Source organism: Solenopsis invicta, chromosome 8 (assembly GCF_016802725.1).
Source record: "Solenopsis invicta isolate M01_SB chromosome 8, UNIL_Sinv_3.0, whole genome shotgun sequence".
Lineage (NCBI taxonomy): Eukaryota > Metazoa > Arthropoda > Insecta > Hymenoptera > Formicidae > Solenopsis > Solenopsis invicta.
Window position 1 is genome coordinate 25,529,452 of NC_052671.1, and position 72,089 is coordinate 25,601,540.

The 72,089-nt window shown below is 36.1% G+C and overlaps 1 protein-coding gene across 1 annotated transcript; it reads right to left on the reverse strand.

Annotated features, from left to right (window-relative positions):
• Nucleotides 1–11,983: 11,983 nt before the first annotated feature.
• Nucleotides 11,984–46,705, reverse strand: LOC113003876 (probable cytochrome P450 4aa1). The gene is made up of 7 exons (XM_039452681.1): nucleotides 46,513–46,705; nucleotides 17,001–17,185; nucleotides 15,374–15,751; nucleotides 15,188–15,248; nucleotides 14,423–14,955; nucleotides 14,134–14,313; nucleotides 11,984–14,057 (listed from the first exon to the last, which is right to left on the reverse strand). The coding sequence occupies exons 2-7, from the start codon at nucleotides 17,155–17,157 to the stop codon at nucleotides 13,855–13,857; spliced, it is 1,512 nt and encodes a 503-aa protein (XP_039308615.1). The 5' UTR covers nucleotides 17,158–17,185; nucleotides 46,513–46,705; the 3' UTR covers nucleotides 11,984–13,854.
• Nucleotides 46,706–72,089: the final 25,384 nt, after the last annotated feature.

Consider the following 72,089-nt stretch of genomic DNA (forward strand, 5'->3'; position numbering starts at 1 on the left):
CACGTCATCGAGATAATCCTAGCATCGTTGGAGGAATTCCAAGAATGCGATAGCGGATGGGCGTTGTCGCGTATACTAAATTTAACAATAAATATAAACAAATATAACCCTTTGCATGCAGGATGCAACATCCAGTTACCAAGTAAAATTATGATGAAGAAAGCGGTAGTTAATGTAAAATCAAATGACAATGCATGTTTTGCATGGTCAGTGGTGGCCAGTCTGCATCCTGCCGAAAGGAATACTGATCGAGAATCTTCATATCCACATTATTCTACGGTATTAAATCTGAAAGGCATTGAGTTTCCAATGACATTGCCACAAATTAAAAAGTTTGAAATTCTCAACAAAATCTCCATTAATCTATACTGCATCGAGGAGAAGAAACTATCTATTTTTTCTATACGACTCACCGAACGAAAAATGGACAAACATATAAATCTGCTATACGTGCAGGATGACAATGTGAGACATTTTGCGTTGATAAAGAATATGTCCCGTCTCATGAGTTCACAACTCAGTAAGAAAAAGAATAAGAAATTCTTTTGTGATCGGTATGTATATATTTCGGAAAATACAAAAATATGTATATATAAATATATTTTTTTTAATTTCTCGAAAATAAATTATATTTCAGATATCTACATTATTTTAGTTCGAACGACAAGTTGGAAATTCACACAATGGACTGTGGAAAGATAAACGATTGCGCTATCATATTACCAAGCGAAGATGACAAATGGCTGAGCTTTAAAAATTACTGTCGAAAGGAACGAATGCCGTTTATCGTATACGCCGATTTGGAATGCATCCTGGAGAAGACTGAGGATGAGAAAAATTACCAGCATCATCGAGTATTTAGCATAGCATATTATGTACACTGTGCGTATGACAATTCGCTATCAATGTATCGGTTTCATCGCGATAAGAATTGTATCGCGTGGTTCGTCGAGCAACTTAAAGATTTAGCACAAATTGTAAATAATATTCTGTCGGTTAATGTTCCCATGGATTTAACACAAGACGATTGGAAAAAATTTAACAACGCTACACACTGCCACATTTGTGAAAAACCATTTACGAATGAAATAGAACGGGTACGCGATCATTGTCATTTAACCGGTTGATTCAGAGGTGCAGCGCATTCAAATTGCAATTTAAATTACAAAAATTCGCATTATTTTCCTATAGTTTTCCATAACTTATCTGGCTACGACGTGCATTTTATCATCAAGGAAATAGCTACAGCATATGAAGGATGAATAGATTTACTTCCGATAACAAAAGAAAAATATATTTCGTTTACAAAAAATGATCAGAAAAATTGCATAAAATTAAGATTTATCGATTCTTTCAAATTTCTCGCATCTAGTCTCGATAAATTGGCATCTTTTCTTAGTAAAGATAAGCTATGCATAATGCAACGAGAATATAGTAATTTATCAACAGAAAATTTCGATCTGTTAACACGAAAATGTGTCTTCGCATACGAGTATGTTGACTGTGTGGAAAAATTGGAAGAGTCATGTTTGCCACCGCGCGAATTATTTTACAGTTCATTGACGGGTGACACAGTATCCGAGAGCGATTACGCGCATGCTGTCAACGTGTGGCAGCGGTTCTCCATCCGAACGCTCGGATTATAGCGATTTATACTTGAAAACTGACGTACTGTTGTTGGCTGATATCTTCGAGAATTTTCGCGATAGTTGCATCGCGAGTTATGGACTCGATCCCGCGTATTATTATACTTTACCCGGTTTTACGTGGGATGCAATGTTGAAATATACACATGTAAATTTCGAACTACTAACAGACATTGATATGATCATGTTCATCGAACGTGGCACACGTAATGGTCTGAGTCAATGTTCAAACAGGTACGCACAGGCCAACATCAAGTACATGAAGTCATACGATCCATCGAAATCATCATCGTACCTGATGTACTTTGATGTAAATAACTTGTATGGTTGGGCAATGTATCAGCTATTACCATACAAAGATTTTCGATGGGTAGATGACGTAACAAATTGTAATTTTATGGACATCGCGGTAGATTCTCCAACAGGTTACATTCTTGAAATAGACTTAGAATATCCACAACATTTACATGATGCGATGATGACATGATGATTTATAATTTCCATTAAGCGTAAACTGCTTCCACATATCGTTCTTTAATGAACGGTTGAACCGTTCAACGACTGATGTCTTCATTACGGAATATGTTGAATAATGATTGATATCATGTTTTTTCAATAGTTTCTGTACCGTGGCGTTGTAAAATTCTTTTCCTCTGTCAGTCTGCAAATTTTTCGGACATCTTTCATCGTCTCGCATTATCTTTGCAATCGCATTAGCCACTTCATTGTCACTGTTGACCTTGAGAGGCACGGCCCATGCATACTTGCTCAATACATCGATAACGGTGAGTATGTAATGGTAACCTCGGTTAAATCTCATGTAAGGTCGCATCTCAACCATATCCGCTTGCCACAGGTCATCGTATCCGCGAACAATGACATGCCTTTTCAAAAAATTTCTTCTTGCTGGAGCATGAAGTTCCTCCACTAACAGCTGCTTTTCGGAATTGTTCATGTTTGATTTACAAATGATGGAGAGATCTAATGTATCGTTTTTTCTACTCTGCGCTATGAGTCACTGTATCGAGTTGTCTTTGAATTTTGTTAAGCATAATTTCCATCTTATTTTGGAGAGTAACAATCTTCCTCTCGATTTCGTCCTGGTGATCTTTCAAAATTTGTATGCTCTGTTGTACATATCGTTTATTGGCAGCATCGCCATCATCTACAGGTAACGCTACGTGACGAATCTTGCATGACTTTGCATCAAAATTGGCGTTGATCTTGCAAAGAGCATTATCGCGGACGTAACTTCTTATTAATCCGTTCCATTTGTAATACGATTCCGTTCCGCTACTTCCGAGCAATATCCCAAACTTATTGATTGACATTTCAACGTTGACTAAAATAATATGAATAGCACGACTCAATTTATAATTAAACCAGCTTCGCGAAGTTCCTCGATAATCGACAGGATCTCGTTATCGTGAGAGTTGTGTCCGGCTTGGCGTGTGGCTTCAAGCAATCGAAGACGATCGACAAGTTTGTTCGGATCGTTCCAATGAACGTAATCAATCTTGTTGTCGTTTAACGTAACGGTGTTCAGTATACCTCGTCCAACTTTATCCAGTGCTAACATGGGGGAGATTATATTTTTATACTTGTGTCCTTTGTTACCTAGTATTGGATTACATTCACCATGGTCTCGCCTATGTGCGTTTGTAGTTAATATGATCCTTATACTTCTCTACATCGTCATTCGTGTAGATATCAGCGTTGGGTATTTTCATGAAAATTAACTCGTACAGACCTTGAGTACCCTTGTATCTTTTACCGTCTATGGATATATCATCGTTCTTGTGCAAGTCGATACGTTTGTTACCAAGCATCGTTCCGGTATTGTTGAAGTAAACTCCGTAAACGTTATCTACGATGACCGTTTTTTTACCACTCAAAACTGCTCCCATATATTTTTATCCCAATGGACCATAATGTATTTGTAATTTTTTTTGCCCCTCAGACGTTTCTAACTGTTGGCGAACGGACATCACAAGCGGCTCATCGGTGATTTCGAAAACCTCTTCAACGGAGGGTGCATGATTCTGCAATAAATTGCTATCTTGTAACATTTGTGATGCTTTATTAAAATTAATTGGTACAGTTTGCAATTTAGGAGTAAAAGTTATTATTGAATTATTAAATGAAATGTTCGACCGTTTTCGTTTTGGCTCCACGTATTCTTCATCTCTCGAAAAGAATGCTTCACTCTCAGCCTGTTTAGACCCATTTTCAACGGTATTGTCAACTCCAACGGTATTTTCAACAATCTGTTTTAGAGGTTCAATGATTGGTTTAAAATGTCTTTCCAATGCAATATCTTTTTCCATTTTACCCATTTTTAATGCGCGATATTTTTTGCGAATTGTGTTACTTGTTTTTACCATCTGTTTAGCTATCTTCTCGCGATCTATGTTACTATCCATGTTGAACATTCAACGTATCGACAACAACTAATCATTCTACGGTATTGCAAAGTCGTTAAATCTTTTTCTATATCTTCCATCGACAAGCGCGCTGTCCTTGTCTATCACTAGAAATCCATATTTTTGTTGCCAACAAATCTGGCATAAATCGCAAAAATCCTCGTAAGACATGTCAGTGTTTACATGATCATTGTATACATGCTTCAGATTGGTGCGATCCTGTTTGAACATAATTAACAAATTTGCGTTGTCACGTATAAGATGCTTCGGTATCTTGGCATACGTCTGACAGAGATAGAAGCAGTCAACGTTAGCATGCCGATCCATTGCAAAGTACTCTCTTATCGTATCTTGCTTGATGCATGCTACATCATCAAAGATAATGATGGAATGTGGAAGCGCGGAGGAATGACGCTCGGAGGAATGACGTTGCTGTTGTTGGAGAATGCAAAATACCCAACTTCTTCAATCGGTGTTAATAAGTTTTCCAGATATCGATATTTCGGCTGCTGAAGCGATTTCGAGTACACATACATATTCTCGAAACGTACACCGTGCGGGCTTTCCAGCATGCTTATCAACACGTTTGTCTTGCCACAATTTGACGGACCGCAAATGATGCCACGTATAGAAATCGGTATATTTCCATGTCTGCGTGTTTTTATTTCGGGTGTTATCTTATCATCAAAATTAATTACTCTAATTGCCTGCGGTTGCCGCACAAACCGCATATTTTCTTTCCCTCTACGGTAACAATAAACTGAAAAATTTCTATTGCGGGTAGCTTCTATTTATATAGGCGCGTAGAGTGAAATCGCTTAGTATGCAAAATGTTTCTTATCGTGTCAGATATCCGTGATGTACACAGTTTGACTAGCGAACAGTTATAATATATACCATAAGTTGTTTTGCTAAAAAAGTTTCACAATTACATCGATCATTTATGGGACAAATTGCTTAAACATATAAAAACAGATTCGGAGGTTCAACAGTACCGTCGGTGTTTCAAACGTTATAATTTACCGTCTCAGCATATAGACGGTCCGGCACCGTTGAGAAAGAATTGCTGCGAATGCCTGCGAAAGGCTGCGGTTTGTTAAATCGCGCGATTAATGCACTTCCTTTCGAATTACATATCCCCGGTTATCAGTATTGCGGTCCAGGAACACGTTTAGAAGAGCGATTGGCTCGAGGTGACCGAGGCATCAATCCATTGAATGCGGCGTGTCGTGAGCATGATATAGCCTATTCGCACAGCAACGATCTCGCGAAAAGACACGTGGTTGATAATATACTCGCCTCGAAAGCACGGAAACGCATTACAGCGAGAGATTCAAGTCTCGGAGAGAAAGCTGCTGCGACAGCAGTTTGGGCGGCTATGAAAACCAAGATGAAAATCGGTATGGGTCTGAAATCAAAGAAGAAGAAGAAGAAGACAACGCGCAAGCGGATACTTCCGGTAGCAAAACGTGGTGATATCCTACCCATCCTGTCATTGTTGGGAGTTCTCGGGTCATTGGTCGGAGGAGCGGCTGGAGTAGCAAAGGCCGTAAATGATAACAAAGTGGCACAGCGTCAACTGGAGGAATTAAAACGTCATAATCGTGTCATGGAAGGTCGTGGAGTTTATCTCGCTCCGTATAAGCGCGGCCGAGGAGTATCAAGAAGAAAAAAGAAAAAAAAATGTCGATGAAACATTAAAAATGCCAAAAGGTGTTACTACAAACCTTGAATTACTTCAACTAGCAAAACGTATGCACATTCCACATTTCCGAGGAATTTTTATGCGTACTTCATTACCACTGGGGGGAGCACGCCGAAACGAGAGCGTATCATGAATTTGGACAGCGTCGAAGGACCGGGTACTCATTGGGTGGCGTACGCAGAGGGGGAATCGTGCTATATATTTCGACAGTTTTGGTAATCTTCGACCACCACAAGAATTGGTGCGATACTTTAACAGTGATGTGACACGTATCGAGTACAATCACGCGCGTTATCAACGTTACAATCAAAGCAACTGTGGTCAACTATGCCTACGTTTTCTACAATCGGTTGACAATCAAAGATCAACATTTTGCTATTTAACTCAGTATACAACATGTCACTGACGTTTACGTTAACCGGCAAAAGTAACGTCCTCGCGGTAAGCTACTTTCCAGCTGTAGATTTAAGCGATGGTGATTACGAGCTCGGTCTGACAGACTTTGAAACCTACAATACGATACCTAATATAAATTCCTCAAGTAACAAATTTTACTATGACAAAGACGACAAGGAAATTATCATTCCCGAAGGATCGTACGAACTGCGTGACATTGACAAGTATCTGAGACATGCTATATCTCATGTCTCAAACGATGTTACTAGGAAGAAGTTGCTTCATAAAGAGATCGATGAAGACGAGAATAACGAGATTATGATTCGCGCCAACAATACTACTATGAAGAGCAAGATCAAGTGCTCTTATCGAATAAATTTTAGCAAATCCGACAACATTGGATCGCTTTTGGGATTTTCCTCAAAACGTATGCTTGAACCTCGACAACGAATCAGACTTACCTATAAATATAATCAATGTAAACATTATTCGCATAGAATGTAACCTGACCGCTGGTGCTTATAGCAACGACAAGTGCGTGCATACGATATATGAATTTTCACCGAGTGTTCCTCCCGGGTATAAAATCTCGGAAACGCCTGCACAGATCATTTACCTTCCGATCGTCGTACGGAGCATTACTGACTTGACTATTCGCATTGTGGATCAAAACGGTCGATTAATTGATTTCCTCGGAGAGGAGATTACTGTTAGATTGCACGTACGAAGACGATAATGTGAGATGCTCGTGCTCAATGAGCAAGAGCGAGACACAATTTGCAACAAGAAGATCACAACAATCAAAAAGACAGCAATCAAGAATATCCAATTGCTTGGTAAAAAGAAACTTACTCCATCAAACGTTGCATATTTGAGATCACTGGGATTCACTGTACAAAATTTCTGAGATGTCTGATATTTTAAACATTGGAGATGACCCGATCTTTGACGATAGCATTGTCAAGATTGAAACTCACTCGTATAATCCATACGCTAACACTACGTTTGGACATAGTGATGAAATAAGGATACCTATACAACAACAGGATTTATACACATTGCCGTGCGAAAGTTTTCTCTATGTCGAAGGAAGATTAGTGAAGAAAAAAAAATGATGATGATCACGATGATGCATCAGAAATAAAACTTGGAAATAATTGTGTAGCGTTCATGTTTGATGAAATTCGATATGAAATCAACGGTGTGGAAATTGATCGCAACAGAAACGTTGGAATCACTAGTACTCTAAAGAACTATGTATCTCTTACGTTTGACAAAGGAATGATAATGCAGAATGCCGGATGGGACATGTCGTCCACTCTGTGGGAAAATTATTTCAATTTTTGCGTGCCGCTAAATTTACTGCTGGGCTTTTGTGAGGATTACAAACGCATGGTTGTTAACGCGCGCCATGAATTAATTTTGATACGAGCGCGCAATGATAACAATTCTATTGTGGGAACGAATAGAACGACGGAACCCGAAATTGAATTGTTCAAAGTACAGTGGCGAATGCCACATGTTACGTTAAATGAAGTCAATAAATTGTCCATACTACGAGCTTTGGAAAGCGGACGATATCTAAGTATGAGTTTTCGTTCCTGGGATCTGTATGAGTACCCCTTGTTGCAGAGCACAACCAAACATTCGTGGGCTGTTAAAACTGCAACACAATTAGAAAAGCCTTGATTCGTTATCTTTGCACTACAGACCGGTCGCAAGAATATCATGTCTCAAGATGCTATTATTTTTGACGATTGTAATTTGATCAATGTGAAACTTTATCTCAACTCTGAATTTTATCCATACGATGACTTGAATCTAGACTTTCGTAAATCTAGATACTCCATTCTGTTTGACATGTACCAACGTTGTCGTAAATCTTATTATGGACGTGATTGCTACGATACGCTGCTTAACGTGGACACATTTCTGCAAAGAGGACCTTTTACAGTGATTGATTGCTCGCGGCAAAACGAGTTCATCAAAAGTGCTACTGTGGACGTGCACATTGAATTTGATTGCAAAGAAAATGTGCCAGCGATCACTACCGCTTATTGCCTTATCTTACATGATCGTGTAATTGAATACTGTCCATTGTCTAATGTTGTGCGCAAAATCATATAAAATGCAGCGTTAGCAAATATCTTTAATAAAATACCGAGATATTTTGTGATATGGTACAGTCTCAAAAAATTACTTGTCATGGTTGTGCCAACATTTGTGGATCTGCAAGGATTCACCATTGGAAAAAAATTTATTGTAAAGGAAGTAGCGGTATTGAAACAAGGAAATGCGTTCTCACGCATTACATTTTTACGAACTCCGTGCCATGGAATGCATTGACAAAATCCGAAAGATCTTGCGTTTCTTGGTTGGCTGCTTATCACCATGGATTACAATGGGAAGATGGAAATATTCAGTATCCGAAAGCGAAGCACCTGATTTCAACAGCTGTACGAGGTGTGTCAAAAAATACCGGAAATTATCGTTTTTTGAAAAAAATATTTATTTATTCGTCTACATTAATGTTGTCGCCTTCAAAATAGTCACCATTAGATATTATGCACTTATGCCAGCGCTTCTTCCAATCCCCGAAACACTTCTCAAACTCGATCTTTGGGATAGCCTTTAGCTCTTTCAGCGATGCGTTTTTAATGTCATCTATGCTTGTAAAACGACGGCCCTTTAAGGTTCTCTTTACTTTTGGAAATAAGAAAAAGTCACACGGAGCCATGTCTGGCGAATATGGAGGCTGGGGCATCATTACAGTATTGTTTTTGGCCAAAAATTCACGAACAAGCAATGAAGTGTGAGCAGGTGCATTATTGTGGTGCAAAAGCCATGAATTGTTTTTCCATAAATTCGGGCGTTTTTTTCGGATCGCTTCACGTAAACGGCGTTGAACTTGTAGGCAGTACTCCTTATTGATTGTTCATAACCATTTCTTTCACTTTTTCGACGTTTTCATCGATTCTTGATATGCTGGGGCGTTCTTGGCGTTCGTCATCTTCAACGTCTTCACGGCCATCTTGGAAACGATTATACCACTCGTAAACTCTTGTTTTACTCATAGCAGACTCACCATAGGCCTTTGTTAACATTTCACACACTTTGTTACACTTTATGTTATTTTTTACGCAAAATTTGATACAAATTCTTTGATCCATTTTTTTTCAGAAACGAAAATCGCCGAGCTCATAAAAACACGTGTAACCTTAGCGGCTGCCACAGACAAAGTAAACAATGAATACAGCTCAACATTTCAGCATACTTCAGGGGCATGTATACCAACATAAACAAAAAAAATTTGACTGTCGGACTCTCCAAACCCGCGAAATTTAAAAATTCCCGTTACTTTTTGAACACACCTCGTATATGATAAAAACGATGATGAAGCTATCGTATACATTAAAGGGCATGAAAAACGAGAATGGTTGAAGAATATACTTGATGTCAATGTAAGAAATAATGTTATCATCGAGACCGTGGATGCTGATTACGAAGACATTGAATCTTTAAATAATTTGGATACTACGAATACTATACGATGTGCAAAACATATTAAGAATTGTGCTATGCAGAATGTATTTAAATTATACAATTATTGGTTACAATGTCAAAAAGAGGCTTTAAAATAAAAAAATGTATAAACGTATTTATGGTTTATTTTTTTATCTTTCCCTGTAATATTATACATAAGTAATTCGTAGACGTTAGACGTTTGATAATAGTATGGTTGAACCGTCAACCATACTATTATGGAAAACTTTATTATTGAAAAACTTTATTTTTCTAGTATTTCATTGATAATAGCGGAGTTCAGGGGGAACAGATTTAAAAACGCGTTCTTGGGAACAAGGTGAAAATTTGGATAGGTAGAGGGGAGGGAGACTGGAATCGTAGCTTCAAGTGGGAGCTTTGGAAGAACAGAACGAAGCTCTTCGAAAACAAATTCGTGAGGACCGAGGGCATACATGCCTTCGGGAAGAGGGGATGGAGCTGATGTGACTAGTGACAGGATATGATGTGACTAGTGACTCCAACATCTGGTGAGGATCGAGAGTGAAGTAATGTCGAGGAGGGGGAGGTTCGTAAGGGATTTCTTCTAGTATTTCTATACTGGGAGTAGGGAAGGGAGGAGGAGAGCATAGACAAATCACTTCGTATAGGAATTCCACGCTAGCGGTGGAACTTGCTGGAGAAGCGGGACTACTCGAGATTGGGGAGTATGAGGGAGTGGGTAACGAGGAAAGAGGTGAATCAGGGGAAATTTTGTATGTGAGTGTCGAGGATATTGAGAGAGTGGGTGAAGGGGGTTGAAAATATTGCGGGGCTTGTTCGGGTTCCTGAGGGTTTCGCTTAGTAGTTCGAAAGAAGTCCTCGAAGTCCTCCCCCCCCGTAAGTGGTGTCAAAGAAGTATCGAACCCCAGCGAGTGGCTCTGGACGGGAACGCGAATTTCTCACTTGAGAATAATTAAGTTTTAAGTAATAAAAAAAGGAAAAGAAAATAATAAAAAAAAGGGGAAGTGAATGTTCAGAGACTCACTGTTCGGAAAATCCTTGAGCCAACTCTGTAGTGGAACTCGTGTAGTGGTCCGGAAATTTCTAGGTCGGACCCGTAAAAGATCTGCTGACAGTAACTGATTGTGAGTGGATCCGCGACAGTCGTCTACGGTGGTGGACGGCGAGCACGGTTCCAGGTGTAAGATGATGTTCTCACTCGCGAGAGAATTAGTTGTGAAATTTTACCAAGTTTTTGAGTTCGGCACTTTACACTGGGAGAACTTGTTGCCACAAATGACTAAGTTTTAATGAGGTTCGACCGCACAGACTCGAGCATTCAAGATGCCAGGGACTATGCGACGAGTAGGATTGGGATGGTAATGATCGCTCCGCTGGAAAATTCTCTGTTTTATACTATTGCTTCCTTTGTTCTAAGAGGGCCGTGTGCACCAATTTTGTTGTCTAAACGCCTACGCGCGGCCTAATCCTTTGCCTACGGGACACGTGTCCGGCATCGAGTTACGCCGTCCATTCAACTGGTCTCGTCACTTCTTTCCCGGTAATTATTGTTATGAGAACGTGCGTGACCCGTCATCTAATTACTAAGAATTGTGACAGATTTTGATTTAATGTTCTATGGGCGCTGAGTTTCCGGAAGCCGAAAGTGATGTATACTTGTGCCTTTCGGCTTCCTGATTTTAATGTTTACCGATGGAGTTTTATACGTTTCCAGGGTCGAGCAACGTGTTACCTCGAAGGGCTCTCATAAATTACTTTTTGTGTCAACGAGTTTATTCGTCCAGCTAATATGACGATTTCCGATGACGTTATTATTTGACACTTCTTTATAATTTATGGTGCTTTAATTTGCGACATATAATTTATGATATTTTGATTTTTGTGACATTTCTCACTCGCCTCAGTGGCGTATTTTACGTCTCACTGTATTCCCGGAAATCGAAGTGAGATTAAGTGGGTCATCGTTGCTCGGCCTCCGTCGTATAGTGTATTCGTCGTCAAAAGAAAAGAATCGTTACGTCGCTGGACGTAACAATAGTATAAGAGCTAGTTTTGCGTGATATTAAGATAAAAATAAAAGAAGAAGATTTATATTTGTAAAAAAATATATATGAAAAAATGAAATGTAGAAAAGAATGTATACAAAAAATATATTTCGTATATTGTCACGTCTAGCTATTTGTGGCGTTCGATAACGCGTGAGCGCGTTTCGTCCGCCTACCACACGTGCTACCGGAAAGATTGCGATCGGGAGCGATGTGGGGGAGGTAAATGCGTAATCACCTCAATTTGTACGTATGTATTTTAATCACTCTTCACCGGTACAAAGGTCGCACAGAAAAACTCGCTCGCTTTCCTTGTGAGCTCGGCCACGGCTTACACGAATCTGCCCGTCTTGTCTCGCCTTCTCTTTCTATTCCGCGCGCAGTAATACACGGCTCGCGCCCATTCGCGACGGGCCAATGAGCCGAACGCGTCGTTGCTTGGCGACATATAAACACGTGCATAGGAAACGGATTCGCCTATGCAAGACCAATGTTACGAATTTTAACGAGACAACATTGTGTCGAACTGTTTACGCTACACTATTATTGTTATGGTCGTTGGATAGACAGAAGGAAAGAAGCCTTGTAGCCTGGAGGATAGGTCGGCCTCCGCTGGTCGGCGTCGTCGGTGATTGGGCCAGATTTTTCTCGGTGGTTCACTGAGATTAATATTTTATTCTCGATATTGAAATTAACAATGAAATCGATGCTTGATCCGGCTGAATATCGCGAGGAGCTTATAACAAAAATAAAGAAAGAGATACGTGTTTCTAAATTTGAAACTTATTGTATAAGAATTGAATAACTCGATTGAAAAGAAAAGTTAACACGCGTATTAAAATGTTGTCGGATGATGACGACCGGATTTAATGAATTACGGACAAAAAATGAATGAATCCGAATAGAAGAAAGGTACGTATGCCGCTCTTGGGCATAAGGGCGCTGTATCACTCCGCCGTGCGCGCGATGTAAGACGTGCCGTGGCGCAGCTGACCGGCGTTCTGCGCACGGCTTATCGCACTCTAACGCTCGGAAAGTCTTCCTTCGTTCCTTAACGCAACTTATTAATTAATCGCAGGTTAAAATTTACGCAACTTAAAATTAACGCAATTTAGAATTAGCGCAAATAGCAATATGTCTTACAATAGTAATTAACGCACGCAGGGGGAGTTGAAAGAGAAATGAACAGATATATGATTTAGGAGTCGCGACTGACAGGGTCGGGCGTATAACGAGCTGGATACAAAATGGTAACGGATTTCTAGAGAACAAGATTTAAAAGAATTGAATAATTGTCAGTACGAACAAAGGGTTGTGAAGTTAATTATAAAATGTAGGTGTAGATTTTCCCCAACGCTCTTATATCTAATTAAGAAGTAACACATGCACAAAAGAAAATGCGATCTAAGAACTTTTAAATCAACAAAAAAAAGGCTAGAAGTTATTTCTTAATTCTAATACACATTGTCGAGTAATATAATGCGTGTGAAGCCAAACGGCGAGCCATAGTTTCTCACGGACGTCCGATCGCCAGAGGCGTGCTTCTTAGAACTTTTATCGTGACTGTCGCGACTTGCAGTCGGCAGAGATTAACAGGAGTGACATCTTTTCTTTGTTACGTTTAACGTTTGAACATTTGACGCTTAAAAGTATTCTACAAAGGTTTAGAAAGTTTTGATTTAGGTTAAACAAAGTCATCCGACAATGGTACTCGCTGCCTATGGTCTCAGGGGTTCGCCTGTGGTCTCAGGGGTTGATAAAGCAAACTGAACAGAACGGTCCTGTACCATTTTTCAATATTCGCAATAGTTTCCCGAGATAAAAATTAATAAAATTGGCGAATAAACGCGTATCGACGAGTGGTCCCTGCGTGCGGTGGGTAGGGAAAGTACGCGCTCTTTCGCCGACTTCAGTAATTTTTATCTCGGTAATTATTGCGAATATTGAAAAATACTCCAGAACTTTTTTGCTCAATTTAATTTGCTCTATCAACCCACGTGACTCATGGGAGAACTTCATCTGACACCCTATAACAAAAGCGATATTATTGAAACTAACTACATTCCCACCTCCCCCCCCCTTCGCTTTAATGAGGTACTCCACACTCAGAAAAATCAAAAGTCTGTCCCTGATGTGTAGGATTGCTTTGGTTTGTATTTATCATTCGCTTTTATTCTGATCCAAAGTCCGCCATGTGCTCTAATCGTTACGCGATATTTAGCTAAAAAGTTTTCCTTGCCAAGAACCGGTTCTAATTGACTCTTCCTTAGAATAGCGCTGATGGTCGATTGCATTTGGAGCATGGCAAATTTGTATCCTAAAAAAGATACAAAAAAGGAACAATACATTTCTCACATGTATTTTATATTCTATTGAATATTTGTTTTTCTCACCAATACAGTTGCGACGTCCAGCGCTGAATGGTATGTAGGCAAATGGATGCCTTTCTTTGGAGTTTTCAAGGCTAAATCGCTCTGGTTTGAAATCGTGAGGATCAGGAAAATGATGAGGTAATCGATGCGTACAATATGGCATTATAATTACATTGCAACCGGCCGGTATTACATGTTCTCCTGTATAATATAAAGATATTAAATAACAAAATGATAATAATTAAAAATTTAAAAAAATGCAAATAAAATAAAGTATTTATTGTGCAAAATTTTCTTCTTTAAATCTTACCTACTGTCATATCCTCCCCGAGTGTCCTCGCAAACAAAGGTACGGTAGGATATAATCTTAAAGACTCCTTAATGAACATTTTTAAATTTTTCATCTTGGTCAGATCTTCTATAGTTGGTAATCTTCTGTCTTCACCAAAGATCTCATTTAATTCCTCGATACATTTTTTTTGCCATTTCAGATTTCTTGCCAAATAAAAAAGAGTAATTGCAGTGGCTGTAGCTACTGATTCCTGGCCGGCCAACATAAAGGTGCAACATTCTTCGATAGCTTCTTGTTTAGTGATTGGCGGGTCGTTCATGTTGATCATGTAGTCAATCATGAACTCAAGCAAAGATGTTTTTCCAGTTCTTGGGTCATTGAAGAAATTGTTTTTTTGTGAAGATCTGTGCATTTCCTCCATTTTTTTAGAACAAAAGTCTATTAATTCATTATGGTGTTGTTTCTCTGATCTGCTAGCTGCTGTCAATCGGTAAATCCAATTGATTAACAACCATGGACGCGCATATCTATACGTTATCATAAACTGGTTCCTGTTTTTAAGACACTTGTAAGTATTTACTGTAGTAATACCCAGTAAACACCAAGTTACATGTTATATAAATGTCGGTTGTAATTTTCCACTCAACAATGTACTGTTATATAACTCGTTATATAACAATTACATTGTTGAATGAAAAATTACAACTAACATTTGTATTACATGTAACTTTGTGTTTGTTGAGCAGTTTTCTAAAAAAAAACACATTATCACAGAAAACTTACTTTCTAAATTTATCCTCTTCGTCATTGTATGTTTGGCTTGCCGGGATGCCCAAAATCGTTTCTGAAATATTATTGTGTTAGATGATTCTACGAGCAAACGTTATGGCGCGACGTACTATTAATATAGTACGTTTTACACTTTCATTACGTGATGTATTTATCTTCATTTTTACGTTTATCACGTACCTTTCACTATATCGTAGACCGAGTTGTTAACAAATGTAGTGATGTTTATATCTTCCCCATCTTTTTCGAGCAACTTGTCGACTAGGCGATCAGCGCACTCGCCAAACGTTTCAATAAATTTTTGTAACATACGGGGCTTGAAGGCCAATTGTAAGATTTTCCGATGTACCGTCCATTTATCGACATCTTGAGTAATGAGACCCTTGCCCAGAAAATCGTCGACTAGCTTGTAAAAAGATGCCTTTGCTATGTGTTTCTCGTTTTGCAATAGTATTTTGATATCCTCCGGCTCGATAAGCACAACGTGTGGCACAAACGTCAGCCAAATGCGAATGATGCGACCATAATTCTGATGCTCGTCTGCTATTCTTTCCAATACTAGGAAATCAAAGTTTTTTTATATATGTTACATTACGTTACAAATAATTTATTACTTTCAATAAGATGGAAACCATTTTATTTACAGACCGATAGAATGTTCATAATCTCTTTCAAAAATAATATGTTTATAAGATGTTCGTTTAAGTGTTTAATTAGAGTTTTGAAATTTTATTGATATATTTATGAGGTGGAAATTTAAACATGAAATTGTTTATGAGATTGTCAAGTGCGGAGTAGGAGATGTGTCTTTTGTTGTTTTCTGTTTCAACGAAATTTAACAGGAGGCCGAGGATGTCTCCTTGTTGAGTTTCCTGACGCGAGAGTTTAACAGCGAAAAAGGAGGGCGTAATTACTGTTGCCCAATTCAAAGAAAATTTTTAATTGCTAATATCAATCTGCCAATTAACGTGGCAGCTCGCAGACAAATATCTCCATTTTTTTTATACTTCTTTCTCTCTCTCCTTCTCTCTTGTCCCTACTCTACCAGTAGGTTTATGAATATATATTTTTTCTCATTTTTTTTCTTCTTATTACTACATACGTTGAAGGCCACTGTGACGGGTTTAAAGGAAGGAAAAATGAAGGGAAAGGAGAATCCTCAGACAACAATTATAGAATCGTAGGAAACATTCAATACGATTTTACGCGTGGGATTTATCGATCCATCATTATTGAATTTGTTGAGAGGGAAATGGGAGCATTAATTGAAATTGTAGAAGGCACTGGAGTAAATTATTGATTAATGTTATTAGTTAACAGAAGGAACAGAAATATCTGCCAAACAAGATTTACTGATGGGTAAACACACGCACGCACGCACGCACGCACGCACACGCACGCACGCACGCACGCACGCACGCACGCACGGCACGCACGCACGCACGCACGCACGCACGCACGCACGCACGCACGCACGCACGCACGCACGCACGCACGCACGCACGCACGCACGCACGCACGCACGCACGCACGCACGCACGCACGCACGCACGCACGCACGCACGCACGCACGCACGCACGCACGCACGCACGCACACATACATATAATATATTATTACGGATTAGAGACTCCACTTTTTGAATGTTTATAAAATAGTTGTCTATCGAACATCTTATAAACAATTCTATTTTTAAATTTCTATCTCGTAAACACTTCAATAAATATTTAATAAACATACTATTTTTGCCATGGACATGATAATTAATTATCAATATTTATAACAATTGCAATTATTGTATAACTCACGATTTCCTTTAATAACGATGTCTGCGTTGCCAAGAATGGGCACCGTTTTTGGCCCATCGAGAGTGAAAATAAATTTGATGATTCTGAAGTAATTTTTTTGATATAATGCGTGTAATATAGCCAAAATGACGGCTAAAAGGACAAGATAGGTCCACATTTCTCCTGATGTGTGTAATGCAATTCAACTAATAAGAAATAAATAAGAAATATAATTTCCATGTCAGTTTCATATAAGTAATAAATTATAGCGAAAGTAACAAAAAAAATTTTTGCCTAATAATAAATGCTATCAATCACTCGATTTATTTCTGCAATGTATAATTTTTGAAATGATGACATTGAAATAAAATTTAATCTTTTACTACTTTTGTTAGACTAAATACTCTAAAAGTATATACAAATGAAAAAATTGGAATAATTTGTAATATCTGCTCCAACTTTACGCGGATTCTGTACTTCTACTGTCTGCAATATTTTAATTCACTATTTTTAACACGTAAAAATATTTTTTTGATTTAATACTGTTTTCATATTGTACTAATTGCTGTTTATGATACCAGAAAAAAGTCAATTTTCAATTATTTTATCAGGGTACATAAATGTGTCATGAATAGAAGGCTACGAATATAAAATAACACAATATAGCAAAAAAGAAATTAAGACAAATAGATTCGGTTTTCTCGCACATATCGAACTTTTATACACTCTGTATGAAAAGACTATTTTCATTAAAGAATTTAAATGTAAGTGTGTGGTCAATTAAAGTGTATTCGTAGAAAACGATATGCCGGATATGTTTTATTTAATTGAATATAGAATAAGATTGCCAAAATTACACCCTTGAAAACAATGATTTACGCATGTAATGAAAAAGTAAACGTATTATACATCGTACTATCTGGATATGTTTCAATCTCGACAGGCATGTGAGTAATACAAAAATTATGTTTAAAAAATTTAAAACTATATATCCACATATATCGTTAACGCAGAATTAATGAATTTCGGAATTTTTATCGACGTGACGGCATTTATTGGGTCTAGTTCTGATTTCTGTCATTACATAGGAGAAACTAGATCCCATATTTATGTCAATAAAATTCCGAAATTAATTGATTCTGCGTTAACGATGTGTGTGGATATATTTTTAAACATAATATTCGTATTACTCACGTATCAAAATTAAAACTCATATCCAGATAAAGCACTGTTCACATGTTCACATTCTAGTTACATTTGTGAATTCTTGTTTCAAACATACAAAATACAGTTTAGTATTGCGAGTAATACGAGGTGTGATCAAAAGGTAAGGTGACTTTTTGAATTTCGCGCGCTCTGTACACTGTAATTTCAAAATTTTTTTTTTTGTGTTGGTACACTCGTCACGATCATATGTTCACAGATTTGACTATATAGCATGTGTTGTTTTTATGTGAGAGGCATAAAGGTTAGACTCGTGTTTGCGTGCTCGGCGATTTTTTGCTGTTGAAAATAATGGAGCAGATAGTTTGTATTAATTTTTGTGTAAAAAATGGTATTAAGTGTTCAAAAACTCTTGAAATGTTGACAGTGGCGTACGGTGAGTCAACTTCGAGCAAAAAAATGTTTATAAATGGTATAAGTTATTCCAAGAGGTCTGAGAAAATGTTAACGATGAACCTCGCTCTGGACGCCCCAGCACGTCAAAAACCGACGAAAATGTTCAGAAAGTGAAAGAAATTGTATTGAAAAATCGTCGAATCACGATTAGAGAAATAGCTGATGATCTTAACATATCGTTTGGCTCATGCCAATCAATTTTAACGGATGTTTTGGGTATGACACGTGTGTCAGCGGAATTCGTTCCAAAACTGCTTAATTTTGATCAGAAGCAGCGTCGCATGAACATCGCCCAAGACATGTTGAACGACGTCAATGATGATCCTGATCTGCTCAAAAGGGTTATAACTGGTGACGAAACATTTTCCTCTTCCCAAAATTGAAAAGGCCTATGAAAGGACGAAGATTTGCTACGATTGAGGAGATTAAGGCTGCATCACTGGAGGAGCTCAAGGCAATACCCAAAAGTGCATTTCAGAAATGTTTTGACGACTGGAAAAAGCGCTGGCACAAATGCATTGTATTAGAGGGGAATTATTTTGAAGGGGATAACATAATTTTGGATGAATAAATGAATATTTTTTTATAAAAATGAAAAGTCACCTTACTTTTTGATCACACCTCGTATGTAACGCTGGTGCTTTTCGGGCGGTGTCGGGAGAACTAGGACACGGTTACGGATGAGCTCGTCGGATTACCGGGTTTGGTGAAATAATCGCACTCGGAGTTAAATAGAACAAAGTACTAGATACTTATTTAAGAAAGAGTTTAATAGTTACATGAAAAGATGTTTTGGTAGTGACAAAAGCATCGTAACAAAGAAACGGAAATGAGATTGGCTCTCGGTACTAAACTATAAAACGCCTCCAAACAGCTGAAACACTAGTGTAACGACGCGAAATTCATATCGCGCACACACATGCGGATGCAATACGTGCATCATAATAAATAGGCAACGGTCGGACGGCGCGACATAATAAAGCATCAAAAAAGAGATACAAAAACAACGAAAAAGCAAAGCTTGGACGGTCTCGAGCATTTCCGGGTTGCACGCGGTTATTACCCAACGATAAACATCATTCGGACGCTGCGGCGCCGATATTACAATTGCAAAATGGTTGTAAACAACTGCCCTAAGACAATATCGGCGTCGCTAGTCCTGGGACCGTCGGCAATCGTTTGTCAGCCGATTGTCTTTATTCGCTGCGCTTGGAAACCGAAAATCCGAATCGCCCAATCGGGGCAAAGATTTCGGAAATCAGAACCAAGCAGGGTGAGAACGTGGCAATTCTTAAATTAATAAATAAGGGTCCGGAAGGCTCTCCGGCATCTTTTTCCGACTTCATCGCGGTAACGACGTTCAAGTATTCGCTCTTCCTGCCGCGCCTCCGCGAGCCGCAACACAAGCATACGCAAATTTGCCTATTCGATATCCGCGAAGTCGTATCTCTGATACAAACTCAGGGCAAAATATGCTCCTGAACCGATAACTAAAGGGCAATTGTTGCACGGCGTCGTCGCCTCTCATTCGGCGAGAATACTCGGCCCACACGACCGTTGTAACGCAATAGTGTAACGCGATAGCGTAATGCAAAAAATATATACTGTAAGTGACAATTATTAAAGTGAATAAACAAACGAAAACGCAGTGATGAAGATTAAGTTTTTCCCACTAAACATTTATTGGTGCCTCCTGTGAGGTCGGGACTTCGCACGAGGAAGAGCCGGTAGCGGCAGCCTGGCACGCTTCGACTAGAAAAGGATCGTCGGTGCTATACCCAAGGACCGGCCGGTGGCGATAGCCTGACACGCTTCGACAAGAAAGGGATCAGTGACACGACAGATGACGATCACACGCAGAGCCGAGTCAAAGTAAGTCGTTCGGTTTCAAATCTATTCCCATACCATAACGATGACAGACCGAGTTAAACTCCTCGTCCATAAAAGAACGTACTTGAAATCTTAGATCACTAATTTGAGTAATCTCGTCGACAGAGGCAAGATTGGCGGCACCGCGTTAAGATTGCGGAGCGCGCGTTTAACCGAATTGTACCATGCATACGAGGGATATAATGAAGAACTCGCGATGTTAGATTCAAGCGACGCGCATGTAGAAGAATTCGAAAATCTTCAAGAACGCTTCTATGCTCTCGCGAGTAAAATCGAGGACATTTTAAGTGCTGCGAGCACTTCAAGCGCGGGCTCCAGCGTGTCGCATGACGAGGCACGGTCGAATGACGATGTAAACATGATAAAAAAGAGACACATCAAATTGCCTGAAGCCTCTCTGCCGACGTTTGACAGTCGATTCGAAGGCTGCCTATCCTTTAAAAATGCGTTTCAAAACATGATCGGTTCGCAAGCGGATTTGTCGGACGTCGATAAATTACATTGCCTGAAATCGGCGTTGACCGGTGACGCCGCGAATAAAATAAATATCTTCGCGGTGGATAAGATTAATTATTCCAAGGTGTGGAATTTGCTTGAGCGTTCCTACGAGATAAAACGCATTTTGGTAGATCGTCATATTTCCTCAATCTTAAACTTGCCCGCATTAGACAAAGAAACTACGAGCGGATTATCAAAGCTCGCGGACGACGCGCAGCAACACGTCGCGGCATTAAGCGCGCTAGAAATCTCCATCACGCCCGAAGTAGTTGTCCACGTCTTAAGAAGTAAATTACCGAAAACGACATTAGAAAAGTGGGAAGCGACTCTCGAAATGGGCAAATGCCCAGGGCTCGAACAGATGTACGATTTCTTATACAAAACTGCGGTGTGCGTGTCGATGCGTGAAAGGGCAAAAGAAACGGAGAAGAGCAAGGGCGAGCTTCCCGCAAAAAGGAAACGGAAAACAAGGCTTTTGTGTCAAATATCGGACACAAAGAAAAAAGCTGCATTGTGTGCAAAGCAAAGCGACATCCGCTATTCTTATGCAAAAAGTTTAAGCAATTACCGACACCTAAGCGCATTGAGACCATAAAAAATGCAAAGCTTTGTTATAATTGCATGCGTTCTCATCGTGATCGTCCTTGCAAATTCTCAGGCTGCTCTATCTGCCAAAAACGTCACAACACGCTTCTTCATCTCGAGGGATACGCGAGCAAATCCGAATCTAAGACCGATACCGACCAGTCCGCGTGACTAGCCGATCCTATCGCAAAAAAGGTGATAAGCCTTGCGTCGATATTGCACGCGATGGCACCGCAATTAATGACGAGCGCGATGGTGTACATCCACGGCGGTGAACGTGAGCCTATTAAATGCCGTGCCTTACTGGATACGTGCGCGACGGTTAACTTCATAACAGAGCGCGTTGTGCGACGTTTGAACCTACCCGTGAAAGTACATTCGTCGCCGATTGACGCGATTAATGCAATGAATACCGTTTCGAAGGATGTAGTGCGCATCGCGATACAATCAACGCATGATAGTTTTTACAGAGAGCTCACGTGTCTAACTATTCCGGCCATCGCGGATTTAATACCATCCGATACTTTCTCTCGAAATTCAATTGACATACCCGCAAACATCAGACTGGCAGACTCTGATTTTCATATATCGCGCCTCGTCGAGTTATTAATTGAGTCCGGAGTCACATTATCGCTATTTTCCATAGGGCAAATTAATCTGTCGCGAGCAGGACGTGACTTGTATGTGCAGAAAACACGACTAGATTGGGTGCTGGAGGAACGACCGTGCATATACAATCAAGATTAGAAATATGCGGTATGACAAAATTGGAAAATCAGTTAGATAAATTTTGGGCGATCAAGGAAGTCGCGACAGATAGGTCGAGCATGAGAACGGAAGTCGGATGCGAGGCGCAAGTAGTAAGGCTAGGCCGGTTCAAAGCCATGGAGCAATGAGGGAGGATGAGGGGCGATGGGGGGAATGTAGACGCGGTGGGTACCTGCGGTACGTACCGCGGAGTGGGTGATGATCCGCGAGGTCTGACATGGGAGGTGGGTGGTGACCCGTGAGACCTAACTTGGGAGGTGGGGGTCAGCCCGCTGAACTGACCCGCGCGTGGGAGTCAGCCCGCGGTCCTACCCGGGAGTGGGGAGTGATACAGGGAGTGGGTGGTGATCCTCAAGATGCAGTGGGTGGTGTCACTCACTGATCTAAAGGTGGGATTGATTGACAGGTGGGGGTTACCCGAGCAGTATGTAACCGCCGAGCATGATGTTGGGGAGAGAGAGGAATCCCATGGCTTTGAACCGGCGTGTATTTTTAAAATACCGCGGCGCGTATTTTCCGCGGCGGTTTTTCCGCGGCGTATTTCGCGGCGTATTTCGCGGCGGTTCTCCGCGGCGCTGCCGCCCGCGTGCAATTTTCGCGGGGCCCGCCGCCGCCGCCCGCCGCTTCCGCCCGCCGCCGCCATCGCCCGCGCCCGCCGCCCGCGACTGCTGCCGCCCGCGCCAGCGCGCGAAATCAGCGGACAGAGAAAAATAAAAAACGTTCGAGAGATATAGAATATTCTTTATTAGAATTATATTTGCTGATGCAGCTCTCAGGCATGGCCTTGCCGTGTATTTTGACAGCGACTAATCGCAAAGGTATCGAATTACATCGAAGACGAATCGTACGATGTATCATTAGCCTTGAACACGTATGGACAGGTTCGCACGCGCCGCTGCAAATATGCGCGCAAGTCTCCCTCTGCTCGATCGAGATTTCTAATGTAGAATATCACACACTGATGCAAATGTATACGAATGATCTAGAATATTCTACGGGATCTTTGAGTGGTGGGGATACACCTTTCATGCCCCCGCTAGATGATGCAATTTTTTGTCAGACAAAAGACAACGTATAATAGATATGTATCTAGCGCTCGGACATCAGTAGATGTCTTTGAAGCGTATCGAATCTATCGTCAGCGGTCAAAGAAATTTCGCTGGATCCAGTTGATCAGTGGCCGGAAATAATAACTTGCTTTTTGGAAGTTTACATCAAGAACAATATGGCGTTCTGCACATACTGTAATTCATGTAAATAAAAAATTTGCGAGTGCTCCGAGACAACGTACTAATAACTGTGAACAAAATGGAGAACATTGAACGCGAACTGCTCGAGCGATGCTCGCAGATCGCTACTCAAGAGGAGTATCGTGCATGGGTGGAACGATGCGAAGAGTGCCTCGCACATCTCGAAGAATGTTGTAGCAGTGCCAAACGTCCTCGACTCACCGTTGGCTCCAGACAATCCATAGTGGCGAGAATCGCGCGACTCGCGGGTGCAAAAGCGCAATTAGAAAGACGTTTTGTGCACGTTGGAGGTGGTGCGCACGCTAGCACCAGTGGTAAAAAATCGCTCATCTGGCGTGAGATTGAGGCCGCCTTTGAATCACGTATTCTTACGGGTGCTGTCATAAACGCCGATTATATTGAACCGCGGCATTTCCTGGAAGACGCTAGTGATTTGGTGATCGAGCAAGTGCGAGACGCTATCGCGAAACATGGAAATGTGAAGGTGAATACCGTATTCAACGGTAAATTTGTAAACATTCGTGATGACCGCGATAATAAAAGTCTCGCGACGAAGAATTATGAACTATACAGAGCATCAAATTTGCGCGAATGGTACGAGCAGCGTGAAATCGAAGTGATATTAGCGATGCTCGACGAGTTTCAAGAACGCGATAGCGGCTGGGCTTTACACCAAATCCAAAACTTAATGGTGAATATAAACAAGCTTAATCCCATGCACGCGGGATGTTACTTCGAATTGCCGCTGTCGATAAGTGACAGGCGTGCAATAATTAATGTGCAATCACAAGACAATGCTTGTTTCGCGTGGTCGGTGGTGGCTGCCCTGTACCCCGCTGAAAGAAATGCAAACCGAGTGTCATCTTACCCGCATTATTCGACTGTTTTGAAGTTTAACGATATACAATTTCCAATGAAAGTGACAGACATTGGAAAATTTGAACGATTAAACGACGTGTCGGTGAATGTGTACACTACCGAATTGGACAGAAAAGAAAAGATAGAATACGTTGTACCGGTACGCCTAACCGAAGATAAGAAGGAGAAACACATCAATCTCTTCTACGTGGAAGATAAACACGATGTCAGCCACGGCCACTTTGCGTGGATTAAGAACCTGTCGCGCCTTGTCAGCTCACAGATAAACAAAAAGGAACACAAGAAATTCATTTGCGATCGGTAAGTGTAATAATATAAAAAATTTCACCACTTAAAATTATTGTTTTGTACAAATATATTTGTTTATTACAGTTGCCTGCATTACTTCCACTCTAAAAAAAAATTGCAATCGCACGAAACGGAGTGCAAGAAAGTAAATGACTGCGCCATCATACTACCGAGAGAGGACCAGAAATGGCTAGAATTCGACTCATACAACAACAAGGAGCGCGTACCATTTGTAATTTACGCTGATTTGGAGTGCGTATTGAAGAAGATGAAGAAGAACGAAACAGAGAACACGTCGAGTTTCGCGTATCAATACCACGAGGTATACAGCATAGCTTACTATGTTAAATGCTCGTACGATGACGCGTTATCGATGTATCGTTTTTGCCGCGATAAGGACTGCGTCGCGTGGTTCGCGAAAGAGTTAGAAAATCTTGCGCACGATATGAAAGCCCGAATATCCGCCAATGTTCCAATAGAACAATTAACTATACAGCAGAAAGAGGCATTTTTAAATGCGTTGAACTGTCATATATGTGAAAAACCGTTTATATCAGATACGGGCCTTACCCGTAACGAGTGGCTTGATAATCGGCGGGTGCGTGATCACTGTCATTTGACCGGCAAGTATCGCGGTCCTGCCCATAATAAATGTAATTTAAATTATAAGAATACGTATGTTATTCCAGTCGTTTTTCACAATTTGAGCGGTTACGATGCGCATTTTATAATAAAAGAAATTTCTACCGCGTTCGAAGGCAAGATCAACATACTACCGATTAATAAAGAAAAATATATTTCGTTCACTAAACATGTCGCAGCTACCGGTGTAGGAACAAAATCGGGCGAAGTACGGAATTGTATGCGATTTCGATTCATCGACTCATATAAATTCCTAAGTGCGAGTCTCGAAAAATTGGCGTCGTTTCTAGGTATTGAACAATTAAACATTACTCGTTTCGAATTTTCCACGTTGTCAAACGAGGATTTCAAACTCCTCACGCGCAAAGGCGTTTTTCCGTACGAGTACGTTGATGATGCCGAAAAGCTTTTAAAAGCGCGTTTACCTCCGCGCGAATCGTTCTACAGTTCACTGAGCGGACAGACGGTATCAGAGCATGATTACGCTCATGCCGAGAACGTATGGCAACGGTTCGCAATTGAAACGCTGGGCGAATACAGCGATTTATATTTGAAAACAGATGTCTTATTATTAGCCGACATATTCGAAAACTTTCGCGACAAAAGCATGCAGAGTTACGGTTTGGACCCTGCGCATTACTATACATTGCCAGGCTACACGTGGGATGCAATGTTGAAGAAAACAGGTATAAGATTCGAGTTGCTTACGGACATAGAAATGCTACTTTACGTGGAACGTGGGATTCGTGGCGGTTTAAGCCAGTGTTCGGGCAGATATGCGAAGGCTAATAATAAGTACATGAAATCGTACGATCCGTCAAAACCGTCGACCTATTTGATGTATAATGATGTGAATAATCTGTATGGGTGGGCAATGTGTCAACCGTTGCCATACGGTGAATTTAAATGGGTCGAAAACGTTGACAATTTCGATGTAAACGCGATCGCATTTGACTCGGACACCGGATATATACTGGAAGTCGACCTTGCATATGAAAATCAGCTGCACGATCGACACAGTGACTTACCGTTTTGTCCTTCGAGCGATAAGCCTCCAGGGTCAAGGCAGAAGAAATTACTAGCGACAGTGCATGATAAAAAGCGTTACGTCATCCACTACCGCAATCTTCAACAGTGCATGCGTCACGGGCTTCGAATCGTAAAGATACATCGCGTACTTCAATTCGCTCAATCCACCTGGCTCCGCGATTATATAGAATTAAATACAGAGTTTCGAACGAACGCGAAAAATGATTTCGAGAAAAATTTATACAAATTAATGAATAATGCAGTTTTCGGTAAAACCATGGAAAATGTACGTAATCACGTTAATATAAAATTAGTAACGCAATGGAAAGGTCGTTACGGGGTAGAGGCCATGATTGCTGCTTCGAATTTTCATAGTCGCAGCGTTTTCGCAGAAAATCTGGTTGCCATAGAAATGCGTAAACTATCGGTAAAATTTAACAAACCAATATATGTCGGTATGTGTATTCTCGACATTTCGAAAATCTGCCTTTACGAATTTCACTACGATTATATGCTGCCATTGTACAAAGATAAATGTAAGATACTCTATACAGACACAGACAGCCTCATCTATGTCATTGAGTGTGACAATGTATACATGGATATGAAACGTGATATCGCGAGATACGACACGAGTGATTATCCCGCGGACAACGTATATAATATGCTTCTCGCGAATAAAAAGGTTCCAGGGCTAATGAAAGACGAGAATTGCGGCAAGATTATGACCGAATTTGTAGGGCTAAGAGCAAAAATGTATGCGGTGAAAGTAGAAGGGAAAAAAGATACAAAAAAGGCGAAAGGTGTAAAGAATAGCGTTGTAGAACGAACTATAACGTTTGAAGATTATACGCGTTGCTTGCACGACGGGATAGAAATGACTCGTCAGCAAGCGTGTATACGTTCGAAGCTCCACGATGTACACACAATCAAAGAGAGAAAGATTGCTCTCAGCCCGTTCGATGACAAGCGTTACATCTTGCCTGATTCTACTGAAACATTGCCTTGGGGACATTGGCGTATACCATCGTAATACATATATTGTAATTAGGTTAATACTTTTTATACTTTTAATATTTTATTTATATTTTTATAACATTTTGTAATACTATTTGACAGTTAATGCGATACTTATCCTTATTACTAATTTAAGTCGATTTTGCATTACAATGTTTATTACAAATATATGCGTGTATTACAAAATATATATATGTATATAAATCAAATAACGGCTCTTTTATTTATCCACGAATTATGCGATCCATCGAATCCCAGCCATTTAACGTAGACTTTATTTCCTTCCTTTCTCAAAATTTTCTCGACAAGGAAAACGACCGGATACTTCGCTTGCCATTGTATGTAATTCAAGAGCGATGCCAAAAACTGTTCAAACGAGCGACTGATGCAATACTGATCGTTAAATGGTGATGTTTGCAGTTATTAATGTTGTATAGATGGAGAGTGGAGGCTTCCCCCTCTTTTCAATAATTGCATCCTCGTTATCGCTTGAACATGTCACGACACGTTTTTGCGTTCCGGCAACGTTGTACAAGAACGAAATATGAACAACCTATATGAAACATGAAAAAAACGAAGTGTTTCATGTACGTCATATACGAGGTGTGTTCAAAAAGTATCGCGAATTTTGAATTTTCGCGGGTTACGTATATTCGAATTTCGATCTTTTTGTGGCGTTATGTTGGTACTCATGTCTCTCACTTATGCCGACAAGCTCGGCCATTTTGAATGTTCACTTAATTGTTGACAGCTGCTTTGCTTGCACGTGTTTTGGATCGTCTTCGATTTTTACCTATTCAAAAAAATGGATCAAAGAACCTGTATCAAATTTTGTGTGAAAAACGAAATTAAGTGCGCGGATGCATTCCGAATGTTGACTGTGGCATACGGAGAAGCTACCTTGGACCGAAGCAACGTTTATCGGTGGTACAAAATGTTCTCAGAAGGCCGAGAAGATGTGAACGACGAAGAGCGTGCCGGACGCCCGAGCACTTCAACAACAGACGAAAAAATTAATGAAGTGGAGAAAATGGTATTGGCCAATCGTCGAATCACCGTTAGAGAAGTTGCTGAGGACCTAAACATATCGATTGGCTCGTGCCATTCGATTTTTATCAATGATTTGGGCATGAGACGGGTCGCCGCGAAATTCGTACCAAAATTGCTCAATTGCGACCAAAAACAGCATCGCATGAACATTGCTAATGAGATGTTGGACTCTGTCCGCGACGACCCAAATTTGCTCCAGAGGGTCATAACTGGTGACGAATCGTGGGTTTATGGTTATGACGTGGAAACCAAAGCTCAATCATCTCAATGGAAGCTGCCGCACGAACCAAGACCGAAAAAAGCGCGCCAAGTTCGGTCGAATGTGAAAGTTTTGCTGACAGTTTTCTTCGATTGCAGGGGCGTGGTGCATCATGAGTTCTTGCCACAGGATAGAACGGTCAATAAGGAATATTACCTGCAAGTTATGCGCAATTTGCGCGAAGCAATCCGCCAGAAACGCCCGGATTTGTGGAAGAACAAAAATTGGCTTTTGCACCACGATAACGCCCCTGCTCACACATCGTTGCTTGTGCGCGACTTTTTGGCCAAAAACAACACACTAATGATGCCGCAGCCACCGTATTCCCCAGATCTGGCCCCCTGTGACTTTTTCTTGTTCCCTAAACTGAAGAGGCCCATGAAAGGACGACGTTACGCTACGCTTGACGAGATAAAGACGGCATCGAAGGAGGAGCTGAACAAGATAAAAAAAAATGATTTTTTGAAGTGCTTCGAAGATTGGAAAAACCGTTGGCACAAGTGTATAATATCTCATGGGGATTACTTTGAAGGGGACAAAATAGATATTCATGAATAAATAAATAATTTTTGAAAAAACACAAAATTCGCGATACTTTTTGAACACACCTCGTACGTCAGACGTTTCTCCAACGTTTTTTTCATGTTTCATATAGGTGGTTTATATTTCGTTTTTAACGTTCTTATACATGTTTCATTCAGTGTTTCACGTACGTCATGTACATCAGACGTTTCTTCAACGTTTTTTTCATGTTTCATATAGGTGGTTCATATTTCGTTTTTAACGTTATTATACATGTTTCATTCAGTGTTTCACGTACGTCATGTACATCAGACGTTTCTCCAACGTTTTTTTCATGTTTCATATAGGGTGTTCATATTTCGTTCTTGTACAACGTTGCCGGAACGCAAAAACGTGTCGTGACATGTTCAAGCGATAACGAGGATGCAATTATTGAAAAGAGGGGGAAGCCTCCACTCTCCATCTATACAACATTAATAACTGCAAACATCACCATTTAACGATCAGTATTGCATCAGTCGCTCGTTTGAACAGTTTTCGGCATCGCTCTTGAACTACATACAATGGCAAGCGAAGTATCCGGTCGTTTTCCTTGTCGAGAAAATTTTGAGAAAGGAAGGAAATAAAGTCTACGTTAAATGGCTGGGATTCGATGGATCGCATAATTCGTGGATAAATAAAAGAGCCGTTATTTGATTTATATACATATATATATTTTGTAATACACGCATATATTTGTAATAAACATTGTAATGCAAAATCGACTTAAATTAGTAATAAGGATAAGTATCGCATTAACTGTCAAATAGTATTACAAAATGTTATAAAAATATAAATAAAATATTAAAAGTATAAAAAGTATTAACCTAATTACAATATATGTATTACGATGGTATACGCCAATGTCCTCAAGGCAATGTTTCAGTAGAATCAGGCAAGATGTAACGCTTGTCATCGAACGGGCTGAGAGCAATCTTTCTCTCTTTGATTGTGTGTACATCGTGGAGCTTCGAACGTTATAGTTCGTTCTACAACGCTATTCTTTACACTTTTCGCCTTTTTTGTATCTTTTTTCCCTTCTACTTTCACCGCATACATTTTTGCTCTTAGCCCTACAAATTCGGTCATAATCTTGCCGCAATTCTCGTTTTTCATTAGCCCTGGAACCTTTTTATTCGCGAGAGGCATATTATATACGTTGTCCGCGGGATAATCACTCGTGTCGTATCTCGCGATATCACGTTTCATATCCATGTATACATTGTCACACTCAATGACATAGATGAGGCTGTCTTTGTCTGTATAGAGTATCTTACATTTATCTTTATACAATGGCAGCATATAATCGTAGTGAAATTCGTAAAGGCAGATTTTCGAAATGTCGAGAATACACATACCGACATATATTGGTTTGTTAAATTTTACCGATAGTTTACGCATTTCTATGGCAACCAGATTTTCTGCGAAAACGCTGCGACTATGAAAATTCGAAGCAGCAATCATGGCCTCTACCCCGTAACGACCTTTCCATTGCGTTACTAATTTTATATTAACGTGATTACGTACATTTTCCATGGTTTTACCGAAAACTGCATTATTCATTAATTTGTATAAATTTTTCTCGAAATCATATTTCGCGTTCGTTCGAAACTCTGTATTTAATTCTATATAATCGCGGAGCCAGGTGGATTGAGCGAATTGAAGTACGCGATGTATCTTTACGATTCGAAGCCCGTGACGCATACACTGTTGAAGATTGCGGTAGTGGATGACGTAACGCTTTTTATCATGCACTGTCGCTAGTAATTTCTTCTGCCTTGACCCTGGAGGCTTATCGCTCGAAGGACAAAACGGTAAGTCACTGTGTCGATCGTGCAGCTGATTCTCATATGCAAGGTCGACTTCCAGTATATATCCGGTGTCCGAGTCAAATGCGATCGCGTTTACATCGAAATTGTCAACGTTTTCGACCCATTTAAATTCACCGTATGGCAACGGTTGACACATTGCCCACCCATACAGATTATTCACATCATTATACATCAAATAGGTCGACGGTTTTGACGGATCGTACGATTTCATGTACTTATTATTAGCCTTCGCATATCTGCCCGAACACTGGCTTAAACCGCCACGAATCCCACGTTCCACGTAAAGTAGCATTTCTATGTCCGTAAGCAACTCGAATCTTATACCTGTTTTCTTCAACATTGTATCCCACGTGTAGCCTGGCAATGTATAGTAATGCGCAGGGTCCAAACCGTAACTCTGCATGCTTTTGTCGTGAAAGTTTTCGAATATGTCGGCTAATAATAAGACATCTGTTTTCAAATATAAATCGCTATATTCGCCCAGCGTTTCAATTGCGAACCGTTGCCATACGTTCTCGGCATGAGCGTAATCATGCTCTAATACCGTCTGTCCGCTAAGTGAACTGTAGAACGATTCGCGCGGAGGTAAACGCGCTTCTAAAAGCTTTTCGGCATCATCAACGTACTGTACGGAAAAACGCCTTTGCGCGTGAGGAATTCGAAATCCTCGTTTGACAACGTGGAAAATTCGGAACGAGTAATGTTTAATTGTTCAATATCTAGAAACGACGCCAATTTTTCGAGACTCGCACTTAGGAATTTATATGAGTCGATGAATCGAAATCGCATACAATTTCGTACTTCGCCCGATTTTGTTCCTACACCGGTAGCTGCGACGTGTTTAGTAAACAAAATATATTTTTCTTTATTAATCGGTAGTAGGTCGATCTTGCCTTCGAACGCGGTAGAAATTTCTTTTATTATGAAATGCGCGTCGCAACCGCTCAAATTGTGAAAAACGACTGTAATAACGTACGTATTCTTATAATTTAAATTACATTTATTATGGGCAGGACCGCGATACTTGCCGGTCAAATGACAGTAATCACGCATCCGCCGATTATCAAGCCACTCGTTACGGGTAAGGCCCGTATCTGGTATAAACGGTTTTTCGCATATATGATAATTTATTGCGTTTAAAAATGCCTCTTTCTGCTGTATAGTTAATTGTTCCATTGGAACATTGGCGGATATTCGGGCTTTCATATCGTGCGCAAGATTTTCTAACTCTTTCGCGAACCACGCGACGCAGTCCTTATCGCGGCGAAAACGATACATCGATAACGCGTCGTCGTATGAGCATTTAACATATTAAGCTATGCTGTATACCTCGTGGTGTTGATACGCGAAACTCGTCGTGTTCTCTGTTTCGTTCTTCTCCATCTTCTTCAATATGCACTCCAAATCAGCGTAAATTACAAATGGGACGCGCTCCTTGTTGTTGTATGAGTCGAATTCTAGCCATTTCTGGTCCTTTCTCGGTAGTTTGATGGCGGAGTTTATTTTCTTGCACTCCATGTCGTGCAACTGCAACTTTTCCTCTGAGTGGAAGTAATGCAGGCAACTGTAATAAACGTATTATTTTTTACTAAACAATAATTAAAAATTTTTTTTTATATTATTACACTTACCGATCGCAGATGAATTTCTTGTGTTCCTTTTTGTTTATCTGTGAGCTGACCAGTCGCGACAGGTTCTTAATCCAGGCAAAGTGATCGTGGGTGACGTCGTGTTTATCTTCCACGTAGAAGAGATTGACGTGTTTTTCCTTCTTATCTTCGGTCAGTCGTAACGGTACAATGTATTCTAGGTTTTCTTTTTTGTCCAATTCGGTAGTGTACACATTCACAGACACGCCGTTTAAACGTTCAAATTTTCCAATGTCTTTTACTTTCATTGGAAATTGTATATCGTTAAACTTCCAAACAGTCGAATAATTCGGATACGATGACACTCGGTTTGCATGATTTTTGGCGGGGTACAGGGCAGTCGCCATGGACCACGCGAAGCAAGCATGGTCCTTCGAATGTACATTAATTATTGCACGCTTGTCACTTACCGACAGCGGCAATTCGAAGTAACATCCCGCGTGCATGGAATTAAGCTTGTTTATATTCACCATTAAGTTTTCGATTCGGTGTAACGCCCAGCCACTATCGCGTTCCTGAAACTCGTCGAGCATCGCTAATATCACTTCGATTACACGCTGCTCGTACCATTCGCACAAATTTGATGCTCTGTATAGTTCATAGTTCTTCGTCGCGAGACTTTTATTATCGCGGTCGTCACGAAAGTTTACAAATTTACCGTTGAATACGGTATTCACCTTCACATTTCCATGTTTCCCGATAGCGTCTCGCACTTGCTCGATCACCAAATCACTAGCGTCTTCCAAGAAATGCCACGGTTCAATATAATCAGCGTTTATGACAGCACCCGTAAGAATACGTGACTCAAACGCGGCCTCGATCTCGCGCCAGATGAGCGATCTTTTATCACCGGTGCCAGCGTGCGCACCACCTCCAACGTGCACAAAACGTCTTTCTAATTGCGCTTTTGCACCCGCGAGTCGCGCGATTCTCGCCACTATGGATTGTCTATGTCCGACGGTGAGTCGAGGACGTTTGGCACTGCTACAACATTCTTCGAGATGTGCGAGGCACTCTTCGCATCGTTCCACCCATGCACGACACTCCTCTTGAGTAGCGATCTGCGAGCATTGCTCGAGCAGTTCGCGTTCAATGTTCTCCATTTTCAATTATTAGTACGTTGTCTCGGAACACTCGCAAATTTTTTATTTACACGAGTTACAGTATGTGCAGAACGCGATATTATTCTTGATGTAAACTTCCAAAAAAGCGCGTTATTATTTCCGGCCACTGATCAACTGGATCCAGCAAAATTTCTTTATCCGCTGACGATAGATTCGATACGCTTCAAAGACATCTACTGATGTCTGAGCGCTAATTACATATCTATTATACGTTGTCTTTTTGTCTGACGAAAAATTGCATCTAGCGGGGGCATGAAAGATGTATCCCCACCACTCGAAGATCCCATAGAATATTCTAGATCATTCGTATACATTTGCATCAGTGTGTGATACTCTACATTAGAAATCTCGATCGAGCAGAGGGAGACTTGCGCGCATATTTGCAGCGGCGCGTGCGAACCTGTCCATACGTGTTCATGGCTAATGATACATCGTACGATTCGTCTTCGATGTAATTCGATACCTTTGCAATTAACCGCCGTCAAAATACACGGCAAGGCCATGCCTGAGAGCTGCATCGGCAAATATAGTTTGAATAAAGAAAATTCTATAACTCTCGAACGGTAGGCTAGAAAATTACGAGACTTGAAAAGTTATACGTACTGGAATACTGTCTTCCAATTGGATCCAGGAAGAATAAGAAATTAGATAGAAAAAATTTATAATATAATAGCGAGCGTAAAATAGCGGCGTTTGCTTCACCTACAATGTAATAATATATCTTTCGTCTTCGATGTAATCGTATACCTTTGTGATTAGCCGCCGTCAAAATACGCGGTGCGACGGAGGATGCTCTCGCTGAGCGAACCCTTCGTCAGTTGCAATTATACCGTCGCGCAATTAAAAACGCATACGATCGTGTCGCGAATAAAATCAAAATTGATCGTCGCGCGGAGGAGGAACAAATCGTAGAGGAGGAAGAGAATGGCGAAAATGGGGAAAATATTGTCGTGGAAAATATTCACGACATCCACAACCCTCTTTCTTCATCTTTCAATAGACAAAACATCATAGTAATTGCGACCAGAGAATCTCTCCTCTATGAAATAATGCATCTACATTCTCCTCCTCCTCCACCTATTTCTCCTGAACCAGAAAACGAGGAGGAAGAAAAGGAACAGAGGGAGAGGCAGGAGGAGAAACAGAAGGAAGAGGATAAGGAAGAAACAGAAAAGGTACAACAAGAACAGGAGGAGGAAGAAGAGGAACAGAAGGAGAGGCAGGAGGAGAAACAGAAGGAAAAGGATAAGGAAGGGGATAAGGAAGAGAGAGAAGAGGTACAACAAGAACAGGAGGAGGAGGAGGAGGAGGAGGAAGAAGAGGAACTGCTTGGAGAAATTCGAGAAAATTATGCTATGTTGCGATACCTTAGGGATATTCTTCCTGAAAACGAGCTAAGAGACAATATGTTTAATCTTGTAAGAAGCGAGATGCTCGACATCTTCGTGGAGGACGAGGAGGAGGAGGACGAAAGACAATAATAGTGATCAAGGATACGAGCAGTACCACCAAGGTGCGAATCGTATTTGACGCGTCCGCTAAATCAAGTACCGGCGTGTCTTTGAACGACGTAGTGATGGTAGGTTCGTTAATACAGGACAAATTATTTACACATTTAATTAGATTCCGCGCATATAAATATGTCATCACCGCGGATATTGAGAAAATGTATTTGCAAATAAGATTGCACGAGTGTATCGGCGTTACCAACGACTGCTATGGCGACGAAATGACGAGATAGAGACGTTGCAATTTAATACTCTCACGTTCGGCGTCTCGTCTTCGTCCTTTCTTGCGATCCGAATTTTGCATAAATTAGCGGACAATGAACGCGAAGTATATTCTAAGGCAGCCGAAATTCTCAAGTCCCATCTGTACGTAAATGACCTTTTGGCCGGAGCCGATAGCGTTGAAAAAGTTCGAACAGTTAGAGAGAAAATAATTGCGCTGCTCGCACAGGGCGGCTTCGCAATCAGACAATGAGCGTCCAATGATGAGCGTTGTGTAAATAATCTCGCGGTCGGTGCGCTTCACACGAAATTCACATTCGGCGGGGATCGCTCTTTAAGAACGCTTGGCGTAATGTGGTGCGCGCGGAACAATGAAATATGCTATTCCATACGGCCAATCAAAATCGCGAAAAATTTAACAAAACGGAGTATATTATCGGAAATAGCAAAGATATTTGACCCGTTGGGCTTGTTGGACCCCGTCGTATTATATGCTAAAAAATTGATGCAGGATGTATGGAAATGCAAATTAGATAGGGACGAGTTCGTGCCGCAAAGCGTGTACACTGAATGGCTGGATTTCGTTGGATAACTTGAGACAATAGATCAAATATCAATCGATCAAAGATTATTGGTCGACAATTATCAAAGCACTCAAGTCCACGGATTTTGTGACGTTAGCGGCGTCGCATACGGCGCGTGCCTGTACATACGCTCGGCGGGAAAGGACGGCAATACGGTCATTAAATTATTGTGCGCTAAATCACGCGTCGCGCCGTTAAAGATTATCACCATACCTCGTCTCAAACTTTGCGGCGCGTTACAATTGGCCCGATTGTATAATGAAGTAAGCATCGCATTACCCTTTACCCCTTCCAAAACATTTTTCTGATGCGATTTGACCGTCGTTTTGCACTGGCTGAACGGTGCCTCATTTGCTCAATTCATTCGTGGCGAATCGCTTCCCGGAGATACAAAGGCTTACGGATCCGAAGAAATGGCGATATGTTAGATCAGAGGACAACCCCGCCGATGCGATATCACGAGGTCAGCTACATCATGCATTTTCAAAAAATTGGACGTGGTTTTCCGGACCGACATGGTTACGGAAAAGCAAAAGCGATTAGCCTAACAAACTTGTACAAATAAACGAGACACTCAAATTAAAAAAAAATGTTTGTTTGTTGACCGGACAGTACGACTCTGAAATTTTCGAAAGATACTCTTCGCATTCGGAACTACTCAGGATTATTGCATATTGCTTGAGATTTCTACCCAGCAATAAACATACCAGTTCGTTGTGTTTGAGTGAAATAGACGAGGCAGAAACACGAATACTGCGAATCGTACAGGCCGATCGATTTTGCTCCGAGATTAAGGAACTCGAGAACGGATGTTCCGTGAGCAAGGGCAAAGTTGCGAATTTAAGTCCATTTTTGGACGACCACGGCTTGATTCGTGTGGGAGGGCGTCTCCAAAAATCGAATTTGGCATTCTCACGTAAGTATTCGATTTTGATTCCTAGCCGACACAAGTTAACCGAACGTATCATTTACGAGACTCACGAGGTGCATCATCACGCGGGCATTCAAACAACGCTGTACATTTTGCGGCAAAAATACTGGTTGGTCGACGGGCGCAATCAAGTACGAAAAATCGTGCGTGCGTTCGATGCTTCCAATTCGATGCTAAGGCAATCGAATCTGCCGGCGGCTCGTGTATGCGAGGCAATACCCTTTGCTAATACCTGAATAGATTTTTGCGGCCCATTCTATATCAAAGAAAAGAAATACCGCAATCGAACACGAGTCAAGGTGTACGTATGCGTTTTCATATGCATGTCCGTGAAAGCGATGCACCTCGAGATCGTGAGCAACTTCTCAACGGACAGATTTCTCGCAGCGTTGCGATGGTTCGCAGCAAGACGGGGACTGCCGCGGCACGTCTACTTCGATAACGGGACTAAGTTTATAGGAGCGAATAATCAACTGAAAAAATTGTACGTCTTAATTAAGGGGGAACACCACGGTGACGGTTTCAAAAAATCGATTTTTTTTTGCATTTTTGTGATGTTTGGAGTCTTAAAAATATGTCCCTATAATATTATGGTGAAATTCGTAACGGAACTATAGTAAATATGTCATAGAGTAGAACTTGGTCAGATGCCGCTAGTAGAACCGGCCGCGCACTACCTGAAAAGATTCGGCAGTCCCCTTGATCTGTCTGTAGGGAGTTTTACCGGTATTCTTTTGTTGTCTACGTGCTTGAGTTCTGTTGTATAGTATGTATACCCAGCGACTTTGAATCTGTCCATGGGGAAATTTTCTAAACTGAGAAGTCGCTATCTTTCTACATACTTACAGTTCATGATTAACGTAACGACCAACAAGCTCTAGTCGTTTCATTAACCATGAACTGCGAGTATGTAGAAAGTGGTGACTTCTCAGTTTGGAAAATTTCCCCATGGACAGAATCAAAGTCCTTGGGTGTACATATGTTTTTGTGACAACCGTTAAGCGTGTAAAAGTAGTCTTTCGGCAACCTTCGAGGCGCAAGGTTCGTAGCAAACGTTGATTTGAAAATCTAAGAGTTATTTGGTTATTTATTTAGTTTATTAGAGATATTCATTTTATGTTAAAGATGGATCGAAAAGGCAAGAAACAATCTAATCCGAAACCAACTAAAGACGGCAAAAAATTGAAACGTCCTCTGAATCGATTTGAAATAGAACAAAATGTAGGCGACAAAAGCACGTCATCCAAAAAATTGAAAACCGTTGATAAGGATATTGATATTGATCCAACAATATCATATAGAATTTTAAATTTTTTCTCGGTTTTTCCCGTTATGGCAGGATTTCTGTGTTGCAAAACGTGTGGAAGTGAGATAGAATTTCACGAAACAAGTAAACGTGGCCTCGGATTTAAATTAGTTATCAAATGTAAAGAATGTGATCCGAAATACATCGAATCGTGTCCTCTTATTTCTAATGCATATGAAATAAACAAAAGATTTATATTTACAATGAGGTTATTGGGAATCGGATTGAATGGAGCAGAAAAGTTTTGCGGACTAATGGATTTGCCTCGACCTATCTTCCGTTCCTTCTATGACTCTCTCATGAAACAAATCCACACTGCTGCAAAATCGATTTGTAATATTTCATTAAAATCTAGTGCACAAGAGGAAAAAATGAAAACTGCAGAAGCATTAAATGTTCAAGAGACTACAGAAATTACAGTATCTGGTGACGGAAGCTGGAAAAAAAGGGGCTTTAGTTCGTTGTTCGGCGTTTCATATCTGATCGGTTATTATACAAGTAAAGTGCTCGATATAAGTGTAAAATCTTCCTTTTGTAAAGCCTGCACTTTTTGGGAAAAACAAAGTAATACTGTAGAATACGAAGAGTGGTTACAATCTCATACAGATGAATGCACGGCAAATCATGAAGGCTCCTCTGGAAAAATGGAAGTCGATGGAATTCGCGAAATGTTTCTAAGATCCGAAGATCTTCACAATGTTCGATATATAAATTATATTGGAGACGGTGACAACAAAACTTACAAAGCAATCGTCGATTCGGTTCCGTATCCTGTTACAAAAAAAGAGTGCATTAACCACGTACAAAAAAGAATGGGCGCAAGGCTACGTAAATGTAAAAAAGAAAATAAAGGACTAGGAGGTAAAGGAAAACTTACAGCGAAATTAATTGATGATTTAAATACTTTTTACGGACTAACTATTCGCAGACATCAAAATTCTGTGGATGAAATGTATAAAGCAATTTTTGGTCTACTCTGTATCACAAGAGTTCATCTGACGACAATCCGAAACATGATTATTGCCCGGAGGGGCCAAATTCTTGGTGCACTTGGCAGCGAGCAAAAGCTGTACGACAAAGCGATTATACACACAAAACACCGCTTCCTGATGTAGTCATTGATGCAATCACTCCCATTTATAAAGATTTGAGTGATAAAAGGTTACTTGAAAAATGCTTGGGAGGTTTTACTCAAAATAATAATGAGAGTTTTAACAACATGATTTGGAGCATCGATCCAAAAACAACATCAAGTGGAGGTATAGTCGTAGAAATCGCTGCAAGCATCGCTGTTTGTATTTTTAATGATGGATATACCGATGTATTAAAAATAATGGAGCTGCTGGGAATTAGAATTGGACTGTCAGCATCACAATTTCGCGACTACAAGGACGATCAACGGCTTTCACTTGCAGATCTCCGAACGCAAGCGGCGACGCGTGAGGAAAGATTGCGAAGAAAGCAAAGCAGAAACGAAGCCGAAGAACTAGCTATTGCTTCAGAAGGCACTTCATATGCACCCAGATTGGACGCACTTTGGTTCGTTACAAAATTTTATCGTTTTATATGAACCAATTAGTTGTAAAACTTTAAACGCATTTTTCTCGAAACCACGTTTTCGTAACTGGGCGCTCTCATATCTCGGCCAATTTTTATCCGAATAACTTGAAATTTGGACAGAATGTTTACAACAAAATTGTCTTCAGTTGCACGTACGGATTTTTCAATCGGATTATTAGTTTTTGAAAAACAATTAAAGAAGTAACGAATTTTTGTCGAAAAATCGAAAACTTTTTTTTTAAACAGTGCCATTTTGTCAAAAATTATTTTATCAAAAAATCCGTACGTGCAACTAAAACTACATTCATATACTTTAAATCAAAATTTAAAAAATTTATTTCAGAGCTCCCGTTCAGATGCAGCACGAGCGCCCGTGCACCCATGTTTTTTCAGACGAGGTGCACATCAATCACCATAGTTATTATAAATATGAATATTATTTTATGAAATTTTTTTTGTAACATAATATAAGTATGTACTTTTAACATATATAGTTTATAAATTAAACAAACTATTAGATAATGAAAAAAAAATTCACGAAAATAGCCTTTTTTTTCGGCCGTGACCCTGGTGTTCCCCCTTAATTCTGATGAGCATAGAGAGCGCATGAGCAGATTCGCAAGCAATCATCGCATAACATGGCATGCCGCCGGCGGCGCCGCATTTCGGGGGTCTATGGGAATCTAGCGTAAAACTATTTAAGCATCACTTTAAGCGTGTGGTAGGAGATTCATTAATTACTTTTGAAGAATTAAATACTCTTGTCGTCGAAATAGAAGGCGTTCTAAATTCCCGACCGATTACTTTCTTTTCTTCCGATCCGAACGACTTGCAGGTACTATCGCCAGCTCATTATTTGATCGGTAAACCTCTGACGGCCCTCCCGAAGGGCGACCTGTCGTCTGTTGCCGCCAACCGATTGTCCACATGGCAGCACATTAGAAAGGTACGGCAAGACTTCTGGGCGCGCTGGAGTCTTGAATACTTGAACGAGCTCCAGACGCGTAACAAATGGATCAAAGAGGGACCGAAGCTCGACGTCGGAACCATTGTTCTCATCAAGAACAAGGGTACGCCATGTACTCGATGGGCAATGGGCAAGATCATAATGGTCCACTCCGGGCGAAAACGGAGTGGTGCGGACGGCAACTGTGAAAACTCCGGCCGGGCAAATAAAAAGAGCGGTTAACCATTTGTGCCCCCTGCCGATCGAACAGTAGCGAGTGTCCTCACATAATCAGTGCGTCAAGCCAATAATGGCTATACAATAATATAACAATAATATAATAATAATAATAATATAAGCGATATTAGCAATAGAGATACGACATTGCCCGATACTATACATATAAATACAAACCCCGTTACAAAAGGGGCATGCGTTTAGCTATATAATATAGCGTGGATTGATCCATTATGTGTAAGCGATTTTCCTCAAAGGGGTTGATCGATTCCTCTCAACGGGGGGAGGATGTAACGACGCAAAATTCATATCGCGCACACACATACGGATGCAATACGTGCATCATAACGAATAGGCGACGGTCGGGCAGCGCGGCATAATAAAGTATCAAAAAAGGGATACAAAAAAAACGAAAAAGCGAAGGTTGGACGGTTTCGAGCATTTCCGGGTTGCACGCGGTTATTACCCAACGATAAACATCATTCAGACAATGCGGCACCGATATTACAATTGCAAGGTGGTTGTAAACCACTGCCCTAAGACAATATCGGCGTCGCTAGTCCTGGAACTATCGGCAATCGTTTGTCGGCCGATTGTCTTTATTTGCCGCGTTTGGAAACCGAAAATCCAAATTGCCCAATCGCACAGTGGGCCAGGAGACCTCAAAAAGTGGCCAAAATTCATATTTTGAAATTGATTGAAAGAATTATACTATTGTTTTGTACATTATTGAAAGTATTTAGAATATAATTTTTATAAACATATATAAAGTATTTTCTTTTTGGTAGGTCCTTGAAATTGCAAAATCGTCTAAAACGATAAACGCGCAATGGATGAAAATATATCGCATATTTTGAAATATGCTGATAATATGAAAATGTCCATCCGTTAATTTCATCTTCTGGGATGTTGACGTTTACAAAATAATCAATAATCAATCTAAAGTAATACATAGTGTAGTAGGGAAAGACGCAAAATGTGAAATTTTCACAATTTACGGCTATACACTCTCTATCAATTGACTATTCTCCTACATTCCCTTCTTTAGCGAAACCCTTATGGCGCCATTTTGTTTCTTTTACTATACACTTTTATTTAATTCGGCAGCAATTAGGCAGTATTTGACATTTAGTAGTTTAAAATTTGTCTCAAACGTCACAATGTGCCAAGAGACCTCAAAAAGTGGCTAAAATTCAAAATGTTGATGGATTTGGGTAAAACTGATATAGAAGGGTTTACGGGGTCGCTGATTTCGAATTTGATGTCAAAAATTCAAAATTCAAAATGGCGGATACAAAATGGTGGACAAAATTAGCGAAATACAGCAATACACTCCTAAACAATTGATTATTTTCCTACATTCCTCTCTGTAGAGAAACGGTTATGGCGCCGTTTTGTTTCTTTTACTATACACTTTTATTTAATTATGCGACATTTGACATTTAGTAATTCAAAATTTGTTGCATCTGTGCGCGAGGATCACTTCCTGTTTTCTTTCAGTCCTACATAATAAAAGTGTAGCACATTGTTGACGCAGCACAACGATATATGTATATACAATATACACATATATATATATATATATATATATACGAGGTCGTATATATAAAAAGTATCGCGAATTTTGAATTTTCGCGGGTTACGTATATTCGAATTTCGATCTTTTTGTGGCGTTATGTTGGTACTCATGTCTCTCACTTATGCCGACAAGCTCGGCCATTTTGAATGTTCACTTAATTGTTGACAGCTGCTTTGCTTGCACGTGTTTTGGATCGTCTTCGATTTTTACCTATTCAAAAAAATGGATCAAAGAACCTGTATCAAATTTTGTGTGAAAAACGAAATTAAGTGCGCGGATGCATTCCGAATGTTGACTGTGGCATACGGAGAAGCTACCTTGGACCGAAGCAACGTTTATCGGTGGTACAAAATGTTCTCAGAAGGCCGAGAAGATGTGAACGACGAAGAGCGTGCCGGACGCCCGAGCACTTCAACAACAGACGAAAAAATTAATAAAGTGGAGAAAATGGTATTGGCCAATCGTCGAATCACCGTTAGAGAAGTTGCTGAGGACCTAAACATATCGATTGGCTCGTGCCATTCGATTTTTATCAATGATTTGGGCATGAGACGGGTCGCCGCGAAATTCGTACCAAACGCCCCTGCTCACACATCGTTGCTTGTGCGCGACTTTTTGGCCAAAAACAACACACTAATGATGCCGCAGCCACCGTATTCCCCAGATCTGGCCGCCTGTGACTTTTTCTTGTTCCCTAAACTGAAGAGGCCCATGAAAGGACGACGTTACGCTACGCTTGATGAGATAAAGACGGCATCGAAGGAGGAGCTGAACAAGATAAAAAAAAATGATTTTTTGAAGTGCTTCGAAGATTGGAAAAACCGTTGGCACAAGTGTATAATATCTCATGGGGATTACTTTGAAGGGGACAAAATAGATATTCATGAATAAATAAATAATTTTTGAAAAAACACAAAATTCGCGATACTTTTTGAACACACCTCGTATATATATATATATATATATATACAGGGTGTCCCAGAAAGCTCGCATCCCATTTTAAGAGCGGATTCTTTGGAAAATTCTAAGAAGAAAATTTTACTACAAAAATGTCGAGGGTATAATAATTTTCAAATTATTTGCGATTAAAATTTACGAATCACTGAGCTGACATTTCGTGCGCTCAGGCATGGTGACATGACAAAGGTACCACAAGGGTATCTCTTGACATTGAGGTTGTCATATAAATACGCAATGACATTTATATTAAGAAATTACTACTTAGAAAACTTATTTGTACATTACATATGCACAATTAATGTTTTCAACAAAATATCAATTTAATAACAAGATGTTACGATAGCCGTTGGGTCAGTTGTCAAAATAAGTTCATTACCATGTTCATGTGATAAGAACTTTTATGGTAACATATCGATAATATCGATAATTTATGTGATAATATGAAAAGGATTGAATATGTTGATAAAGTAGAATTCAGACATATCAAATTATGTCTATTTGACATTATCGCGTTTATATCAATTAAATTACCGATTTACATTTTTAATAGTTAAAAATGTAAATAAATTATCGATATGTTACCATTATCGATATGTTACCATAAAAGTTCTTATCATATGAACATGAACTTATTTTGACAGCTGACCCAACGGCTATCGTAACATCTTGTTATTAAATTGATATTTTGTTGAAAACATTAATTGTGCATATGCAATGTACAAATATGTTTCCTATAGTAGTAATTTCTTAATATAAATGTCATTGCGTATTTATATGACAACCTTAATGTCAAGAGGTACCCTTGTGGTACCTTTGTCATGTCACCATGCCTGAGCGCGCGAAATGTCAGCTCAGTGATTCGTAAATTTTAATCGCGAATAATTTGAAAACCATTATACCCTCGACATTTTTGTATTAGGATTTTCTTCTTAGAATTTTCCAAAGAATCCGCTCTTAAAATGGGATGCGAGCTTTCTGGGACACCCTGTATACAGGGTGCGAGAAAAGTTCCGGGACGGCGAAATATCTCGAAAACTAAGCATTTTAGGAAAAAGTGTTTCAAACAAAAGTTATAGGGTTTAAAAAGATCTATTTACTGATCTTATCAGTTTGACCTTGGATGGCGTCGCCAAGGTCAGATCGAAATTACATTAACTTTTTTAAATGGAACACCTAACTTTTTATTGCATATTCTTGTAGCTTATCTCGAGACCTTTCCAAAACATTACAAGAAAGTTTATTTTCGTTGAGTACTTTCCGAGTTGTGAGGCTTGAAAGCTACAGTGTACTGTAGTGTGGGTCCAGCCAGTTAAGGCAAGTGTGGCGTGTGTCCGGCCAGTTAAGGCAAGTGTGGCGTGTGTCCGGCCAGTTAAGGCAAGAGTGGCTGGACCCACACTACAGTACACTGTAGCTTTCAAGCCTCACAACTCGGAAAGTACTCAACGAAAATAAACTTTCTTGTAATGTTTTGGAAAGGTCTCGAGATAAGCTACAAGAATATGCAATAAAAAGTTAGGTGTTCTATTTAAAAAAGTTAATGTAATTTCGATCTGACCTTGGCGACGCCATCCAAGGTCAAACTGATAAGATCAGTAAATAGATCTTTTAAACCCTACAACTTTTGTCTGAAACACTTTTTCCTAAAATGCTTAGTTTTCGAGATATTTCGCCGTCCCGGAACTTTTCTCGCACCCTGTATATATATATTGTCACGTATTTTCCTAACGCCGGAGAGCAACGGCGAGATACGCGATCAAACAACGGAATAGCTCGCGAAACACGCGCGGGAGCGACGAGCGAACCGAGAAACACCAAACGCTTGCACCAAATCGCGAGATTGGGCGCCAGACGCGATGATACCGGTCGCGTCTCCGGGTTCACTTTTCAACTCTACACGGACTCACACACGCGAGAACGTGTCATGCCGAAACGCGAAATCGTCGCCCGCACGCGGCCAGCTAGCTCCTCTAACCGGTAGAGGGGCGGGGTAGTGGAAACAGGGACGAAGCGGCTCTCTTACGGGAGGCAACGGATAGGCGAGAAACTAAATAAAGTCGGGCCGATGTAACAGATAGAGATCACATATATTGCAGATAATAGAGGGAGCATACAGTAAAATAAGAAAAAAAAGCGGTTAACGTAAGAAAGAAAAAGAGATAAGGAGTTGACCAAAAAGAATTTAACAAGTCGGACGCGGGAATTATTTCACTCAGACCATGATTACGCTACACGCGCCGATCACGACGACTGGTCCCGCGCGAAGCGCGGCAGCCAATCACGCGCGCTCGGACCGACGCGGCAAGAACGTGAACGCAGAGCCTCCGCTAAGGCGAGCCACGTAATTCAGAGACAAGAGTGCGTACAATAAAAGCTTCGCACCGGCGACAACGCAGTCGCCTGAACCGCAATACAAAATTAGTAGAACACGCGCGATACACCAAGTCACCGTCTCGGACGGCCGTATGATCACGGCCATAACACGACTCACGCACGTGCGCGAGGGCTTTGCGGCTTCCCGGGAAGCCGGTCGTTCGCGAGCTTCCACGGCGGGACGGCTCGAACACACGCGGCAGCCGACAGCTGGGTGCCTCGACGAGGTCTCGAGCTTGAGGTGGAGAGCCAGCCAAACACTAAGAAGCAAGGTGCGTTCAATCGCCACGCGGCGGACGCACTCGCACACGAACCTAATAACTCCATCTCAGAGCGCGAGCCGGTCGACACCGACAGCCCGTGGCTTTACACGATTGTTAGAGGGTCACCTCGACGCCGACTCCGGTCTTTCTCCTGGTCCCTCGGGTCCTCTGGGATCCTCTAGTGCACGCGCTCGCCAGGCCGGACACTCTCGCCGATATCGGTCCTTCCGATAACCACCGACGATAACCCAGACCGATAGCTCGCACTCGCTCGCTCTTTAACGCGACTTGTACGCCGAACGCCGGGTCGCACGCAAAAGCCGAGAGGATCGCGCTCGATGCGCGATCGATGGGCGCTACCCCTCCCACAGGGTGCGCGATATCCTTGCGGCGCGGCCTATCAGCGGCCGCCCTTATCTAGCCGTGACGTCACGGCAACGCAGTGTCGGGCATAGTATAGATATAATAGTAGCGACACTTGCCATGCAATTCAATTTTCAATGCGCATGACCGTAGCCGCCATCTTCCTAGCCGAAACACACAGTAACCTAACCCTCAAATTACAGCTGATTACAACTAGTAAAAGTTATCTGACAGAATTTACGGGCAGGTGTAGAATTTGATAATTGTGCGAGTAAAATGAGTGCGAGGGCATATTGTGCTGTTACAAATTGCTCGAACAATTCTTGGAATTGTTCCTACAGTTTTTTTCGATTTCCAAAAGAACCAGAACGAGTAATTAACTTAATTTTTCGCAGATACCGCATTGTAAATCGCTGAGGAAACATTATGTTTTTCAAAGACTTTGAGCTCAAAATCATCAGAAATAATTATGATAGACTTTTTCAATATTATTTAGAAATACGATTTTATTATTATGTGAACCAAAATGTTATTCACTGCATGTGTCCGAATAATTCAAGATCGAAAAATTGCTTTGAAAGATCTACGATATCTGCGGAGGGTTAAATATATTTTTATATTATAAAAACAACAAAAACTAAATATACTTTATATATTATTCTTTACATCAGAATTAGTTTTCAGTATTATTCGCAGAATGACAATAGTTTGATTTCATTGTCATAACTACATCAATTAGCCAGTGATATATGTACTGTTTTTCGGTGATAGTAATTTTGGACAATAAGAGCCTCATCATAATTGGAATCACTGAAAGACAGTGAATAAATACAGATAGATACTTGATTACAGTTATAAATATATCACTGTAAATTAGTGTAAATTTTACTGATTCAGATTTAAAGAATATATATTGCTTATGTTATTTATTTAAAATTATTTATAGATGCAGACAATGGATAAATGCAATAAATAGGCAAGATCTAATTAATAAAGACAGTACTGTTTTATATAAAAGCTATAAACTATGCGCAGCACACTTTCAAACAAACATGTTTCTGAATAATTTACAAACTAGATTACATGTACATGCTGTACCATCAGTTTTCGGCAATGCAAAGTAAGCAGATTTTTAAAATATAGCAATAAGATAATTTTATATAAAAAACAGTAAATTTTAAATCATTAAAGTTAAAAATATTTTTAAAATAATTCTGTCTTAAAAATATATTTACATCTAAAAAAATATTTTTTTAACTGCTTATAGGACAAGTGATTTCCGTATAGAGACCCATACAGAGACAATACAGACAAACACACTAATCACAAATAATTCAAAAAATCAATCCAAAAATCAATCTATGGACATTAACTATAGTTGCTTAGAAAAACCAGAAGAAGATACAATTGAAGAATCAAGGAATTTCAAGAGAAAAAAGTCAACACCATTAGTAATTCGTATTCCAGATAATCAGTTTAGCCCACCAATAGAAAAATCTCCAAAATTAACTCAAACATCAAATATATTATCTGCAAATAGTTCGCGTAAAGAAAAATTACGAACTAAATTAAAAAAATTACAAAGAGTAAATGCAATACTAAAAACAAAATTAATGAGAAGGAATAAGTTAAGTAATATCACAGAAATAGATTTTTTAAAACTTTGTAATAAATTTGTACCCAAACATTTAAGATTTTTTATAACTGAACAAATTACGCTAAATAAGAAATCTAAAAAAGGAAATAGATATACAGAAGAATTTAAAAGATATGCATTATCACTTTTCTTTATTTCGCCAAATGCATACAGATTTCTGAGAAAAACTTTCAATTTACCATCCATTAGATGTTTGCAAAGATTTGTTGAAAAATGGCCAGAAGAGCCTGGGCTTAGTGATACAATCTTTAATGCAGTTAAGATTAGGACAAAGAACATGGAAAAAATGGATAAAATGTGTATTTTATGCCTTGACGAAATGTCAATAAAATCCAGTTTGTTTTATAGTATAAAAAAGGATAAAATTATAGGCTTTCATGACACAGGCAGCAATAAATCGTTAGATGTAGCACAAAATGCTCTAGTTATTATGGCAAGAGGTCTTAAAGCAAATTGGAAACAATCTTTAGGTTTTTTTTTAACTCATTCTACTTGCCCTGCTATAGACGTAAAAAATTTAATCGACTGTACCATACAAAAGTTAAATGAAATAGATATACAAACTGTAGCTATTGTTACTGATCAAGGATCAAATTTTCGTCAGTTAATTACATTGTATGGTATAACCATAGAAAAACCTTATTTTACAGTAAATAATATGCAAATTTTTTATTTTTTCGATATGCCTCATTTAATAAAAGTTGTGAGAAATAATTTAATAACTCACAATTTTATATACAATAACCAGTATGTTTCATGGCAACATATACAAGATTTTTTTGAACAAGACAAGATAAGGAGTTTAAGATTAGCTCCTAAACTAAGTAACGAATATATATATCCTAATAATTGGCAGAAAATGCGAGTTAAATTTGCTACTCAGGTATTCAGTGCTACAGTTGCTGCTTCTTTGAAGACTTATATTTCGTTTACAGCGCTTGAAAAAGATGCCATAGGAACTGTCAATTTTATTTCTGATTTTGACAAACTTTTTGATATCTTTAATTCATCGAAATTTTCTAACGAAAAACAATTTAACAAACCATTTAAAGGAGAACAATATCAAATAGATTTTTTACATAAAATGTTAGATCATATAAAGGATTTAAAAATTATTACATTTGATAAAAAAGATAAAACTAAACAGGTAAAGTTTGTGTCAAATTTACAACTAACTATAAATGCATTGCTTCAATTATGGGAATTCCTAAAAATTATTGGATTTCAATATATATTGACCAGGCGAATTAATCAAGATTGCTTGGAAAATTATTTTGAGACTATAAGAAAACGAGGTGGCAATTCATACAACCCTACACCACAACAATTTATAAATGCTTTTAAAAAAACATTTTCATTAAAATTTTTAATAGTGTCCGAAAAGGCAAATTATGCTGATGATTTCTCAAAATTTTTAGCTTTGATGAATTCTGATACTACGAATATATACGAAAGCAATCAAACAACTTTGCAGACAGAATCAGCATTTCATTCAATAAAAATATTGGATACAGATTATCGTAATTATGACTTTATAACAGAAAATTCATTACAATATTTGTGCGGTTATATTATAAAAAAGTTAAAAGTTCATAATTGTTCTGTTGGCGATGCAATTACTGTACAAAATCCACTAGCATCCAATAAAACAATATTTATCTCAGAAAAAGCTTATGATAAAAGTACAATTTGTGGCTAATAGTACCAAGCGAAAAATTTTATGATTATATATTAACATTGCACAAACATTTTATATCACATTTTGAAAAGTATGCCCTAATAAATATAGGACAAAAATTATACGAAGATATGATACATATAACAGTACCATTCAAAATATGTGCAGAATTTCCGTTGAAATATTTAATAAAATTATTTATACGAATTTGTATTTTTTTTACAATGAGAAGTACAAACCGTAATTTAAAACAAACCAAAGGAAAAAAAATCGAAAAATATCTATTTTGTCACACATGTAATACATAATTTAATAAATAAAAATAAAATTTTAAAAATTAATGTAATATATTGATTTGTATGGTTTCCCTTAACGAGTTACCAAAGTCCTACACTCTTTTACTAAAAATCTTTAATATACTTTCCAAATCTCTATTACAAAATCTTTAATATACTTTCCAAATCTCTATTACAAAACCGAGATTGACATGTAATAAAGGCCTAGATTGAATCTTTGGTAGTTTATTCGATTTAAATATCGCGGGATGAACGTCGCCATTTTAGGCTGAGAATGTGGCGGCCAGTCTCAAGGTCATGAAATCTGACTACATGGAGATCAAAGGTACCGCCACGGAGTGTCGCTACTATTATATCTATACTGGTGTCGGGTCTCCGCAGGTGTCGTGCGGTCCCCGTCGGCATCCGACATCCTCGTCGTTTTCGCCGTCCTCGCGAACGACAGCAGCAGAATTTTTCCAGCGACGACTCTTCGCCGCTACCCTCCTCGATGGACAGCCGGCATTCGACGGCCCTCGTCCTGGCCGTTCGTCCGCCCCAGCCTGTCCATCAGCTGTGCCACTCGCGAGCCTTCTTTGCGTGGCGCTTATCTGTCGCCACGTCTTGTCTCGTCCTTCTCTCCGTCGATGTTTTCCTGTGCGCCGGCCCTGGACGATCGCCCTCTCCTTTTCCTGCCGCGGTCCGTCTCCCTCGCCGCCGCTGGTCCTTAGGCGACGTTTGTCGAGGTGCCCGCGGTTACATGAAATAAACGAATGAGTAAATAAAATAATACGCGACGCAGTCCCGCCGAAGATTTCGTTCTCTCGCTGAGTGCCCGACCCGGTCATACGCGCCTCCTTGCGCGACGCTTAGGCGGAAGACGGAGTGGCGAGGCAGCTAAAACTGCACGTCACAATATATATATATATATATATGTTTACATAAAGGCAGTTTTGAGGACCTTGTCTAACACCCTAATTTTATTTTATAGATAGAAAATATATTTTGTATATATAGTAATGCCGTTCGCAAAATTTGAAAAGAGTACTTATTTTTCAAGATACATAAGATAATGTATCGTAAGGCAGTTTTCAGGTCCTAAACGTTTTTTTAATGAATAGAAATATCAAATTAATTTTAATGACAATTTCTTATAGATCTAACACATGCAATAATAACATTCTCACGTATTTTTGTAAACTATATTTAAAGGAATTAGGACAATTTCTCAATGTTCTGAAAACTGCCTTTTAGTAAATTAATAAATCAGCAGAATGTCATTTTTCAGGTCTTTAAAAAAAGTGCGTTTAAAATAAAAATTTCTTCATATTTTGTATCGCTTCTTAAATAAATAATAAAAAAAACACTAACAGCATAAATTTACATTTTTGTATATAAATAAATATGTTAAAAAAAAGTTATCTATAAAAATTTTTGGACCTGAAAACTACCTTTCAGATGATTATGTCAACGAATTGGCAGTTATGAGTCCATCATTTTTTAAATAAAAAACATAGTTTTGCTTTAAATGCTACTAATGCAAAATTCATAACTAATAATAATAAAACTAACAATTAATATAATTGAACATATGTCTATTACAAAATAAACTCAAATTACTTTTATTTCAATATTACTTTTTCGTAATTGATATTTATTATTGAATATCAAATTATTGATAACTTTTTGATAAATTATTAACAAAATAAGTATTACTTATTTTTTAAACACACCGATCTGGTAAAATACGGAAACACATTCTCGGATGTAGAAAATTTTTTCAACTTTGAGAAGCTATAACTTTGATTACAATCAAAATTTTTCAACAATTTTTTTAAATGAAAGTTTAGAATCTCAGAAATATGACTGTACAATCGCCATTGCTGAAAAATAATTTATTTTGAAGTTACAAAGCTAATACCATTAAGCAAAAATAAGAAATTTGTAAAAAATCCAGTTTTCTTTCAAAATATCATATCTTCGCTACAAAAAACTTTTCAAGACTTTCAAATACGGCGTTTAAAAGCTAAAGAGTCGTATATTAAAAAAAAATTATTTTGTTATTTCTATTAAAAAATATACTTATGTAACAAGAAGAATAATGTATTTTTGATTTATTCAAAGTGTCTAAAATTGAAAATTAATTTGTTTTATGATATATTTTGGAAAAGCTTTCTTTTCTACAGAACTATATAATATTCTAAATTTAGACAGAGTATATGCGACATCCGCAAACGGATCTGTTTAAACGTGTTTTATCCAATTTTTTTATTTAAAATACTTACATAAAATATTTCGCTTACATACAATGTTAGTTCCACAGACTTCAACAAAACTTTGCAGCCGTGCCGTTCAAATTCTAATTACCAATATAGTTGGTCAACTATATCAATCAAAAGAGGAAATTTTAAACTTTTTTTACGTCTTGGTCCGAACCTCCTATCTCATTCCGTCTTTACACAGCAAACGTTCGAAACGTTCATATAAGGTTTTTACGACCCACTTACGAATTTAAGGGTTAATGATTCCTTACATTTTTAATTATTTTAATTATTTTAATAAATTCCGAAACAATACGATTTTATCCTTTCGTGCCATGTAGTACGTATGTGCTAAACATTCAATAATTTATATTTCAATAAAAATAGAAACAGCAACTTCTTCCTGGACTTATTTTAAGATACAAGATAAGACTCAATAATTAATTTAATTATGCTTTGATACTGTGTTGCGTTTTATTTATTATTACATTTATTATTACATTTATTATTTTATTTATTAATAACATGCATTTTATTTGTTATTGCGTGACTTGGATTTTTTAAAAATTTGGTTATGAATCCAACTTCTAATCTGTGGAACGGAGCGACGGCTTAAACATTTGTTTCTCATTTTAGCTTCTACCATTTGTTTTCCTGAGGGCAAACGTCGTTCACTTATTTCTTGTTTAAATGAAGTATTTATTACATTATACTCTTCTTCAGTCCATCTTATACGCTTTGTGGAACCGTACGGTGATGCTATAAAATATTAAAATTAATTACAAATATTGCACGTGATGAAAGTTATAATTGCGAAAACTATAAATTATAATTTAAGTTAAGACTCGGCAAAAATGCACATTTCGGCCAATTGTCAACTTAAAGCTTTCATCTCACCTCATTACTTCCCACGCAGTCTAAATACCAATTGACATTTGGACTGCGTAAAGGTTGGCAAGGTAAGGGGAATAACGCTGGCTGAAAACTGGCTGAAATGTACATTTTTGTCGAGCACTGAGTTAAATCATAATTTATATCTTTTGCGATTTTATTATAATTTTATCTAATTTTTAATGTGACATTAGTATTAAATTATAATATACTTTTAAAGTGTATCCCATCTTGCCTATGGGAATACCTCATCTTACCCTACCTACAGAGCAAGATGAGAAAAATGGCTTTTATTTTATTTTTAATAGAGTTTATAATTTTCTGAAGATTTTATTTAATGACAGTTACGTATTGAGCGATTAATATTTAAAGAAAATTTAAGAAGTAAAAATGATTCCTTGATTATGAAAACTTAACTTTCATTTAACATCAAACATTAACTGCATTGTTTTGCCTTACCTAACCACATTTGTATATTTTTTAAAGCTGAGTAAGTTAATATTTTTAATTTATAAAATTAAAAGGATATTAATTTATATTTAACCATGACAAACATATATAAACATATTATGTATAATATATTCAATTAAAGTTAATGTCTTGTAAAATTGAGTTAAATGTTGTTTTAAATAAAGTTAAATTAAGGATTAATTTTAAGAAAAATTATTTACATTAAATTTTTAAGTAAATATATAATCATATTTAATATATACTTACTACTACGTTTTTTTCTTTTTTTCACTGCACCGCTATTTTCAGTTTCTTCGATTGAATCATCGCTATCTTCGCCAATGCAATTTTCCTCATTTATTTCAAAACTGCTTTGTTCATTAAACTGCAGATCTTCATCCACATTTTCTTCAACACTGCCTTGTGCAATGTTGAGTAATCGCGACATTTTAATTGCTTCAATCTGCGGAATGGATTGCCGATAATGTCTCATGTGGATATTTTTGTCATGGCCAAGATGATTGGCCAATTCTGTTACGTCAGGTTCTGATAAATTTAATGTAATGCATCTTGTTGCTATATGCTTTCGAAGCTTTGTGCCTCGTAATCTATCAGGCATGCTTGCACCACAATCTACAGAATATGTACGTAATAAATCACATGCTCTCAAATGTTTAAATCGGCTTTTGTCATAACCTGGTAGAGCAAAGATGTAGGGGTTTTTTTCAGGAATATTTGCTGCTTTACGATGTTGTAAAAGTAAATCAATACAATTTTTCATTTCACGATCCAAAAGTACGGGAACAGATCGTCCTAATTTACCTCTAAGTAGAATTCTTATATACTTTTCAGCTATCTAAAAAATAAATAATCATTCATTTTATTACTTTTAAAACTATTTAGGCTAATTAATTTTTGTATTAACATGATGCAAGAATTTACACCGCAAAAATAAAAAGTATAAAAATAGTGAAGGTAATATAATATCTTTATATTATATTATGTCGTAATTTCAATTTTATATTAATCATTGTAAGATGAATAAATTTGTTTATGTATTCGTAATGAGTAGTATAGAAATGTATATAACCTCCATAAAATAATATATTCTTTGTCGAGAGTGTAATTTAAAATAAAAAATCAAAAGCAGACCGTATTTGCAAATTTATATACAAATAAATAAGCAAAACAAAAATAGCAAAAATTAAAATACATAATTAAAAATAATATTCAACAATTGTAAAGAAGAGCTAATGAGCCGCGACAGGTGTTATTGTCAAAAATAATATGTCAGATATTGAATTTTTTTGACAAAAGAATTTAATTCTTAATAAATGAAAAATATATTTAACTTATACTTTTTTAACTGTTGTGTAGCTATAAGTTTTGCAAAATATAAAGTTACGAAAAGTTTATGATACAGAAATTGAAACATCCCCGGTTTAAGTTAATTTGCAGTACACAAATTTTAATCATTATACTATCTGCAACATATTTTTCTTATTCTTTTTACTAGATTATAGTTTTCAAAATTTTATAATTTTTTATGAAATAAATGTTACGTGTAAAAACTTAGCTTAAAACGTACCTTTCGAGCTTCAGCCGATAAAGATCCATATAAATCTGGATTTGTTTGTTCGTTTATATTTTCTTGATGCTTATAATCATCGATGGATATACGTTCAATTTCTCCAGCTTTACGCCTATTAAATACTTGAATTGATATCAAAGTAAATTCTCCTAGCGCTCGCCAAGCATTATACGAGAACACATCTTTAAGGTGTTGAAATGCTAAACGCCTATTAGTTTGTAGAAAGTCGTGCAACAATTTAATATCTTCTAATGGAGGTAATTCTTGCAATTTATATCGTTTAGCTCGTAACATAGACTCTTCCACCGTTTTATTAACAGATACACTAAAATCTTCTTGTAATAATTTTAAAAAATTCTCTATGTTTGTTTTTTTTCCCATTCGTTTTGTTTTATGCATTCGGAGACAGCTAAATTTCCTATTTGCTTTAGAAGAGTGCCAATCCTTGCTGCGTTAGAAGGAGCCTTATAAATCTTTAAATGGTCATCAATACCTGCCACTTCATTTACAGCGACAATGCAATCATCGTATATCGATGGATGATAAAGACTAAAGAAATCTGTCACATCCTTCTTAATTTTTCGAAGGGCTTGTAAAAAACGGGCTAATAATCTCATACGTGATCTTATCATATTTTGTTGATGCTGATGTTTGTATTTTACACACATTTTATTGCCATAAACAATTAGTAGTTCATCATATCTAATTAATCGGACGAGATCATCTTCTCTTAATACTGGAAATACAACATTCCTTAAAATAGAATTTGCACGTTCGTGAATTCGACCTTGAACTTTTCTTCCAAGTACTTGGATAGATCTGCCAACAGTCTTTTGCGAACATTCTTTAAAATGATGACGTATGTTATTTTTAGTGAAGAAACCTTTACAACTCGCACAACATATAAAATCGCGTGCAGTTTTCTTTTTAGATTCTGTCGGTCTTCTACAAACTATCAGCTCTCCTTTATTATACGCAGGATCTGTATTGAATAAATAATTACCTCTTCGTCTAATAAGCCCAATAATCTTTTGTCTCTCTTTATCACCTAAGATAAAAAATAAAATATACATAAATGAAAATACAATAGTTTTCAAAATAAAAATAAGATGCATTTTAGTCCAAATTAAACAGTAATGTAAAATTAGCTAAATTATTTTATACATTTTGGAAAATTTAATAAACTTATAATGCAAAATAATTTAGTTAATTTTATATAACAAATTAGTTTGGATAGATTTTACTAAAATTTTACTAAATTTATAAAAAAATATAGTAAAATACTTTTATGTCCATGTTGTCTTACTACTACTATAACTACGTTTACACGTTACCATTAATCAGGTTTAATAATATCTTGGTCTGTCTTATAATTAAAGGTAGTATTAAACCTCACTAATAGAGAAAAGTAAATGTAGTTTATGATTTTGAAATTAATATGTAAATTTTATATTGTTAACACTTTTATTGATAAAAGTAATTTATAATAGAAAGTTAGCTAAATTATTTGATATTTTTAACATATTTAGTTAATTAGTTTACATTATCGATTCGATAATTTAATCAATTATTTATTTTACTAATAAAAGTAAGTTTAGGATATGGTCCTAGGAAATTCTTTCAATGTACTTTCTATGTAAAGTGAAATATATTGATTAATAACAAATTTATATTTGAGAAAACAAAATATTATAAATACGTTTTTAATAATATGAGAAAAATTTTCTATACCTTTAGGTAATGTAGTAAACTTCTTCACTTCGTCTTCATTTTTATGAACTTTTTCGAGGTGTCTACTTATCTTTGATTGCATTTTTTTGCAATAATAACAAAAGTTTTGTTTTCCGCTACCTTTAGGTTTTGAAGTGTTAACATGTAAATTAGTATCATCACAGATTTTACTTCCAGTAACATTTAAAGAAGTTTCTAAGCTGTTCTGTGTAGTATTATTAGATTGAGGTGCAGATGGTTGTATAAGAGTATTGTTTTCTTCATCAGAACTATCTGAATCTGCATTATAGTTAGGATCCTTATCTACATCATCACTACTATCGTCACCATAAATAGAATTATATACACAGGAATGTGATTTGTGCAATTCCTCTGATTTTTTATGGATATTTGATTCTATGTTGTTATTATCATCCGATTCTACGTCGTCACAGTTATTTTTATCTACATTACTACCTTTGTTACCACTAACAGTAACGTCTTCAGTACCATTATCACTATTAATGCAATTTTTATCCGATATCTCTAACAAATTATTACTAAACACGACATTTTCTTCAACATTTTGACAACATAAATCAGTATTTAAGAATACGTCTATATCATTCAATTCTGGAAATGGTAATATTGTAACTTGTAAATCGTTTTCTATATCAACATTTAAGTCAGAAAGTTCACTTATATTCATAGGTAAAATATTTTCATGCAGTAACACGTCAGATGTAGATTCATTAGGTAAATTGACATTTTGATCTAGTATTATTTCAGTCGTTGCTTCATCAGAAATTACAATATATTTAGGTTCTTTATCGACTGTAAAAAATTACAAGTATTAATGACACGTTGGTTTCTGATTATTATACATATAAATAGAAACTTTTATTTTTACCTATGTGTTTATTTATTTGCAAGATTGGTATCTTTGCATTTAAATTTGTCGCAATAATTTTAAGCATTTCATGATTATCTGTGAATCAAAACATTTTTGATAATTATATTTAAAACGAGTTTTAACATACTTAAAAAAATAATTACATTGAATAGATATTTTAAAGGTAGATAAGAGTTTATTTTAATTTTAAAAGAAAGTCTATTTAATATTGTAAATAAATAATTAAATCCATTAATCTCAATCTATAATAAAAATCCTTTCTCGCAATAGGCCAGTCTTAATATTAACCGCAATCAAATTTTGTTAAAATGTACATAATTAAATTTACTTTGCCAATTATAAAACGTAAAACTAATTGTTTTTATCCTAATTTTTTAATTTTTTTGAACATATCACTTAATATTATGTATTATTAATTAAAATTATTATATTTTATATAAATAAATTGTAATTTGTAGAAAATCTATAATGAAAACAAAATATCAGTTTTAAGAATTTTAGTTCATAAATTTAATCGGCTACTTTTTTTAATTTAATCAGTTATTGACAAGTCCATTATTAATAATAATAAAATCGTGATATGAAATTTGTAACTTACCATTTTGTGCAATCAATTTTTTACAACAATGAGTACTTCGAATTTTTACGAAGTACTTCTTACGATGCTGATATAAACCATACATTTTAATTAAATTCCCAAAACTTGTAAATTTCCTTCTTCTGAAATTGTACTAAAATTATGGATAGTTATCAATACTCAAACGAAATTATAATTATTGACGTTATATTATTGCTGCTAGCATTATCACACGACAGAATTTGCGTAATAACTTTTAACTTCATTTACACGTGTACAGCAGAAACAATTCTGAAATGATTAATAATGCAAGATACAAATTCATGTAGCAACGTCGCTACATATATATGTATCTTCCATTTTGATAACTTTAGAAGTGAAACTGTTGTAAATGTAATCGCTTCGTTTGCATGGCTCCGCTTTTGCACGTGGCAGAAGAAGTGACCGTGCCTCTTGATAATTAATTACTCTGCATATTCTATCGTATGCTTTGCAACAATAATACAACCTCAATAACTATAATTTCTTCTGAATATTGATATTTTTCCGGATATAAATAATTATATATGTATTTCGGCACCTTACTGAGCAGGAACTATGAGATAGAATCATAGATGTACACATATATGGACGTTTCGTGAACACAGATGCACCGTTTTTTGTTTATCACCACGCATGTTTTATAGTTATTTTATGAGAACGGAACCATCAGTTTTCATTAAAGAAAAGCAGTCTTTTCAAATATAGTAGGAAAATTTACATAAATTTGTATCATATTTCGATATATTTAATTATCAATTTACATTCTTATAATTTCTCTTATTTTTGACAGATTGACTCTTATATAGAGAAATACACTGAAAGCGTTATTTTTTATTTAAAAAATAAGAATTTTTGCTCGACTTTAAATTTAAACGTATATTTGAATGCCTTTTTAAAAAGTTATATCTATTATACAACATATTATAATTAAGTAACATTTATGCAAATAGCACTTTTCGATTTACATTTATCCATGCAATGGCAGTTTACAGGTCGGTCCTGAATTTTCAGAAATTACCGCTATATGATTACATGCTACGAAGTATTGTATTTAATTTGAATCGGAAGATGTAGTAAACTTATATGTTATTGTGTATTAGAACATAACTATATTATAACGTGTCACAATATAATAATATGTATACAAATTTCGACTATTTTTAACTTCGACGGCAGTTTTTGGGTTGGCCATTGAAAATAATCTACGTATCAATACGAAGAATGGCGCCAAAAGTATCTTTTTCATTAATGAAACGGGTACTGTGAAATAAAGTTCGCTCAATTGGCGTCGTTCTTCGTATGGATACATAAAAAATTTTTCATGACTGACCCGAAAACTGCCTTTGCATGGATAAAAGTAAACCAAACATTGTTATTTGCATAAATTATTATTTAATTATAATATGTTATAGTACAATAATAGTATAATATATACATATATTATACTATAGTAATAGTATAACATATACATATAACATTTTATAGAACGTGATCCGATAGCGCACGGTGCGATAGCCCACCAACCAATCATCTTGACTTATCTAACACAAACAACGGAAAAAGGCATTAGCCGCTGTGAGTGGTGATGGACTATCGGTTCCATGCGCTATCGGGATCCCATTTTATAACAAGGCTCGATAGTTAATAATTATTAACTTCAATTTTATCTAACAAAGTTTATGGCTGATATTCATAGCAGAATCTTATACTTCAAATTACTTTAAGTACTATCTTAAGATATAAATTAATTATAGTGGTGTATTTTAGGATCTTAAAATGTTACTTAAGATGAAAACAATAATTGATTTGAATATCGATTTACATAGAGCTGTTGGTTTTCCAAGATTAAGGCCCGTATTCAAAATGCATTTCTAGCAATATTTGTGCTCTTCTGTGATATTCTTATTTTATGGCTTATGTATATGTAAACGTCTTATGTATATGTAATTAAGATATAATGACGCATTCATGTGCTAATTTTACTATAATCATTGAATACGGACTCTAACCTGAAAGATATAAACATAAAAGGTACACTTCTATCCTTTGACATTGAGCGATGACTTTTGTTATTAATAATGGTGTATATGTTATTTTATTATGTACATACATATATTCTCTATTTCTAGCATTAATATCTTTTCTAAAAACACTACTATTTTTATTCGGGTTGGAACTTTAATCATTTTTTATAAATAAAAATGATTCACTATTGAGCCTTGTTATAAAAAGATAAAAAGTCTTATACTATAACATATTATAATTAAATAATAATTTATGCAAATAACTTATTGTATTATAATTAACATATTATAATTAACTAATAATTTATGCACATAACAATTTTCGTATTATTTTTATCCATGCAAAGGCAGTTTTCGGGTCAGTCCTGAAAAACTTTTATTCATGCAAAGAACAGTGCCGATTGAGCGAACTTTATTTCACAATACTTGTTTCATTAAGGCCGTATTAAACTAGATTGAATTAAAATTAAAATTAGATTGTAATTTTATTTGACAAAAAAAATACTTAATTTCGACGTAGTTCTCAGTATAAATACGTAGACTTATTTTCAGGGCCGACTTGAAAACTGCCTTTGCATGGATAAATGTAAATAAAAAAATGCTTTTTTCATAAATGTTACTTAATTATAATATATTGTATAATAATAGAAATCGCTGTTTTTAAAAAAGGCATCGATTTCAATTTCTGTTTATTTAAAATAATTAAGTTCATAATCGAATAAAGGTAATAATATGTTTTATAAAAAATATATTAATGTTAGAAGTAGATGACATCACATACATAATATTATTAAAATATGCGTCATTACTAACGATAAGGTCATCACTTAAATTAATGTCGATGAATAGAATCTATGTTTATATCTTTAAATTTAAGTCTATATATTCAGAACGCGATTAGAACAAAATTAACGCACAAATGCGTTGTTATATATTTATACATAATCCAGTTTTAGTCAAAATTTGATGAAAGTGTAGTGAAAAACAAAGTCTTAATGTGTAATAGAAATTTATTGTACAACTATATAAGTTTATCTAGATAGGCCTTTAATCTCGGAAAATCAACAACGTTATGTAAGTCGGTATTTATAAACGATTTCCGTCTTAAGTAGTATTTTTAGCACTTAAAATACTGCTCTATAATAACTTACGACATCTTAAGCTATAGTACTAATAAATATTTCTTTATATGTATACTTTAACGTAGATATATATATATATATATATATCTTTTATACTAACAATTAAATATTACAAAATAATGACGATAAAGATCTCTTTATGAAATAGATTAATTTTACTCGAATTATACGTTTAAATTTAAATTTGAACAAAAATGCTATTTTTTTAAATAAAAAGTAATGCTTTCTGTGTATTTTTCTATATAAAATTCAAATCTGTAAAAAAAAATTATGTAAATTTATATGTATAAAGAAAGGATATAAATTTATGATTAAGCATATCGGAATATGAATCAAATTTATGTAAATTTTTCCACTATATTTGAAAAAACTGCCCGCCTTTAATGAGTGCATCAGATGCGTAACCGCTCACTGAAAGCGTAAGTAGCAATTTAAGATGATTGGTTCTTACCTTTAGATCCAACCAATCATCTTTAATTGCTACTTACGCTCTCAGTGAGCGATCGCGCATCTGAATACACTCAATGACTAATGGTCCCATTTTCATAAAATGTACACTAGGTTCCATCGATGCCTTAATACATGAACTTGTACGCGTGTCAAGGCATATCAATATAGTAAATTCGGCGTGTTCCGACTCAAGATATTTTTACATTTCATGCCTGTCATCTGACAATTATACTCAATTAAATTATTAACAACAAGTTACCTCTTTTTGGTTTTAATTAAATTTTTCTTACATTAAAGTATATAATCAATTTTTAAGTCGAAATTAAATGTAATTGGTTTACTTTAAGAAAATTAATTTTTATTGATAATAATATAAATGTTATATTAAATTTTAAAATATATATGTATTTTATATGGTTTTTAAATGCAATTTAAATGTTATTTAATTTACCTAATACTCTGTAGATGCTTGAATTTTTTAATCGATAGATTTTTCTATAAATTCAAGATAAAATCATTAAACTATTTTTCAATTTTTATAATTCCATAAGGTTTTCAATTCATAAATATGAAATTAGACTTGGACCTTAATAATATTACCCTTAGACATTAATAAAAATATTTTTTACATTTGCTTTCAATGCAAATTTCGATTTTTAAAAAATAAAAATAACTTTTAAACGTTTTTTCTACCGTGATTTCGTTGATTTACTACCTTGAAAAAACTACATGTGTTGTCTTTGTTCCCAACTTCTACAAAATATATTTTTATCAGTTTTTTTCAAAAGGTGCGCTACAACGCAAAAAATTAAAATAACATTTTTCTTATTAATTTTCTTCAAGAAATGAGCAGATAAATCGTTTCTACCAGCTCTTCAACGTTTTATTTGTCTATATTCCGTATTGTAATGTTTTGCTGATCACAAGTTGAAAGTTATCGATAACTAAATAACTTTTTAATTTTTATATTTTATAATAAACACAACATAAGCATTTATTTCATATTTATGAAATAAAAACCTTATGTTATGGAATTATAAAAATTGAAAAAAAATTTAGCTATCACTAACTTTCAACTTGTGATCAGCAAAATATTTCAATATGAATTTTGTAGACAAATAAAACGTTAAAGAGCTGAGAGAAATAATTTACCCGCTCGTTTTACGATAAAAATTAACAAAAAATGTTATTATTTAAATTTATTTCATTGTGGCCTACTTTTTGAAAAAAGTCTGAAAAAATATTTTTTGTAGGAGTTGGGAACAAAGTTTCACATGTAATTTTGTTAAGGTGGTCCATCAACGAAATCAGGGAGAAAAAATGTTTAAATGTTATTTTCATTCTTTATAATCGAAATTTGCATCAAAATAAATGTAAAAAATATTTTTATTAATGTCTAAGAGTAATATTATTAAGGTCCAAGTTTAATTTCATATTTATAAATTGAAAACCTTATGTCATGGAATCATAAAAATTAAAAAATAGTTTAATGTTTTTATCTTGAATTTATAGAAAAATCTATCGATTGAAAAATTCAAGCATCTACAGAGTATTAGGTAAATTAAATAACATTTAAATTGCATTTAAAAATCATATAAAATACATATATATTTTAAAATTTAATATAACATTTATATTATTATCAATATTTATTAATTTTCTTAAAGTCAATCAATTACAATTTAATTTCGACTTAAAAATTGATTATATACTTTAATGTAAGAAAAATTTAATTAAAACCAAAAAGAGGTAACTTGTTGTTAATAATTTAATTGAGTATAATTGTCACACTGAGAAAAAAAATTTGTTGAAAAACGCAAAGTTTGTTTCATGCTACTAAAATATTTAGTCCGATACGTACGACTAAACATTATTACGATGACACAAAATAATTTGTTACTATTATAAACAAGACATTTTTTGAATCAACAAAATTGAAGGTTTCATGAAAACATATACTGATACTGTATTACAATATTTTGTTGATACATGAACTTGTTCGTGCTGAATTTAGAAAAATTTTTTTGTCTTTGATTAATCTTAACTCCAATCTACAAAGTACACTTTATATTTAAACAAAAAATTACTTGAAACAATAACGTATATAGTTCGATAAATACAAATTTTATTTTATTTTATTAAATTAGAGTTAAAATTTATATTCACAAAAATATAAAGCAACTAAAATTTTGTTTCTCAAACTAAACACAAGAAATCTGTATTGAAAGATAAAGTTGAGATAACAAAATATAGATTGGATATAAATAAAAAATTTATTGAATGACTTTAATATATAGTTCATTTACTTATTGATGTAATTTAACGAACAATTTAGGCGATTAATTCTTTTTTATGTTTTGTCACTTTCACAAAAAAGTTTCATAAAGCAAATAGAGAATTATTTTGTCAATACAAATATTTTGTTGCAAAATCTTGCATTAAGTTAAAGCAATTAAATTTTTATTACAGGAATTGAAAATGTGAAACATTTACCAAAATATAAAGTAAAGATAACTAAATACTCGTACAGCATAAATAATTATCTTATGAAACAAATGAAACATACGATCAACATGTCTATTAATTAAGGTTAAGTAATAAAATTTTGGATAGATTTGAATAAAGCTATCGTTTTATTAGCAAAAATTTAATGTATTAAAATAGAAAAATTGTGAAAAGAACAAAATATTTAGATTAAACAATCCAATTTTTATTCAAGAAACTAAATATTATATTAAGTCAGTAGGATAGTTTTGTTCTTTTCAACAATTTATTTAGTTGATTTCATTAATGACGTTATACACATTTGTTTGGAGGAACTTGCAACTTTATAGGGTAATAGACTAATTTTGTTGCATTAATATTATTATATATTGTACTAAAATTAGTTTTTCCAGTACATAATAATATAAATTCAACAAAATTAATCTGTTAGTCTAAAAACGTTCCAAAATAAAGATGTAGACAATATATATGTATATATATAATATGTATATTTTATATTAATCAATTATACACTGTATTGAACACTTTTAAAGATAAATTTTAAAGATAATTTTGAACACAAATTCGTATGAAGTATCCAGACATATTTAATTACATGTATATGAAATATATAAATTACCATCACTCATCATATGAATATTTTGCGGAACATAGGAAAACAAATCTTCTAACCTAATGAATCTCCAAATAGGTTTTCTAATTACTTGAAATGCGCAATAATGCCTGTTAAGTGTTTTAACATAAAATTCTGTACATATAAATGATATTTGACGCATATTATTAATAGTTATGTAATGAATTTCGCCAAAGACAATAGTATTGTCATTTATATACATAGCTACAGCCATATCTTTATAATAAGTAACGCCGTTTACTTGTACCCAAGTATCGAGTACGTATTCACATTGAATATTGCATGGAAGTGTATATTTGAAATCAAGATAATCAGGCAAATCGATTAATTCTTGATTCAGTGTAGGCCCCAAATTTAATCGTTCAAAAAATCCTTTTTTACTAAGAAGTCTTGTCGATGTGACAGTATAAGTTGATGTTTTAGTGCCAAAGTATATGGACAATTTCTGCGGGATCTTATAACCTTCGCATTTTCTTTGATTTGCTTGTGTTTCGCTTCAAAACGAAAGCAAGATAAATGTTTGAGTGGTCCTAATCTTCTTAATAATTGGGGATAATGTACGATGAAATGATGTTTAGGTTTTAGAGGCTCCGCAAAAACTTCTATATATAACGAATGGTGTTCCGATATTAAAGTTTCAAGAAGTTGAATTGTTGCAGCGGTAAATGATGAACTCATTATAATACTTGTAATTTCCTTCAACACGAGAAAAACTTCCCAAACGACATTATTTACAGGCACCAGATCGCCAATCAAAATACCAAGATGTTCAATCAGAAAAACCATTTCTGAAGCTGAAATGATTAAATTTTGTGCATTAAGAGCATTGCTAGATATTGAGATTGGTACGTTTTTTCCAAACTGTCGACCACAATCAAAATGCTGCAAGCGGGCATTAAAAATTTCAAGCAAAAAGAAATGTTCTTTATTTATTAAAATGTTTAAGATTTTAGCTATTTCGTATCTACATATTCCTTCGAATAAGTCATGCATGGGATCAAGACTTGCATTTGTTATAACATGAAATTTCGGGATTTCATTAAAAACGCATTTAGATTTAACTCCCGTGGAGTAGTCTTCACAGTCTTTTAGATAATTTTGAGTGGTCCGTAACATTTGAATATTCTCTTTTACTTGTTTTCGACTCTCAATTTTGTTCGCTGTACATATTCTACATACATTTTGTGCGTTAAAGCTTGTTGTAAAACCACAAATATCATTCAAGGCTAGGTTGTCACCAATAAGTACTAACAAAGAAAAATAAATCGTTCGTTGCTGGCTATTCACATTTATAGTTACCCCATGTTTCCCTAGATCTATTATTTGATTGATAATATTACGAAATGTTTTCATATTACCGGCAGTCTTATGATCTTTCGTGTAATGAAGTTGAGCAAGAAATATATTTTCCAACATACTACTAAATTTAAATGGGATACATGCTATTGAAAAATAGACGGCACCGAGTTTTCGTATATTAGCGTGTGAACCGAGAGGGTTATTGATCTCAACATCGTCAAAGTACAATATCAACGGAAGTACGGTTTTCCCAGTAAATTGAGATTCGATGCTTTGCCATAATTCTCCTTGAATGTTTGAAATAACTGATTCACTAGATTTGTATTCTTCAATATGTTCTAAAATTGAAGATAAAACGTTTGGTAAACCTAAAAATTGTTTTAATACCATTTTCATCGATATTACTTGGATTTCTGCATTTGAAATAATAACTTTGCGTTTACCTCTGATCAAATGAGAACTTACTGATGCATGAATTCTGAGTGATTGTGGTTTTATCAGAGTTTTTGTTTTTTCAAAATATTTTAAACTGAGATGATCGGATTTAAAAATATCAAAACCGTGTTGCAATATTATTAACATCTTGATGAGATCTGAAAGGGCCTGTTTATAATCTGTAGAATTACACTTTTGCTTTAAAATCGGTATAAAAGTTAAATCATACAAATTCTTCAATTTGTCAATCAAAATGGAAATAAATGATCGTGTAAGATTCAACTCCGAATAAAGTTGTGAAACGAACGATGAGATTTCTCTTTGTACTATAGATTGAAATGCTTCGATATTAAAATTTGCATGCTGGTGAAATGAATATGCCGTTTGTGAAGATTGAATTATTGTATTTAAGGACATAAGGTTAGAACAACTCAAATTTTCTAAATCCATAAGGTCAGAAGAATCATTTTCAGGATTTTTATTTTGACCAGTTCGTGTTTTGCTAAACGACCCAAAATGTTGTAAAAAATAATGTCTTTTATACGAGTAAAAACTATTAAAACTTCTTGTACAACTTCCTATGTCGACAATAACAAGTTGACAATACTAAAGTCTTATGACGCAATTTGACATGTTTAGTAAGACATGTTCGGAATATAGTTTTGTTTCGTAAAACGGGCACGGAATCATTTCTGGTACTTATCCTTTTAAAAAAGTTGCAACGAAACAATAAGAAACAAATATTTTTAGGTAATATTTTTTAAATATTATCCTTTTCAAAAATTAAAAATTGAAATAAAACAACAAATAAAATCGTGCCTTTGCTTAATCAACAAATAAAAAAAAAACGATGGAAAAAGTTGCTTATATGATTATTTACGTGTTTTTATCTTGAAATGTCATAATATCGCTTATTGTTTCCATTACATTAGGAGTTATTTTATCCAAACTATTTTCATAGCCATATAAAACTCTTTGTATTAACAACCATATATGAACGCTTTCGATCGGGTATTCAATGTCAAAAACTTGAAAGATTTTGAAATTTAAGTCTACAGCTTTTAGGGCTGATGATACCTTGTACAAGATATTATCAACTGATATAAAAATATCAGAAATGTCTGCGTTGGAGAGGCCAACAGCGATGATGAAAGGCTGTAATGTAATCCCTATATCCGCGGCTGCTTTTCTCTTTTCTTCTTGTATTTTCGTGATGTCTGCTATTAACTAAAAAAAAATTTATAAAAATTAAATTGTATTATGGAGACCAATAAACTTATACTAATAATTAATTATCATAGTACTTACTGTAGTTAAAATAATTATGCTATCTTTACATTCTGGTATCGATGGTTTCCATTGATTCTTTTTTAGACGGATTCGGTTTTTAGGTGGAAATAAGTGTGGGAGAAGTCTCAATTGTAAAACAATTTTAGCATCTATTTGATCAAATGAAATAAATTACACAAAGCAAATACTATATTTATTTAGAAGCAAATACACTTACCATCAGTCAATTGTTGGTCGTTTTCTAACAATTCTATTAAAGCTTTCGCACAGTCATCGTCTTTCTTTGGTGGTCGAACTGCTAAAATTTTTGCAAAAAATGTTCTCCAACTTTCCAATGTCAATTCTTGCGTTGATAATTCTAGAGAAGAATAATCCTCTTCAATTAAGGTATATGCATTTGGATGTTTGAGAATGGGCCAGCTTTCAAAAATTTGACACAACTTCAACTCGCGATTTGACTTAATACTTTTTCGTCAATATTCAGCAGTCAATTTCCACTTTGTAACAACAATTTCCCATGGCATTGAATGACTTTGTAACCATGCTTTAGCATCAAGAACAGCTGTTGTAAGATAAAGAAATTAGGATGTAAATATTCGATTAATTTAATAACTAAAATGTAATTTTGTGTTTCTACATATTTGCAGGCTACCTTCATCGGATGAATCTGAACTTTCAGTTCTATGGTCGTGTAAATCATCTACTGGTAGTTTCCACTCATTAATATGTTTCAATATGCGTATTTTGTTTCGATATTTGTCCACTAGTTTCCCACGTGAAATAATAGATTTTCCAATTCGTGATACTCTTTTTGAAATTGGCGGAATATAGTACGTCGTTGTAACCTCGGTGGGAAAAAGTTTTACTATTTCCTCTACTATATATTGAAAATCATCGTTTTTCAAACTGAAAATATAAAGTAAATAAAATAATATAAAATTACCCATATTCACGCATTATATACAATATAAATTTTAACATGTTATTAAAAAATGTAAAATAAAGTTACTTAGTCTCTTCATTCAGTAATTCTGTCAGAATAATGTCGACAATCAGATTTCTGGATTGTCGCGTCAAAGACTGAGATCTTTTATAAGATTTTACAATCGCCTTTCCTTGGACGTTTATATATAAAATTTCTTTGATATTAATACTTTGCGTTCGTAAGGCAAACGTCTGTTTTCTCGTACACGTTTTCTGACTGCTTAAACTAGCAACATCTTCAGATGAAATTTGTGATAACAAACTGTCTGATGTTTCAGATGTATCTGCGCTCGAATCCGTAACCTAGTCAATATAGTAAAAGATAGGTATTGCTTAAGAATGAAAGCAAAATTATTTTTTTCTTTTTGGCACGTGTGTGTGTGTGTGTGTGTGTGTGTGTGTGTGTGTGTGTGTGTGTGTGTGTGTGTGTGTGTGTGTGTGTGTGTGTGTGTGTGTGGATACTGACATCTAGTTCTGTCTTAAAAACAGCCTTCCATTTCTTTAAGAATTCCATTCTTAAGCCAATTTTTGGTATCATTTCTTTGATGAGATCTGGGGTAAGTTCAGAAAAATTGTCATCGGTAATAGCATTTTCTAAAAATTAGAAATATATATGTAACTCCAATGTTTTGAAGATTAAAAAAAAATTAGTATACTCAGAAATAATTTTTTGAAATAAAATATTTAGTTCCATATATTCAACTAAATATTGGGTTGATATAACAATTTAGTTGCAGAAGACGCTATAGTTCATTTATGTCAACCATTACAATTTTTTTAATTACATAAGAATTACATAGACAAGAATTGAAACAATTCAATATTTAGTTGAACATGTCGGACTATTTTAGTTTTTTTACAAAATCTTTTTACATATTTTTTACACATAATTATTTTAACCAAATATTTAATATAAATATTCCTCTAATTGTACAAAGAAAAAACTTTAAGAACCAGCAAATATATATAAATATGTGTGTTTAGAGACATATGTAACGAGACCCTCTTCCTCGATTGGACAAAGAAGTGATGCCTGCATATATGTAATCCAAAAAAAGAATTTGTTGAAAAACTAACATACTTTGTTTGATATGTTCAACTAAACATTGAGTTAATTTAACAATTGTTTAGTTGCACAAGAAGAGGTTCGTTTTTGTCAACCATAAACATTTTTTAAATCAAGTTAATATTTAATTGAATGTATCAGACTAAATAATATTTTAATTTTTTACACACTTTTTTATACTATGTTATACTATACATATATTCACGTTTTTTAAACATACATGTTAGTATTTTAGGCAAACAAGAAAACAGTAATCGAAACGTTATTAAAATCACATATGATGAATTCTGATAAAATCGCAAGTATATATTTTTTTGTTTTACTTAAGCATTGTTTTTTACATTATCGATTGCCGCACGATTTGCAGAAGTCATTAATAATACAAATAAAGTGTAAAAAAACTATTGTTGTATAAATAATTTAAATAAAAGATCTACAGTTACAGTTGTCGAAATACGTATAAGCCAAATTTGCATAAAGAGACATAATGTTTGAAGAAATAAAATACATAAAAACAATGTTTTGAAGAAATAAAATACAGTAAATAATTTTTTAAAAAGTCTTATAATACATACCTTCCAATATTTTTATAATATCTGATTCTACGGAATCTTTCATCTTCCATGAACGAATAATGTTTGCCATCTTTCTATCACTTGACACAATTTACACAAATTTTAAAAGTAACGAAGAAACGACGTCTTCCCCTTGCGACAAATACTGTTAAAGTAATGTAAGGGATTATTATAATAGTGACGCAAGATTATTATGATAATAATCTTTTACATCATACATGTAAAGCCTGTACACTCTTGTAGCAACACGTACACACAACTACGCCGTGGCGATGTGTGAGCTTGGGCTGAACTCAGAAACAAAACAGAATCCCTTCGTTTCAATCGAAGAGATTCTGTTTTGTTTCCCTGGCGAAAGAAAAATCTCGGCCGCGCATAGGACCGCCGCGGTGGGGAGAGCATAGCGCGCCACTCAATATCGTACACGGTACATTTGGGCCCAACCTTAGAAAATTGAGCAGGTAAAATAATCTCTCCACTTTAATGCAATAAAATCAAAATCACAATATTTTTAAATTACACACTTTTCTCAAAAATTGAATCAAACTGTTTGGAGGTATTACTTTGTAAATCAATAATTGCAATAATATTCTGATGCCACCCACTTGAACCCGCTGGCATTACGAATCTGTACTCTGAAAAAAGAATTTAGTAATAATTACTAAATATTTAGTGAAATAATGCCAATTATACATTTGGTTAATATAATCAAATATAATTTTATTTCACTAAATATTTTGTAAATATTACGAGTAATATATATTTACAAAATATTTAATTATTTCATTAAACATTTGGTAATCATTTCTAAACAATTTTTTCAGTGTACAAACCTATGTTAGTAGTGGATAAAAGAACTTCTCATTCTGTAGAGTTTATGCGAAATGAATG

Excerpts from the sequence above, each read along its gene's own strand:
- LOC113003876 (XM_039452681.1), bottom strand. The coding sequence starts at position 17,157 with ATGTGGACCTATCTTGTCCTTTTAGCCGTCATTTTGGCTATATTACAC. Across the intron at positions 15,249-15,373 it reads GGTCTACGATATAGTGAAAG|AAACGATTTTGGGCATCCCG; the intron begins GTACGTGATAAA and ends ATAATATTTCAG. Across the intron at positions 14,956-15,187 it reads GAAGAGGATAAATTTAGAAA|GAACCAGTTTATGATAACGT; the intron begins GTAAGTTTTCTG and ends TCTTAAAAACAG.